Source organism: Vitis vinifera, chromosome 4 (genome assembly GCF_030704535.1).
Source record: "Vitis vinifera cultivar Pinot Noir 40024 chromosome 4, ASM3070453v1".
In the NCBI taxonomy this organism is placed as follows: Eukaryota; Viridiplantae; Streptophyta; class Magnoliopsida; order Vitales; family Vitaceae; genus Vitis; species Vitis vinifera.
This window is the reverse complement of record NC_081808.1, coordinates 10124718-10196580: the sequence shown is the minus strand read 5'-3', so window position 1 is coordinate 10196580 and position 71863 is coordinate 10124718. Positions and strand designations below refer to the sequence as shown.

General features: G+C 37.4%; 5 protein-coding genes across 14 annotated transcripts; 2 read left to right on the top strand and 3 right to left on the bottom strand.

The window, feature by feature from the left end:
- The first annotated feature begins 6249 nt into the window (after positions 1-6249).
- On the top strand, positions 6250-10209 carry LOC100259828 (cold-responsive protein kinase 1). 3 transcript variants are annotated; one of them, XM_002265583.4, is made up of 8 exons: positions 6250-6642; positions 7392-7792; positions 7915-8037; positions 8421-8548; positions 8627-8840; positions 8929-9160; positions 9346-9496; positions 9705-10209. In XM_002265583.4, the coding sequence occupies exons 1-8, from the start codon at positions 6269-6271 to the stop codon at positions 10017-10019; spliced, it is 1938 nt and encodes a 645-aa protein (XP_002265619.1). In that variant the 5' UTR covers positions 6250-6268; the 3' UTR covers positions 10020-10209. The 3 variants fall into 3 exon arrangements, with proteins under 3 accessions (XP_002265619.1, XP_059592295.1, XP_059592294.1); XM_059736312.1 differs by having other exon boundaries at positions 8421-8840; positions 9346-9472; XM_059736311.1 differs by having other exon boundaries at positions 8421-8840.
- A 6756-nt stretch (positions 10210-16965) lies between these two features.
- Positions 16966-17708, bottom strand: LOC100242727 (kunitz type trypsin inhibitor 104). Its single transcript, XM_002265499.5, has one exon. It carries the CDS (start codon positions 17644-17646, stop codon positions 17059-17061), a length of 588 nt encoding a protein of 195 aa, XP_002265535.2. The 5' UTR covers positions 17647-17708; the 3' UTR covers positions 16966-17058.
- A 15935-nt stretch (positions 17709-33643) lies between these two features.
- Positions 33644-41579, bottom strand: LOC100252989 (2-(3-amino-3-carboxypropyl)histidine synthase subunit 1). 4 transcript variants are annotated; one of them, XM_010648399.3, is made up of 3 exons: positions 40017-41578; positions 35234-35406; positions 33644-34069 (listed from the first exon to the last, which is right to left on the bottom strand). In XM_010648399.3, exon 1 carries the CDS (start codon positions 41492-41494, stop codon positions 40109-40111), a length of 1386 nt encoding a protein of 461 aa, XP_010646701.1. In that variant the 5' UTR covers positions 41495-41578; the 3' UTR covers positions 33644-34069; positions 35234-35406; positions 40017-40108. The 4 variants fall into 4 exon arrangements, with proteins under 4 accessions (XP_010646701.1, XP_059592293.1, XP_002265458.1 ...); XM_059736310.1 differs by having other exon boundaries at positions 33644-34062; XM_002265422.4 differs by lacking the exon at positions 35234-35406 and having other exon boundaries at positions 40017-41579.
- A 4586-nt stretch (positions 41580-46165) lies between these two features.
- Positions 46166-64562, top strand: LOC100258121 (pentatricopeptide repeat-containing protein At5g66520). Of its 5 annotated transcripts, none has more exons than XM_019218306.1 (3): positions 46166-47977; positions 62932-63165; positions 64005-64562. In XM_019218306.1, the coding sequence occupies exon 1, from the start codon at positions 46245-46247 to the stop codon at positions 47856-47858; it is 1614 nt and encodes a 537-aa protein (XP_019073851.1). In that variant the 5' UTR covers positions 46166-46244; the 3' UTR covers positions 47859-47977; positions 62932-63165; positions 64005-64562. The 5 variants fall into 5 exon arrangements, with proteins under 5 accessions (XP_019073851.1, XP_010646698.1, XP_010646699.1 ...); XM_010648396.3 differs by lacking the exon at positions 64005-64562 and adding an exon at positions 63263-63721; XM_010648397.2 differs by lacking the exon at positions 62932-63165.
- Positions 64563-70201: 5639 nt separating this feature from the next.
- LOC100241008 (uncharacterized) lies at positions 70202-71134 on the bottom strand. The gene has a single exon (NM_001402602.1). The coding sequence runs from the start codon at positions 71011-71013 to the stop codon at positions 70453-70455; it is 561 nt and encodes a 186-aa protein (NP_001389531.1). The 5' UTR covers positions 71014-71134; the 3' UTR covers positions 70202-70452.
- Positions 71135-71863: the final 729 nt, after the last annotated feature.

Below are 71863 nucleotides of genomic sequence, written 5' to 3'. Positions count from 1 at the left end.
ACTTTTCTAAGTACTAGCGTACCATTTTTGAAGTTTCTGGGCCTGACTTTTCGATTGTAATGCGCTGATGCTCTTTGTTGATAATCTGCCATCCGGATGGATGCGCTTTCTCTGACTTCGTTTGCCCAGTCCAAATTTCTTCCTAGTTCCGTGTCGGCATCTTTTTGCTTTGCTGCATCAGTCCGGATAGTAGGAAGACCTATTTCAGTGGGAATGACTGCATCCATTCCATATGTGAGGGCAAAAGGAGTATTTCCTGTTGGTCGTCCGGGTGTGGTCCGATAGGCCCACAGGACGCCGGGTAGTTCCTCCACCCACCTCCCTTTGGCTCGCTCCAGCCTTTTCTTCAAGGCATTGACTAGAGTTTTGTTTGTGGCTTCCGCCTGACCATTGCTTTGAGGATAACGTGGCGTGGAGTATGAATTCCGGATATTCAATTCCGAACAGAAATTCCTGAATGCAATGCTGTCAAATTGTGGACCGTTGTCAGCTATGATGATTTGGGGAATCCCATAACGGCAAACAATGTTCTTCCATACGAACTTGGTAACATCTTTATCTTTGATGCTTGCATATGCTTCAGCTTCTACCCATTTACTGAAGTAATCAGTGGCGACAAGAAGGAATTTCTTTTGGGCGGGTGCTGCTGGGAGGGGTCCCACTATGTCCATGCCCCACTGCGCGAAAGGCCATGGGCTTGAGACCGATTTTAATGCGATTGATGGTATATGTGGAATGGGAGCGTATTTTTGACATTTATCACATTTTTGGACATATGTTGCCGCGTCTTTCTTCATTGTTGGCCAGTAGTATCCTTGTGAATGAGCTCTATGTGCTAGGGATCGTCCTCCCGTATGATTTCCGCATACTCCTTCATGTAACTCAGCTAACACATACTGGGCCTCTGAATGCCCAAGACAGCGAAGATAAGGCCCTGTGAAGGATCGCTTGTACAGGTGCCCCCCAATCAGGGTGAAACGGGCAGCTTGCACCCGGAGTTTGTGCGCTCGTTTAGGATCTTCGGGTAAAGTTCCTGTCCGGAGATATTCTGCAATATTATGCGTCCATTCTTGATCATCCGCTTGGTCTGCTTCAATGGAGTTGCAAGTGGAATTTTCTGCGACAGAGGGATTGGCTTGTACATGGATAGGCAATAGAATGGCTTCTCTGATGGGGAGGGAAGCAGCTATACCGGCCAAGGCGTCAGCGCGCCCGTTGTCAGCTCGCTTAATCTTTTCAATTGTCCACTCGGTGAATTGCTGTAAGGTGCTTCTTACTTTGGCCAAGTATCGCGCCATGCGTGAGTCCTTAGCCTCATATTCTTTCTGGACATGCCTTACCACTAGTTGCGAGTCGCTGTAGATTCGGAGTTTGGAGACGGATAGCGCAAGAGCGAGGTCCAATCCGGACAGGATGGCCTCGTATTCTGCTTCATTGTTAGACGCGGAGAATCCCAGCCGGATGGCCTGCTCCAGATGTTCCCCAGTTGGGGACTGCAATAAGAGCCCAACTCCAGAGCCTGATGAGCGCGAGGCTCCGTCAACTCGTAGAGTCCACCACTCCTGTTCACCTGATTCGTGGTGCTGGTCGGGTCTTCGTGAATATTCGAGCACGAAGTCGGCCATTACTTGGCCTTTTTTGGATAATCTGGGTTGGAATTCGATTCCAAATTCGCTCAATTCGATGGCCCACTGTAGCATTCGCCCAGTTAAATCTGGCTTGTGTAGAATGCTACGAAGGGGCTGGTCGGTCAGTACAATCACTGGGTGAGCTTGAAAATAGGGGCGGAGCTTTTGAGCAGCACTTCGAAGAGCTAAGGCTGTTAGCTCCATTTTTGAATACCTGGTTTCTACATCTGCCAAAGCTCTGCTGACATAGTAGACAGGTTTCTGCTCCTTTGGCGAAGGGCAGCGGAATAGAACGGCGCTGATTGCCCATTCTGAGACAGCTAAATACATATATAGTTTCTCCTTTGGCATGGGGCTGCTCAAGATGGGCGGGTGCATAAGACAGTGTTTAATTCTTTCCAACGCGTTTTGGCAATTGTCCGTCCATCCCTGCGTTCCAGCTTTTCGTATCGCTAAGAAGAAGGGTCGCAACTCGTCAGTGAAGCGGGCTATAAAGCGTCCTAACGCAACGAGCTTGCCTGTAAGGCGTTGTAACTCCTTTTTGTTCCTGGGAGGAGGTGTCTCCATGACTGCTTTGACTTGATCCGGGCTGACTTCTATGCCTCTTTGGCTGACCATAAATCCCAGAAATTTGCCAGCACTCACGCCAAAGGCACATTTGGAAGGATTTAGCTTCATGTCATACTTTCGCAAGAGGTAAAATACTTCTTGTAAATGGAGGATATGCTGCTCTCGAGTTTTGCTTTTAACCACGATATCGTCAATGTATACCTCGACCGAGCGGCCTATCAGAGGTTTGAAGATTTTAGTCATCAATCTTTGATACGTGGCGCCAGCGTTTTTGAGTCCGAATGGCATGACTTTGTAGCAATAGAGGCCGTGTGGCGTTATGAATGCTGTTTTTTCTTCGTCATCCGGAGACATGGGAATTTGGTGATAGCCGGAGAAGGCATCCAAGAAAGAGAGCATCCCTTGCCCGGAAGTGGAATCCACAATTTGATCTATCCGCGGTAAGGGAAAGCTGTCTTTTGGACATGCATTATTGAGATTGGTGTAATCAACACAGACTCGCCATTTGCCCTCTTTCTTTGGTACCACTACTACATTTGCCAACCAATCCGGATAAGATACCTCTCTGATGAATCCGGCTTCCAACAATTTGCTAATTTCATCTTGGATAACTCTTTGTCTATCCGGGTGAAATCGTCTAATCTTCTGTCGAATGGGTCTGGCTGCTGGAAAGACGTTAAGCTTGTGAGAGGCGATAGAGGGATGAATTCCCTTCATATCCGAATGTGTCCATGCGAAGATGTCATGGTTACTTCGAAGGATATTCTGTATGCTCTGGGTTTCTTCTTGTGTCATGAGGGAACTGATGTTTGTGAGGTGATCATTCTCTTCTGAGATTTGGATTGTTTGTAAGGGATCTGCTACCGGGGGATCCTTGTCCACCGGACCCAATAATTGCTATTGGTCGCGCGCAATGCTAGGTTCAGGGGGAGATGCATCTTCCTGGTTAGCGACTGCTTCACGTGCTATTTGGTAGCACTGGCGAGCGGCTAACTGGCTGCCATACAAGTCAGTTTGCCCTTCATTGGTGAGGAAACTCACCATTTGATGATATGTGGAGGGGATGGCTTTCATGTAGTGAAGCCATGTGCGTCCCAAGATGATATTGAAGGGTGACAATTCTTGCACCACCGAGAATTGCACGTTGAGAGTGACTGGTCCAGCTCGAACCGGCAGTATAATGTCTCCTAAGGATGTTGTTGATGATCCGTTGAATCCAGATAAGATTCGTCCGGGGTTTTCGAGACCCGCGAGACTGTGTCCCATATGGCCAATGACTGATGCTTGTACTAGATCGGCTGAACTGCCTGGATCAACCAAGATACGTCTTACATCAAAATCTCCTATCTCTAGAGAGAGGATGAGGGCGTCGCGATGTGGCTGTAGCGTCCGGGTGGGATCTACTGGTGGGAAAATGATTGTCCCATCTATGGGGCGAGGGCCCTCTCCAGTAAGACCCGGCCGGATGGAATTAATGCGCTCGCGTATTGACGCGGCCCGCAGCAATTTCTGCCTTTTACGCCTGGAATCGTATTCCTCGTCAGACGGGCCCCCATTGATATAGTTTATCACAGCCTTGGGGGCGACTGGGGCCCTCGGGGCCTCAGAGTTATGATGCTGAGATACGTCCCTTCCTCCAGTATCTGAGCGGAGGTACTGTTTTAAATGTCCTGCTTTGATGAGCCTTTCAACTAGATACTGGAGGGATCGACACGTCTCTGTTGTATGACCATGGTCTTTGTGGAAGGCGCATTTCTTGCTGCGGTCTCTTATGGATGGGTCCGTTTCGAGGGGTCTAGGCCACCTGAAGTCGGACAACCCTTGGATCATTGGGAGAAGTTTTTCGTATGATACGGATAGGGGTGTGACGGGCGGCCTATTCGGACGACTCGGCCCGTCCTGTCTCCGGTCAACTGGTTTTGGACGGTCCGGAGGCTTGGCATGCCTGTCCGCGTTATCTCTAGAAGCCCGTCCGGCAACCAAAACTTGTTGAGTGGCTGCACGCACGTCATCTTCGAGCATTGAATATTTGTTAGCACGTCTGAACAAATCGTCCATCGTTGTGGGAGGCTTTTTTGCCAGTGATTCAAAAAATGGAGTGCCTGGACAAATGCTTCTCTTGAAGATTTGTAGGACAGCATCCATGCTGCAAACCTCTATTTGGAGTACGGCTTGGCCAAATCGTTTCACAAATTCCCTCAAGGATTCGTTGTCTCTCATTTTTATGTTCTGGAGGGTGCTGATATTCTGCTTGTGTCGAGCAGAGCACAAGTACTGTCCCACGAATGCTTCAGAGAGGTCCCTGAAATTGTCAATAGAGTTAGGGGGTAGGCGATGAAACCATGAGAGGGCCTGCCCTTGAAGGCTGGCAGGGAATACTTTGCATAATAATGCATCGTTGCCAATATCGAGCGTCATAAGCTGTCGATAGTGCATGATGTGATCGAAGGGATCGTTGGTCCCATCGTATGTGGAAAACTTTGGTACGAGGAATCCTCTTGGGGGCTCGTAATGGGTGATATGAGAGCAAAAGGGCGTGGAGAGCATGTCATCCAGCCTTTTGCTGATGGAGCCAATGGGTGGCTCGTTTGGGAGGTTTCTCCCAGCTGGTCGTTCCGCTAGGTGTGAATGAACGTTCCGCATCGCTAGGGTGACCATGGGGTCACGATGCGGAGGTACGTTCTGCACCATGGGAGCGATCATAGGATCGGGGCGTGGCGCCCGGGTTGTGGCTGCTGGTGGCCTTGATCTCCCAGGCTCTTGTGGGCCTAGTCTTGCGCGCATAGAACTTGACAACTGTGATTTTCTATCACGCTGTCTTTTTGCTGAGAAATGAGTGGAATCTGAGCTTTCCTCACGGGGAGCTCGAGGCATGGGTGTGCGTGGCTCATGGGGCCTTGCGTTGTACGTTCCTGGGATAGCTCCTGTTGACCCAGGATATATTGATTCTGGCTCTGGCTTTGAGTTTGCCACCTGGCCTTTTGAGCGCTGACGACGAGGAGGTCCTGATGTTGAGGCTTGAATGCGTAACACAGCGTTTTCTTCCCTTAACCTCTCCGTCTCCTGGAGGAGAGCTTTTAGCTGTTTTTCGCTTGCCAACTGTCTTTTTTCGATGGCTTGACGCCATTCGTGATTATCTTCTTCCTCTCTACCAGATGATCGACTTTGGGAAGGTGTGGCCATCTTTGCCAGTGACTGAATCAAAATAAAAAGTAAAAGTTTCCCACAGACGGCGCCAATGTTGTCGCCTCGCGTATCCGATGGTCCACGTTGCTGCTATCTGGATGGACACGTGATTCTCAACACACAAGGGGTTCTTGATTCAGTGGTTGCACCTGCAAAAGGCATCCGGACAGGGTGTCCGGATGCACCCTCCGATGGTTTTATTAGCCATGGTGAGAAAGAGATATATAAATCAGTTGGCCTTTTTCTAGGTATCAAGAGGTTACCAGGAGATCCCCTTTCTTCTTCGTGCGAAGGTATATATATCCAACTTCAGGGGTACTGTTCCTCTCATTAATGGTGAGGAGATCTTTTCTGTTGTGATGATGACAATAGGTGTTAGTAGGAGCACTATCATCCTATGAATGGCTGTCAGAGACTATGGTAGGTGATGCGGCCGTCAGAGATCGTGGGAAGCGATTATGCAGAATGATCGTGGGAAGTGACTTGCTGTCACTTCCTCTTGTCTTCTCATTCTGCAGGTGATGGGATGTGGGCCATGGCTGCTTGTTGTGATTGCGTGTAAGACTCGCTTTACTTTTAATTGACCATCCAGAAGATTTATATCCGGATGGCTCATGCTGACTATCCGGATATGTTGTGGAGCCTATCCGGATGTGTACGCTCTGCCAGCGTCGTTTGCTCTTCCTTGGATAGGAGAAGATGAAACGTCGTTTGCCTTTCCTTGAGGCGGTCCGGATAGGATGTCTACACCATGCATATCCTTAGGGGAATCCGGATAATGATGGTCCGGCTGATAACATGTGCCACGCGTCACTATGAGCTGCGTGCCACGTGTTTCCCAAGGGGAGGGGTCCCTACAAACTGAAGAGAAGAAGACAATAGAGATGGAATCCAAGGGCTTGGTGTTGTTGATTACAGGGGGAATATGGTGGTGGTGGTTGATGAGAGTAGCAGTTTCAGACCCACAAACAAACCTACTAAACGAGGGATGCAGCACATACAACGCCTCCAGCGTTTCAAACTTCTACAGCAATCTCAACGCCACCTTGTCGGACCTCAAAACACAGTTGAACGACAACAACCACTTTGCGACTGCGGAGAGAACCAGGACTGGAGACTCTGTGTACGCCATGGTGCAGTGCAGAAACTACATGTCCACTAAGGACTGTGTGGCTTGCTTCACTGCTGCTCAGTCACTCATCCGCAACTGCTCTGCTGCCAATGGCGCTCGCGTCATCTATGATGGCTGCTTCCTCAGGTAATTATTTTATTGGTTGTTTTTATTAAGGAGAATAATATGGATATTGAGCCCAAATTCTTCAACATCAAGCTTTAGCAAAATTGGTAGTTAATATAATATCAGAGCTTGGTTTAATTTGAATGTTTGTTTCCCTATTTGTTTCTCCCCTTTCCCCTTGCATTCTTTGGTATCTCTCCCCCTAATTTGCAATTTTATGTCTCCTTAATTTGCATTTTTGTCTGTCTGTTGGATATATATGAATCTAAATTCTGCATATCTCTCTCTCTCCAAGTGCGGGTGGTGAAGAAGGGTGTTAGGAAGCATAATTTACATATTGAGCCCAAATAATGCAAGCGTAAGTTTTTAGGAAAATTGGTGGTTTAACAATTTTATTCTTTTGGATATGAAAATTATCTATTGCTTCACTTGGGTTTCTAGGTCTTTCTTCTACACCAGATGAGTACTTGGTTATGATGACATTCAGATAGAATTCTACAAGATATTCCTCTTTCTGCAAAGAAATATGAACTTTTGGACTGTTCATTCGGTTCTTTGTAGGGTGAAAGTGATGTTAATGCACTAATCCCAGACTAGATATGTTAGTAAGAGCAGAACACCCCACTGACTTACCTGGATGCTCACATTTCTCCTTAATTTGAAAAAAAAAACATGCCTGATTTTCCCTTTTCCATTGCTTTTAGGAGGCAGAGATGTCCTTCTTTAACCTATAGTTTGACACAACTTTCTTATTTGCTTCTTTTATTAAGATATGAGAGCAGCAGCTTCTATGACCAAGCCACTCTCCCCGGAAATGCTGCAATTTGTGGGAACCAGACTGCATCACAGGTGACTGCTTTTCAAGCAGCGGTAGAGGGACTATTAGCAGATCTTGAAGTTGCAACACCCAGAACTGATGATTTCTATGTGGCATATAAAAAGGAAGTAGTTGGAGGTGGTGGTGCAACAGTGTATGGGATGGCCCAATGTGCTGAAACAGTGAGTCCGAGCGCTTGCCAAGAGTGCTTGAAAGTGGCAAATGGCAACATAAACAGTTGTCTTCCCAGTACATATGGTAGGGCTGTTGATGCAGGATGTTTTCTGAGATATTCAAACACGCCTTTCTTTGCCGATAACCAGACCACTAATATCACACCCTTCCTAGAAAAGGGTGAGGCCTTGTATATCTTTGTTCTTTCCAATTTGAGCTACTGCTAGAAGCCTAAAACTCACTACTGGTGATCCATTCCACCATGTTATGCTATGCAAATTGACGATGTTGCATTATTGCAGGAGGGTCAAGCAAGAAGAAAGCCATTATTGGAGGAGTGGCTGGAGGTGTAGGCCTTCTTCTTCTTATCAGTGTTCTGTTTTTATGGTATCAGCAATCAAGAAAGGCAAAGGCAGCTCCTAGAGGTAAATTAAACCAAGGTGCACCATCATGGTTTCTGAAAAAAAAACTGTTTTGTCTTTACTTTTGGACAAATTTGAAACTTTACAAGTTCCCAATTTCTTGCAGAATTTCTTTTCCAAGGATCATTTTACTGAACATCAATTATTGGCCCAAATTTTCTAATTCTTAGTCTGAATTTTCAGCCAAGTAGAACATGAATAAGAAAGAACAAATTTCCAAATTAATAGTTTTCATGCTTATTCTTAAAGAATGTGAACCACTTCTTCACTCTTTAATCAGTTCCTTCAAGCTTTAACCCTTCTGAGAATTCATAAATGTTTTCCTTTTATCCTTGTTGTAACTTAATTTCAATAACCTTTTTCCTTTTGGCTTGCATTCATAACAGGTGATATATTAGGGGCAACCGAGTTGCGAGGCCCAGTTAATTACAGTTATAGAGACTTGAAAGCTGCAACAAAAAATTTTAGTGAAGAAAATAAGCTTGGAGAGGGTGGTTTTGGTGATGTCTACAAGGTAAAATTCAATACATATTTATGTGACTGGATTGATGTTTATTGTTTTGGGCAAGTATTCATAGGTTACTTGGAACAGGGCACTTTGAAAAATGGGAAAATGGTTGCAGTTAAGAGACTATTTATAGGTCAACCCAACAGGGCAAAAGCAGATTTCGAGAGCGAAGTCAAGCTTATAAGCAATATTCATCATCGCAATCTCATTCGCCTTCTTGGATGCTGCGGCAAAAGATCAGAACTACTTCTTGTCTATGAGTACATGGCCAATAGCAGTCTTGACAAATTCCTATTTGGTAAGTTAACCTCATCCAGAAAATCATAAGGAGCTGCTGTGTTGCTATAAATTTTGTATGCATTAATCTTCTGTGAGTCCTCAAATAGGTGAAAGGCGAGGAGCTCTCAACTGGAAACAACGACTTGATATAATTGCTGGTACAGCTAGGGGTCTTGCCTATCTACATGAGGAATTCCATGTGTGTATCATACATCGTGACATAAAATCCAGCAATATTCTTCTGGACAATGATTTCCAACCCAAAATTGCAGATTTTGGGCTGGCAAGGCTTCTCCCCGAGGACAAGAGTCATCTCAGCACCAAATTCGCTGGAACATTGTAAGTCCTATGAACCTACTTCACTTTGATATTAATGCACTGTCCCTGTATATTAGTATGACCATCATGCTTATCCTGCATTTTAGTCTACAGTTGCCTAAAGCAAGGGGTTTATGCACCATTTGCTTATATATTCTATCTCCGCCTGCAATGGTGATTATTGCTATTTAATTCTCTTGCTTCAGGGGTTACACTTCACCTGAATATGCAATCCATGGGCAGTTATCTGAGAAGGTTGATACCTACAGCTATGGTATTGTCGTCCTTGAAATCATAAGTGGCCGCAAGTGCAATGAAATGAAGGCTGAACCTGTCGGTGAATACTTGCTTGAACGGGTGATGTATCATTATCATTCTACTCTTACATGCATGATTTTCCTTTGGATGCTTTTAAGCCCGTTTGGCAATGATTTTAAGAAACACTTCTAAGATTATTAACACTAAAAAAATTTATCATTCAAATGTTAGAAAGACTATAAACGATTTTTAGAATCACTATCAAACGCACTTTTAGTCTTGTATTTTGAGATCATTATGTCAATAGGCATGGAAACTTTACGAGGATGACAAGCATTTGGAGTTGGTGGATGAGAGCTTAGACCCTGAGGAATATAAAGCAGAAGAAGTGAAGAAAATCATAGAGATCGCTTTGATGTGCGCTCAGTCATCAGTTTCTATGAGACCCACAATGTCTGAAGTAGTTGTTTTGCTACGCAGCAAAGGCTCACTTGAGCATGGACCCCCAACTCGGCCTACTTTCGTAGAATCCAGCAAGAGAAATCCTGGAGACACTTCCATATCTACGGGGTCCTCTGCTTCCAATGCCACAGCCTCTATTTCTCATTTCTCGGGTCGATAAATCACCAAGTGTGAGGTTGGTCATCATTCTTGCAAGTGATCCGCATACAAATGGAGCCATTAGAATTGGTCAAAACAATGCACCACATCGCATTAAGATCCTAATGCAGTATTCTTGTAATGGTGTTTACCAAACTGTTTTCTTGTATTTATTCTAGTATGGGAAGTGACCTTGTGTGAGATTTGCCATAGACCATTCTAGATCACTGCTACCAGTTTTCTTGTGGAACTAGTCAGCTTTCATATTTTTTACAGCATTGAAGGGACAAAAGCTCATGAAGAGACATGGAACCTGAAAACCCAAAAACAAGGACCCAGGATAAAGGCCTGGAGGCTAAAGAATACCCATCCGTAATGATATCAGAAAAGAGCAAGTCCAAACAACATAAATAGAACTTTTCCAGCACTCCAAGCCACATTCATTCCTGAGCAACAAATCATGAAAGCTCAGACAAAATGAGCTCCGGAATTTTAGATATTGACAACCAATTCCTTGGAATCACCTCCCACAATTCCTGAGGAACAGTTAAAAATGCCTAACCTCATCATCCAGTGAGGTTAGATAACCAGACACTTATCTTTGAGGAAGAGGTAGAAGCCACAGCCTTGGTTTTTTTGTGTAGGGATTAAGTTCACTTGTCTATTAAGGTGTTCACACTCTTCCCTTGCCAGACTAATATTGCAGGGTTCAGAAAGCTCCGGGCTGTTGGCCCCCAGTCTAGCGTTAAATCATGACCCACGCCCAACGCAGTAGTCGTCCCAGGTGTAGGGAATCATATATTCCCAACCCAGTAGTCTCAGGTGTAGGGAATCAAATACAAAAGCCATAACAACAACGATGGTATGGACTAATTTTTAATGACCGAGTCTTGCACCATTAGTTGTAGTGTTGATGGGAATGGAGGTACTTAGTCCCTAGTGTGGAATGGTTAAGGCATAGAGACGCATTATAACCTTATTGACACTTTCCTTCTAGATAAGAAGACTTTAGTTACGCCTAGAAGATGGCTAGCAATGAGGAACTAAATTTGAAACCAAAAAATCTTTAACCAGAAAGTCTCTCATCTTGCTTTGGAGGATCAACTTATTATCTTTAGAAAAGGGAACCTTAGTTGAATATTTGATGCAGCAGGGATTCATGAATATTTAGTAAAAAGGACTTGTGGAACTGGAGGAAAAAATATTTAAGTCCATGAACAACTGCCAGACATCTGATAAATCTGACCAAGAATGGTAACTGTTTTGCTATTTGCTACTCCCCGTGGGGCCTTGATTAGCTTGCAGTATTGGAGGTTAATATTATCAAAAGCTGGGGGCTGAACTGTCATGGCAGAATCAAAACCATTGTCAAGGTTAAGACTCAGAACAATTTAAAACTAGACGCTCAGAGAAACACCATCCCGGAGGATCTAGTAATACGGAATCCAACTCAAAGAAGAGTTTTTTTGGCTCCAGTTGCTTTGGGATGCAGCAATTTCTAGTCCTTTCAAACAATGGTGTGTTTTTCTAAGAGCATCCGCTGAGTCTAATTTTCATTCTCTGCCTACCCATTAAAAAAAAGTTGCTATGCTAGATTTTTTGTTAAAATGAAGTCTGCAATATCACTTTTAATTTTCTATGCCCATAGTCATAGTTTCTCCATCCCCATTTGGAAATCATGGTTAGGTTGGAAGCTGTCAGCTTCCCTGGCATCAAAGAAATACTCCCAGCTGCAGATCATTTCACTGACTCACAGTTCTCTCCAAATCATCTTTCTTTCCTTAGCGGCTTCTCCCCATTTCTCTTAGAGACTCAAATCCAATTTCACTGAGAGCTGGGGAATGAAACAAAAGATGTAGAAGGTTAATGGTAACTAAGAACTCACTTCATGACATTCGTATTATTCAACTTGAATGAACATTTTACCATAGATTGATGCATTTCAGGTGTTCCTTTGTTCTCCGGTTTGGATAATGTCTTGGTTAGTATATTAAACAAGTTTTATGCTCAAATTTTATTGAGGGAATTGCCTATAAGGGGTGACATTTGGGGTTATAGAACACAAACAAATAAATTAATAGTAAGTGTGAAAGAAAGAGAGTTGACAGAATAACTTAGTATTAAGGAAATTATATGTTAGTTATGGTATGATTATCTTGACATAATTAGCTGATTGTATAGGAGCATAATTAGTCTCATATTTCTGATTCTGTAGCTATAATTTAGGAGAAGATTAGATCAAACATGTGTATATATATACTACATTCTGTTAATGAGAAAAGTATCCAATTTCAAGCCAATCTCTTTATTCTTGTTATGGTATCAGAGCCAGAACAACAAACCACCATGGCTGGCAGTCAGAAGGCTTCTGGATCAGAAAACAAGACCATCGATCCTTCACATCCCCTCTATATTCATCATTCAGATCAACCAGGCCATGTTTTGGTGCCCATCAAATTAAATGGGGTCAACTATCAATCATGGAGCAAAGCAGTTATTCATGCCCTTACTGCCAAGAAGAAGATCGGCTTCGTCAACGGGACAGTTGAAGAACCATCGCAGGAAGATGAACCCTTTATGTTTGAACAGTGGAATCAATGCAACAGCATGATACTTTCTTGGCTAACTCATGCTGTTGAATCGGACATTGCTGAAGGAATTATCCATGCTAAAACAGCACGCGAAGTGTGGGTTGATTTACGCGACCAGTTTTCTCAAAAGAATGCTCCAGCGGTTTTTCAAATACAGAAATCAATCGCCACCATGTCGCAAGGAACGATGACAGTAGCTGCATATTTTACAAAGATCAAAGCCTTATGGGACGAGCTTGAGACATACCGTTCCCCGCTGACCTGCAACCAACGGCAAGCACATCTCGAGCAAAGGGAGGAAGACCGTCTTATGCAATTTCTAATGGGTTTGAATGAGTCATATAAGGCAGTGAGATCCAATATTTTGATGATGTCGCCATTGCCCAATGTCCGTCAAGCATACTCTTTAATTATCCAGGAAGAGATGCAACGACAAGTTTCTTCTGAGCCAACCGAGAATTTCTCAATAGCTGCCGAGTCCCGGGAAAAGGAGGTAATCCAAGACAGAAAATGTGTGACCATTGTAACAGATCCGGACATACCATAGATGAATGTCGGACTCTTAAATTTCACTGTAAGTTCTGTGATAAAAGAGGTCACACGGAGGATAGATGCCGACTGAAAAATGGGAGCAATAACAAAATGGGACAATTCCGAGGACAACGTCCTTTTGGTCGTGGGAATCAGCCCTCAGCAAATGCGACAGAATCCCAGGAAATGTCTGATTCGACTTCTTCTAGTACAGTCCAGGGGTTCACTACAGAACAAATACAACAGTTGGCTCAAGCAATTCGTGCATTAAATCACAGTAATTCCGGTAATATTGACGCATATGCAAATGTTGCAGGTTTGATTCCATCAACTCTTGTGTCTGTTAATTCTAGTAGTACAAGTTCTTGGATTTTGGATACAGGTGCCACGGATCACATCGTTTCCCACATGTCTCTTTTCACTGATCTCAAACCTTCTAATGTCACAACTGTTAATTTACCAAATGGTGCAGCATCACCAATAACACACACTGGCACCGTTATTTTTTATTCCCAATTGACCCTTAAAGATGTTTTATGTGTCCCATCCTTTAACTTGAATTTAATTTCGGCTAGCAAACTCGCAAAAGATCAGAATTGCTGCATCATATTCTTTCCTGACTATTGTATTTTGCAGGACTTGGTTTCGGGGAAGATGATTGGCTCGGGTAAACAGCGTGGTGGTCTATACTACATGCATCCATCAACAAATAAATCGGTTGTCTTTCATGTTTCTCAACCGTCTGACTTATGGCATTTACGCCTGGGTCATCCCTCTTTTTCTCGTTTTAAATTATTATCACATTTGCTTCCAGATATTCATAAAGAATTAGGAAATCATTGTCCAATTTGCCCACAGGCTAAGCAGACACGCTTGCCCTTTCCCAAAAGTTCAATAACTACAAAATTTCCTTTTTCTCTTTTACATTGTGATGTCTGGGGTCCTCACAAAATTCCTGCACATACTGGTTCGCGTTATTTCCTTACAATTGTTGACGATTTTTCTCGTTGCACATGGATTTTCCTTATGCATCATAAGTCAGAAACACAATCTTTGTTAACTAATTTTGTGCAATTCGTCAAAACTCAATTCCACACAGATGTTCAAACGGTAAGAATGGATAATGGCACAGAATTTATTCCTCTTCGCATCTTTCTTCAAAATAAAGGAATCGAACTTCAAACCTCTTGCATTTACACTCCGCAACAAAACGGAGTTGTAGAACGCAAACATCGACACATTTTAAATGTTGCCCGTTCTCTCATGTTTCAATCAAATGTCCCACTTGAGTTTTGGGGGGAATGTGTTTTAACAGCCGTTTATCTGATAAACCGCATTCCGACTCCATTGCTTTCAAACAAATCACCATTCGAGGTCTTATATAATCGGCCTCCTTCACTCACACATTTGCGAGTTTTTGGTTGTGAATGCTATGTAACCAATGTTCACCCCAAACAGAAATTTGACCCTCGGGCATCTATTTGTGTTTTTTGGGGTATCCACATGGAAAAAAAGGCTATAAAGTACTCGATTTGCAAACACAAAAAATATCAGTCAGCCGAGATATATTCTTTCGGAAAAATATTTTTCCTTTCCATTCTAGTTCTTCTCAATCTCAACAACATTCACCTTCTCTTCCTTTACCGCTTCCCATTTCTTTCGATTCCACACCTCAGCCGATATCTATTCCTCGTTTTTCTCCAAGTTCCACTCCTCCCTTGTCGCATCACAATCCTGTATCATCTCCACCTTCCTCTAATACTGATGTTCCCGAACCTTTATCCCCAGAATCAGTTGCGTCACCCTTACCTTCTTCTCCATCTCCTTCTTCGCTTTCTTCCCCACCTTCCGTGCCCTCAGTACCCTCCACCACGTCAGCCCCTTCCCCCACCCATGAACCCCCTCTTCGACGTTCCACTCGTCATATTCAGCCTCCTGCCTGGCACCACGACTATGCCATGTCTGCCCAGCTTAATCATTCTTCCACGCAATCAAGTTCTTGTCAAGGTACAAGGTATCCCCTCTCTTCTCACCTTTCTTTTTTTCGTTTTTCACCCCATCACCGTGCTTTTTTAGCTCTTTTGACAGCCCAAACCGAACCTTCATCCTTTGAACAAACTGACTGTGATCCACGTTGGCGCCAAGCCATGTTCACCGAACTTCAGGCTCTAGAACGAAACAACACTTGGGAGATGGTCCCTCTTCCTCCGGGACACAAACCCATTGGCTGTCGTTGGGTGTACAAGATCAAATACCATTCTGATGGGACCATTGAACGCTATAAAGCCCGTTTGGTTGCCAAGGGCTACACACAGGTCGCCGGTATCGACTATCAGGAAACCTTTTCTCCAACTGCCAAACTCACCACTCTTCGCTGTTTGCTGACTGTCGCATCTTCCAGAAATTGGTACATCCATCAGCTTGATGTGCACAACGCATTCCTTCATGGCAATTTACAAGAAGAGGTTTATATGACTCCACCTCCTGGTCTTCGCCGACAGGGGGAGAATCTGGTATGTCGGCTTCGCAAATCTATTTACGGTTTGAAACAGGCATCACGCAATTGGTTCTCAACTTTTACTGCTACTGTTAAGTCTGCGGGTTACATACAGTCCAAAGCAGATTATTCACTTTTTACTAAATCCCAAGGTAACAAGTTCACTGCTATTCTCATTTATGTTGATGATATCCTGTTGACTGGTAATGATTTGCATGAAATCAAGATGCTCAAGACTCATCTGCTCAAGCGTTTTTTTATTAAAGACCTCGGTGAATTGAAATATTTTTTGGGTATAGAATTCTCTCGCTCTAAAAAGGGAATCTTTATGTCTCAAAGAAAATATGCATTAGATATTTTGCAAGACACAGGATTGACAGGAGCGAAGCCCGAAAAATTTCCGATGGAGCAAAACTTGAAATTGACTGATGAAGATGGCGAGTTACTTCATGATCCAAGTAGGTATCGGAGACTGGTTGGCAGATTAATATACTTGACTGTAACCAGGCCTGACATAGTGTATTCAGTACGTACACTAAGTCAATTCATGAACACACCTCGGAAGCCGCACTGGGAAGCAGCATTACGGGTCCTCCGATATATTAAAGGATCACCAGGTCAAGGTCTTTTTCTTCCATCTGAAAATAATTTAACACTCAGCGCATTTTGCGATTCAGATTGGGGAGGATGTCGTATGTCAAGACGTTCCGTTTCTGGTTATTGTGTTTTCCTCGGATCATCACTCATCTCTTGGAAATCAAAAAAACAAACGAATGTTTCACGTTCGTCAGCAGAAGCAGAGTACAGAGCAATGGCGAATACTTGCCTGGAATTGACTTGGTTGAGGTACATACTTAAAGATTTGAAGGTTGAATTGGACAAACCAGCACCATTGTTTTGTGATAATCAAGCAGCTTTATATATTGCGGCTAACCCAGTTTTTCACGAACGTACTAAACACATTGAGATTGATTGTCATATAGTTCGAGAAAAACTTCAAGCTGGGGTAATTCGTCCGTGTTATGTTTCTACAAAGATGCAGTTGGCGGACGTTTTTACAAAGGCACTTGGCAGGGAGCAGTTCGAATTTTTGTGCACCAAGTTGGGAGTTCTTGATTTGCACTCTCCAACTTGAGGGGGAGTATTAAGGAAATTATATGTTAGTTATGGTATGATTATCTTGACATAATTAGCTGATTGTATAGGAGCATAATTAGTCTCATATTTCTGATTCTGTAGCTATAATTTAGGAGAAGATTAGATCAAACATGTGTATATATATACTACATTCTGTTAATGAGAAAAGTATCCAATTTCAAGCCAATCTCTTTATTCTTGTTACTTAGCCATTTATTAATAATACATATAGTATTTCATCACGCTCGGAGCTCCATTTATTCACTTGTACGTAGATGGAAGAGCCCCCCATATAAAATGAAAAACTAAGCCCTCTTAAACACAACAGAAAGTACAGGACCATCCAAAGCCAACAGCCTCTTTCCATTCTCAACAAGAATACCAGCGGACCCACAGTCGAACTTACAAATTGGACACACATCCGTAGGACACCATGCCAGATAGTAGCCTTCTCCGTTCCTCTCAATTCTGAAGTATCCAGTCTCACCTCCGGTGACAATCAATCTCCTTTGTGTCTCAGGGTCTCTCTCCCCTAGTCTCCATGCTGTGGACTGGATACAGATTGTGAAGGCAACAAATTGAACACTGAAGTCCCTGGACTCCCTGATAATCGTCTCTTGCTCGAAGAATGGTGCGAATGTAACAGGATAGCCTTGTGAGGAAGCTTGGTCTTCCTGACCAACATACAACGGGCACGACCCATTGCGATTGATCAAGGTGAGACCGCCACCAGAACTATTAGTACTGGGCAGTATGTAATACTCTACACCACGTTGAAGAGCCTGTCCGGAGGTGTCGAGCACTGGAGAGTTTGTATCGTTGGATGGTTGAGCCACTGAGGATATGGCCATGACTAGCCATATGTAGCCCACAGCTCCAATCAACCTCAACATGATTTTTCTCAGACAAGAAGGTTACAATCTGCTAACAAACTTCTTTTAGGTCGTATAATTCTTGTGTTATATCCATGGCTCTATAGTTGAATATATATAAGCTATTGAATGGAGACGTGGCACGTCTGCAAGATGACACGATGGCAAAAGGTCCGTACACGTGCCGGTCAAATGAAGCATTACTTGTACCATAAGGTGCCAGTATGAGCCTCATATTTCAATGCCTTCCTGCACGATAGTCATGCATGTACAACAATTCACTCCTTGGAGAATTGTTCTTTGCCACAAGGTGAGATATTTTCAAAGCCGTCACACATGGATAGTGTGGATTAGGATTATCATTTACAAATTTGTGTAAAAATTTCAAAAGTTCTTATCGCATTCCTGCGTGAGGTTTCCAATATTCAAACTAAGGTAGCCAGTTGATTAATTTCTACCTCTCTTATCCAAAACGTAGCCTAAATCCTAATTGCTTGAAAGGCATTTTTCTAGTCTAATTAAACAAAAAAATTTAATGCATTTGAAAGTGAAAAAGAAATGCATGCATGATGTACAAAAAGAGGTGTTCATTCATTCCATTTTAGACATATCTCTAATAATTTAATTAAAGTAAAAAAGAAAATAACAATTTAAGTAGAATAATTAGAGGATGTTTGGTAAAACTTAATACTTATAATATTATTTAATAACTTAAGTTGGTTTTAAGATAAATTATACTTAAATTATCAACTTAAAACTTATTATTTAATTTTTACTTTAAGTATTAAAATTATTTGATAAAATTAACTTAAAACATATTTTAAATCATCAAATTAACATATTTATCTTTATAAATTATAAAGACGGCAAATAAGGTTGAGTAATAGTGAAGGTCTGGAATAGCAAAGGAAATCGTAGAGATAATTAGGACAAATAAGGGTAAAATGATAAAAGAAAGATGTGAATTTAAGAAGGAATTGACTGTTTTTACTTATTATTTAAAGTTTGTTTTGACTTTAAATAATACTATTAAGTTACTTTATCAAACTTATTTAATTCACTTAATGACTTAAATAAATTTATCAAACACTCATATATGAGTGCTCACAATATGAACATGAAAAGAGTAATGCTTACGCTTCCGGAATTTGGAAAACAAAGTTTGTATAAAGCCAATATTTTCTTCAATCTATTTTTGTTTCTTCTTTCAGTGGCTCTGAGAGAAGATTCCGAGCCAGAAGCCTCCCCCGCATTTTTAACCATTGAGTAGGTTCTTAGAGTGGCAACTCCAAAGGCATAGGAGGGCTTGGAACTATGGACTTTCTCTATGTTTTATTTTATTCATTTTTCAATTGAAATTCAGAATAATCCTTCAAAAGACAATATGGCTTGAAACATGCTCTGATAACAAACGTAGTGACGTTTTACATAATCGATCCAAGAAATAATGACTGGTTTTTTTACCAAAAAATGTGGACATGTAAGCCCACTTCTAAAGCATGGTGGCTGCTAATACCCATTTCAACGACCAAAGAAGGTGAATAAAATAATGTCTGATCATAAAAGCTACAAAATAAATATAGAGCAAGTACGTCTCAGGATGCCCAGTGTCATCACTACCATCATTCAAACCTTCTGCTAACCACAGTGGATCAGTGTCGCATTAATTATCATCATTCAAACCTTCTGCTATCACAGTGGATCAGTGTCACGATCATCATCATTAATTCAAACCTTATACTGATCTCAATGGATCAACAGTATTTTTGTTCTTTATGTACATGCAAAGTTTGGTGTATTTTGATAATGGAAGTTGTGAATTTTTATTTACTTAATTCCTTTGGAACTTTATATAAAAATATAGATGAGTTATATTAGGAAAGAAATAAAAAATTATTGCTATCAAAAATATATATAGAAAAATATCCTAAAATTTAAAAAATTAAATGTTGTTAATATTTGAGTTTTTTAGATTTATGGAAATATGGATGAGAGTGTATTCCTACTATTTCTACACTTGATTCTATGTATTTCTTTAAATATTTCCATTAAAATATGTATCTTTTTTATTATTTTCATTAATATGCCCTCTCAAGGTAGAGTGGAATGAATATGGACTCTTGTCATGAAACACGGTGAAGACATCCTTTAATAATGATTTATATATATATATATCAACAAATTGAGAATATGTAGAAACATAGTATGTGAGAATATGTGGAAACATAGTGTGAGACAAGAGGGCTCAATATGCTTAGAATGAACATGAAACATAGGATTAATGGATGTAAAGAGCATTAACATTGTCACAAAATAATTATGGTAGTCTAGAGATGGACACAACAATATCTCGTAGGAGATAATTAATCTAAGTCAACTCAGTTACAAAGAAGGCCAAAGAGTGGTAGCCTACCTTGATACTCAAGGGAGCAATTGTTGGTTGTTTCTTTGAACACCAAGACATGTAATTTGCTCCAATAAAGACACAACAACCCATGGTGCTTCTTCTTATAGTAGGACAACCTACCCAATCGACATCACTAATCCAATGAAAAGATGTTGGACTGGTGGAGAGATAATGTAGATTAAAGTGTTGGGTTTCCTTAAGGTATTATAAGATGCGTTTTATAGACTTCAAGTGAGCCATAGTAGGATTACTAAAATATTGACATACTTGATTAACTACATGAATAATATCTGATTGCATGAAAGTTAAGTATCGAAGGGCTCAAAAAATACTACAGAAAGCATTAGCATCAGTCAAGATATTGTTCAAAGGAGATGGCTTGTCAGCAAGAAATTGAGATGTGACAACGGGATTACTGTCAAGCATCTTAGTTCTTAAAAGTAGGTCATGTATATATTTATGTTGAGAAAGAAAGGCTTCCCTATCAAAATATTTAATGTCCACGCCAAGAAAATAATGTAAAGGGTTGTGATATTTAATTGCAAATCCATAACTAAGTTGCTCAAGGCGACTTGCAATATTAAATTGGTTATTGTTGCCTAAAACAAGAACATCATCTACATATATGAGGAGAAATAGCAATGTTGTGGGTGTAATAAATTGTTGTAATAGAAACCGTGTTAGAGCAAAAATTATGAGAGGTGATCAAACTAAGCATGCGACACTTATTTCAAACCAAATAATTATTTCTTTAATAAATACAAATAATTAGGAAAAAGAGAATTAATAAATCCCAAAAGCTATCCATGTAAATCGTCTCCTTTAGATGCCCATGCAAGAACCCTTTCTTTATGTCCAACTAGTACTTCCTCCAATCGAAAGAAAGAGATAGAATTATGATAAGACAAATGATGCTTGGTTTAACCATAGGGCAATAAGTTTCATCGTTGTCCACTCATTATACCTGTGTGAAACCTTTTGCAACCAAACGAACTTAACATAATAATTAGAATCATCTTCTTTATACTTAATACAATATACCCATTTGGGGCCAACAACATTGATTTCAAATGGTTGAGTAACAAGCTCCCACGTGTTATCATCATGAAAGGCTTGAAGTTTATCTTTCATGAAATTAATCCGACAAAAATCCTATAGAGCAATCTTTAAGGTCTTTAGCTTAGATGGAATGGGATCATGCACACAATAAGAGATTGGTGATGAAATGACAAAGGCACTGTAGTCATTGAGATAAGAGGGTGGTTCTCTAGCTCCAATGGGTTAAGTTTGTGGCACTAACTCAATTGGAAAAACTTATGACATGACATTGTGTTCAAGTTGAATTTCAACAGAAAGAGAAGCACATGCAAGACTTTCATTTACAATTGGAATTGAATTCTCTAAAGTTGGAGTAGTTTGAACCATCAAAACAAAGGCAAAATTTGCAAGAGAATTTGAGGTGTAGTTATATCATTCAAGCTAGGTTGATTTTCTTCATTATTTCCTACAATATTTGGAATAAAACTTGCAATAAAATTAGGATTACAATAATAAGGGAAAATATTAAAACTTTCCTCTTTGGAGTTTATCAAACTTCTTAGAATTTGTGAATCAACCGAGGAGGTAGTTCTCTTATTAGTTGAACCTAACCATTCATTCAAAGAAGGGAAGTCAAATATTTCTAAATTTGTTGAATTAGAGACCATATGTGAGGACTTATAAGGAAAGGTGTCTTCATCAAAAACAACATGTTTAGAATATAAACACACCTTGTTTGAGGCTTCAAGCATCTATAACCCTTATGAATTGAGCTACATCCAAGAAAGACACATGAATAAGTCTTATTAGTAAACTTTGAACTACTTTGATGTTGTAGTAATGGAAAGCATTGACATCCTAGCACTCACAAACCAATGTAGTCAAGATGTCTTTTGTAGACCTTAAAGTAAAGGCTAGCATTTTTAAGAGTTGAGGATGAGAACCTATTTATAAGATAGACAACCATAAGAAGGACTTCAACCCAAAAAGATAATGGCTAGTTGGCATGAAAGAGCATGGTTAGTTTGGTTTCAACAATATGTCGATGTTTTCACTCAACCACTTTGTTTTGTTCAGGAGTTCTAATACATGAAACATGTAATTCTATTCCATTATTTTAAAGATGTTCAAAAAATATATTAGAGTTGAATTCTTCTCCATATCACATTGAAATATTTTGATTCTTCAATCAAACTAATTTTCCATCAATTTGTTAAACTTATGGAAATAGATAAAAAATTCAAATTTTTGTTTGAAATGAAAAAACCATGTGAATCATGAATAATCTTCAACAAATATCGTGTAGTAATGAAGACGTTGATTTGTAGTCACAAGAGTCAGGCCTCTAGTTCAACTTTCATTCCTAGTTTAAATATAAAAATAAAAATAATAATAATAACACTATGAAATGTGAGTTCACCTCAAGAAATTAAACTTGATTGTTTGTTGTAACTTTTAGTTCTTAGACAAAAAAATAAAAAGGAACTAACAATTATATATATATAGTCGTTAGGTTGTCTCCAGAAGGAACTTTAGATTAATAATTCTAGAGGTAAGGGTTTTCGAAGTGTGAGTGTTGGTTAGGAGCACAAAAAATGATTTTGTAAATGAGAAAGAGAACTGGAAAACTGAAAAATAAAAGAAAAGTGAACTCCAAATGTAGAAATTCACTGAGATTTATTGTCTCAAGCTCAACTCACTAATAGTGTTATGACCATGTGCATGCGACTTAACCATGATTCTTTAAAATATTAAGTCTTTTTACATAGGAATTCTGGTAAAAAAAAACCAGGAAAAAAAAATCATTATGACTTTTATAGTACTCTGGGTATCGTCCTCAAGGACTAACCTATGGACAAACTAGATCCAAATGATTTTTTTTGCCTAATTTCTTGAATTGAAAATGTGTGAAATGATTTGAATGAAATTAAATTCACTAAAACAAACATAATTAAATTACAAAAGAATTATTGATTTCTAATTCAAATAATTTAAGATTGGGGGTTCCACAATCCAATTTTGGGTGTAAAGCCTCAAGAAAAAAACAAGAGTATCAATTTTAGTTAGTCTTAGGGTATTCAAGGTTAAATGAGATCAACTTGAGTTCCATAACTCAAAGTTGTATTTGTATCCTATCTTTTAATATTTTATTTCATTATTGAAATACAAAATAGATGAATGGATATAAAAATTGGGTTTAGGTTAAGGATTTAGGCCTTTACCGCTTTGTATAGATTTGTCTTAGGATAGATAACAACAACAAAAACCTCAAATAAGTAGGAATCAAGAATTACAAAGAATTCATAGTATCAAGGAATGGGTTATTGCATCATCCCCTAATTTAAACTAACATTAGAGGATATCTTTATTTTATTTATTATGTCTCAACCTTTCGTTCATTTCATTCTTAGTTCAATATTACCTATTGTTTTCTCTTGGCCTTAACCCTAGGTTTTCATGTTTCATACCCTAAGATGGCTTTTTAGCCTCTTATGATGGTGATTTCATCCACACAATCTATTAAAGAAGAATAAAGAACCATTTTTTAATAAAAGAAATTAGAAACAATTTATTAAAATAGAAAAAACAAATCAAGAATCTTCAATATCGTCTTCTACCTCCAAGAAAATCCAAGAACATCTAGGAATATTCAAGAACTCCTAAAAATGAAAACTAATGCCCTACGTATAGGCCAAAAGTTAAGTTGATATATGGCAAGATCTTAGAGAGAATGTAAAATCTTCTTTCCAAATCAAAGGCTCTCAATCAAAATTTTAAAATTCTGGATCACGAAAGTCTTTAATGAAAATATGTTTTCACATGAGGATGCTCCATTTCACATGGTCATGCGAAATAGAAATGGATTAGCAACATTCCAACATCATTCTGGTGTATTTGGCACAATCGTGTGATAATTTGCATGTTCATGCGAAAATGATTCTCATATGTTTCTAAGTTGTTATATAATTTTAGCTCTCTAATTCATTTCACATGATCATGGGAAAATTTGTATGTTCATGCAAAACTGACACTCATTGGTTTCTCTTTGTGCAATTCTCTTCAATCACTCATATCTTCTTCTTTTTTTAACTTCAATTTGCACATTGTTTGAAGCATTGGACTTCTGACTTCCTAAGCTTTAAAACAATATATGCCTAAAATTAACCTCAAGAAGTACTCCAGATTTTACCTTAAAGTCATAGCACATATTACTGCTAGATTTTGAGTTCGAATTAGAATATTTGAACTTCAAGCTATATCTTTTAACCTTCTTTCTTCTTCAAGCTATATCTTTTAGCCTTCTTTTTTGTGTTTGCTTGCTCTCCAACTCTTTCCATAACCTTCATTTCTCATCTTTCATTCTATGAATTTCTCCATTTTCATTTGTCAAAACTTTCCTCATGTTTCACACTCTTAAAGCTCGTTTATCTAGTCTCTTCTCTACTATGACTAAAAATGACTTCTACAATTTGCATCTTTTTCATCATTTAAACTTGAGATTTAGCTCAAGATATATATTAGATTCATAACTAGGGTCTTAGCAACAATTCAAGTTAGTTGGGTGAGTTGAGTCTTTATATTTGCATAATTCATTCCTATATGAGCCATCATAGCACAATTTGTGACTCTAATCATAGCTTTAGGATTAAGCCAAAGGCTTATATCAAAGAGGTTTTAGTTGACATGAACATAACCACCTCAACAAAGATCAACTCAGTCCAATTACACTCTTTTAGATCTTCATAATCAAATGATTTATATGGATTCCTCCTTATGTCAATAGGTTTGTATTTAGTTTATAGAATCTTTGCAATTGAGCATAGGTATGTTGCCAAGGTTGCTTGACTTACAACCCTTACAATCTTCGCAACATATCCTTTTCTCTCTATGGTTACTCTTTTGATCATTGTAACCACTGTCAATAGTTAGATTCTTTTAAATTAGACACAAATAAACCAATGGTGAGCTAAACTGAGATATGGAAACCTCAACTCCCCTCACCCCTTAAAGTGGTAAACATTGCCTAAACAATATTAAAGAAATGAAAATAGAAAATGCTAGTTTGTAACTGAAATTAAAAGACCAAAAATTAATTATATTAAAAACTAGGAAAGATTACAAAAAGAAAAGAAAATTCAAGAATATAGTTAAAAACTAAGTTACTGTTGCTCCTACTCTTATGAACAACTATCTATCTTAATGATTTTCCCTATCATCCCCCTATACTTGTATATTCATAGTTCCCATTTTTACAGTCAAAAATCTCCTTGTCTCCAACTACTTGAGTCATATCTAGTCTAACACTGCCTCTTGCCCATGCTAATAATTTGAGTGTGCCAATGCAACCATCATTCTTGATGTGTTAGTGTGGAGTTGGAGGTAGCACCTCTCTTTTTTTGTGTGAACATGGTGATGTTGATGGATCAGTTAAAGTCCTAGAGGCACTATTACTTGTGTTGCCTTGATAAGTGCGTTGAAGATTGGAAGGATTAGGAGGAGCTAAATGTGAGGAGATCAAGGCAATGCATTGGTGTAAATGTGTTTTAGGGTGTGCTTTGTTGTTGGAGGGAATTGCACACTTATGATATTGAGGAGGCATGCCTCTTCATTGGTGAGAGAATTATGCACTTATGGTTGTGATAAGGTGCGCTTTGTGAGAATCATGTAGGAATAGGGCAATAGCGTGCACTTCCTTCTTAATGCACTTAAAAAAGTGTAATATTGAAGCTCTTAAAGGGGTATATGTATATATGTAAAGTTTGAAAATATATTTAATAATAAAACAATATCTACTGTACCAAGATAATCACTTTTTCATGTAAAAAATATTTATAATTTTATTTGTAGATTTATTTTTATTTTTTTTATTTAACTCATCGTTTTAGTATTTTTAATATAAAATTTTAAAAATAAAATGATTAAAGTCAATTAATTTATTATAAATGTGTTCTTTATAACTTCATGTAAAATTTAGAAGAAAATGTATTACATATAATATGTAATACATAATTCATAACAAAACTGGTAGCCCAAGTGGCAAATAGCCTGTCCTTCACACCTGGACCTGCAAAAATGTTTTGGAAATTTTGTCCCACTCCAACCTTTGACAATTTGCCCGTCCCGCTTTGACGGCTGAAAAAATAGAAAAAAATCTCAATATATCAAAAAAAAAAATCCTGATTTATCCTGAAAAATCATAAAAAAAAAATCTAATAAATTCTTAAATTTATGTTATTAGATATATCTTATGAATGTTTCATGTCAGGCTTCACCAACACTTGATATATCGTCCATTTTTTGTGACATTTCCGTCCTTGGTGGAACCTTTAAGTAGTAATTATATTTGTATTTATTATAATGCCATCTATTATAAACTAATACTAGAAGATTATTTTATTTGTAAAACAATATCCCCTAATAATAATAATAATAATAATAATAATAAATTTTAAAAAATAAAAAATGAAATAAAAATAAAATAAAAAAACAAAATAAAGAAACTGAAGTTGAAAGTGAAAAGCATGGATTATACTTCATTTAAAAAAAAAAAATTATTGTAAAGGTATTGGAAGGTTGATAAAGATTTTAAAAGGTAACTTATTTCATAAATTTCTATGAAAGACCAAACTTATCATAAAACAATTTGACCCTTTGGAAGACTTTTTTCATAAACTCATTAATGATCTTGTCAAAACCAGAGAATCCATTAATCAACCAATAATAGTAAATATCTCATTTTTAAAATTAAAAAAAATTATAATAAAAAAATAACTTTGTCAACAGCTACGTATGTTTGGTCAAAAAAATCCTCAAAATATTCTCGTCTTAGATTAGTGTAATCATATTTTTATTTTTGGGGGGAATATGAACAGAGAAAAGAGGATAGGCTCATTACATTTAAAACAAAAATATATGGGAATTTCTCATAAGTGATTGAAGTGAGCACAAGAGCCAAATGAATCGAAAATTTCGTGTTTGGTTTGGGAAGGGATCATGGAAGTTTTTAAATGAATGAAAACATAATCTACTTTCATTAAGTGATTTATTATATCCCATTTATTTTCATCAATAACCAAATGTGTGAAATTAGTAATATATATATATATATATATATATATATATATTAGTACTTCATCTAACTTTTAAGATTGGTCTATGACATCAAGTCTATAAAGGATAAGGTAGGGTAACCCATAACTATCAATTTTATAAAAAAGTTTTAAAAAGTCTAAATTGGGTTGTAGACCCCCCGAGGAGCTTTGGTTTTTTTTTTTTAGGGTTATTATTACTTTTGGGTGCGGCTTCTGACAGGTTTCTCGAGTGGGCTGCTCTGGGGCAACTAGAGAGGAGGACAACTAGCCACCAGAGGGGACAGGTAGCAACGGGCGGGAAGGCTTGCTGAGGAGGAAAAACAGAGGAGCTGGGAGGGAGAAAGGGGGAAGGAAGGTGATTCCTGGGAGCGAGAGAGAGGGAGAGAGGAAAAACGCACTCTAGAGGTGGCGGACGAGGAAAGAGGAACCCAAACCAAGGAGAGACCCGAGGTACGTTCTCTGTTAACCCTGTATTTCCATATTCTTGGATGATTTTTGGCTTGGTTACTCTGTTTCCTTGATGGGTTTTTGAAAGAAAAACCGGTGAGGTTCACTTCATCATGTCCATTACGAGGCGTCTAAGATCATTGTTCGCACTTTTGCTTGTGATAGACTCGAGTTTTTTCTTTCCATCCATATTCAGCTTAGTGGTTTTCGTGAAAGGGGGTTTGCTTCAGCAATATGTTTTTTTTTTTCTTCTCTTTTCATGCATGACTGTCATTCTCGCGTACCCTCCTCCACATTTCTCTCTACGCCGCGCCTATCTCATTCCCATAGGAACCCCAAAGCCACTCGCCTACCTGCAGGGGAGCCACGCATGCAAGCCGCCTTTGCCATCTCTGCCGTCCGCCTCTTCTTTGTCACCGACGGCATGTTTCGCCCTTCCCGTGGTCTCCATTGGGACGAGGCTCGGCGTATGGGCAGCGCGGTCAATGACTGACCGACAGTGGGACGCGCCTTCGACGCTGGCTACGGTTGCGGCATTCCCCTCAACACTGTCGCCATGCAGTTGGAAGAGAAGGAACGACGCACATCACGAGCCCGGACCACCAGATGACCGCGGTTCCCGCGCTCTGCGCAGCCGGGATTAAGAAGGCGCCGGAGTACGCGGACGCGACGAGAAGAGGACGGGTGTCGGCTGCCATTCTCTGGCGTTTTTTCCGACGTGGTGGCGTCGCCGCTGCCGCCGCGAGGAGGTGGCGATCGTGCTGAAGCCAGGCGCGGAGGGAGAAGCAAGCTGGAGGAAGATGAAGTTTTGGGCTTGGGTTTGAATTTGGGGCCCAGGCCAAACATATGCTGAAGATGGAGCCCAAGCTCTATTTAATATATGGATATGGGCTCAGGCTTAGGGATTTAGGCTTATGGACTTGGGCTTGATGGATGGATATTATCACTTATTATTATTATTATTTATTATTATCATTATTACTATTATTATTATTATTATTATTAATTATTATTATTATTACTATTATTGTTATTATTATTATTATTATTATTATTATTATTATTATTATTATTATTGTTGTTGTTGTTGTTGTTAATTATTATTATCATTGTTATTATTATTACTATTATTATTGTTAATTATTATTATCATTGTTATTATTATTATTATTATTATTACTATTATTGTTATTATTATTGTTATCATTGTTACTATTATTACTATTGTTATTATCATTATTCTTGTCATTATTATTATTATTATTATTATTAATTCAACTTTTAAAATCTTATTATTATTATTATCATTACTATTATTATTATTAATTCAACTCTCATGATCTCATTTATTATTATTATTATTAACTCAACTTTCAAAATCCTGTCATTATTATTATTAATCCAAACTTTCAAAATCTCATCATTGTCATTATTATTAATTCTCATTTTTAACATCAATTTATTATTATTATTGTCATCATTAATCCAAACTCTCAAAATCTCATTATTATTATTATTATTATTATTAACTCAACTTTCAGAATCTATTCATTATTATTATTATTATTATCATTAATTCAAACTTTCAAAATCTCATCATTGTCATTATTATTAATTCTCATTTCCAACATCTATTTATTATTACTATTATCATCATTAATCCAAACTCTCAAAATCTTATTATTATTATTATTATTATTAACTCAACTTTCAAAATCTATTTATTATTATTATTATCATCATTAATCCAAACTTTCAAAATCCTATTATTATTATTACTAACCCATCTTTCAAAAGTCTCATTGCTATTATTATTATTAACCCAATTTTCAAAATCTCATTGTTATTATTATTATTAATTCACACTTTCAACATCCATTTGTTAATATTATTATCATCATTAATTCACCTCTCAAAATCTTATTGTTATTATTATTATCAATTCACACTTTCATAATCTTATTATTATTATTATCATTAATTCAACTTTTAAAATCTTATTATTATTATTATTATTATTAATTCAACTCTCAAAATCTTAGTATTATTATTATTGTCAATTCAAACTCTCAAAATCCTATTATTATTATTATCAATTCACACTTTTATAATAATATTATTATTATTATTATTAATTCAAACTTTCAAAACCTTATTACTATCACTATTATGAATTCAACTTTCAAAAGTCTATGGTCTCGCAGTTCAATTCACTAGAGTCCGTTTCTCATTATCTTCAACAAATTTCAATTTAATTACCAGAGCTCTAATTTTTTAAATTTAATTCCAAATACTTCGATTTTCAGACAAGCTCCAATAATCCAGATTTCACTCGAATAGTTTTAATCTCATTTCAGTTCCTAAATAATCTTCTGATCTTCGTGATTTTACATAAGCCATAGAGATTCCTTCATAATTCTAAAACACGAGATTTGTGAGATTAGCTCATGAACAATAAATCAAGCTTTGTTGGGGGCCTTATGTTTGATCCCTTTTGACTGTCAATTATCGTGCTTATTGTATTTTGCTTGAGCTTCATTTTGCGCTCCGATATGTATGAGCTATGTTTTGTATTCATCAATTGTGCACTAATCCTGTTTCTTGATAGCGCATTGTGGCTTGTGGTCGAGGTACGCATCCACTCCCATTCTAGTCAATCTCTATTGCGTGTTTTGATTATCATATTATGCATAATTTAGGTGAGTATCCATTGGCTTTCTCGTTGATTGCCACATCAGCTTCATTCTATTAGTAGAGACCCGACTTTAGGGACTTAGAGGGGGTGTTATGGTCCATACCATACCTTCCCGATAAGTAACCTGACCCCCGAACTCGATCCGGTTTTCACAGGCCACCTTTTCCAAAAATCAGGAGTCACACTTAGGGTTTTCTTTCTTATTTTGTTTACCCTTTTAAAAATAAAACAAAAATAAGTGGCGACTCCAAGTTATTTTCTTAATCAATAAAATCATTTCTTTTCGAATTAAAATCGAGCTCGCCGTCAAGTGGGAAACGCATGAGCCGAAATGCGGGGTCCACATAGTTTTAATCCCATTTCAGTTCCTAAATAATCTTCTGATCTTCGTGATTTTACATAAGCCATAGAGATTCCTTCATAATTCTAAAACACGGGATTTGTGAGATTAGCTCATGAACAATAAATCAGGCTTTGTTGGGAGTCCTATGTTTGATCCCTTTTGACTGTCAATTATCGTGCTTATTGTATTTTGCTTGAGCTTCATTTTGCGCTCCGATATGTATGAGCTATGTTTTGTATTCATCAATTGTGCACTAATCCTGTTTCTTGATAGCGCATTGTGGCTCGTGGTCGAGGTACGCATCCACTCCCATTCTAGTCAATCTCTATTGCGTGTTTTGATTATCATATTATGCATAATTTAGGTGAGTATCCATTGGCTTTCTCGTTGATTGCCACATCAGCTTCATTCTATTAGTAGAGACCCGACTTTAGGGACTTAGAGGGGTGTTATGGTCCATACCATACCTTTCCGATAAGTAACCTGACCCCCGAACCCGATTCGGTTTTCATAGGCCACCTTTTCCAAAAATCAGGAGTCACACTTAGGGTTTTCTTTCTTATTTTGTTTACCCTTTTAAAAATAAAACAAAAATAAGTGGCGACTCCAAGTCATTTTCTTAATCAATAAAATCATTTCTTTTCGAATTAAAATCGAGCTCGCCGTCGAGTGGGAAACGCATGAGCCGAAATGCGGGGTCCACATGGGTCTTATCGTAATGTATCATAATGTTAATATATTTATGTTGTAAGTGTAAACCATTTGTATCATACTTACAATTATAAAAAATAAAAATAAAAAGTCTCAAATATGTCTATCTATACCTCATTAATCTTTGTATTTACAAATCAATTCAATGTATTAGTAAAGAACAATTTAATAAACTTGTCCTATTCTAAAATAGTAAAAAAATTATGAAAATTGTTTTGAGCAAACTGAGTGGAAGTTAACTAAATCAAATTAATTGAATGAAATAAAAAGTCTTTGAGATGTCTTGTTATGCTCCAATGGCATCCAAGATATCATACTAGTGTATAAGTATCAATGACATGATGCATTGAAATTACTAATTGAATTTTATAAAAAGTCTAAAAATGTTGTTAATTCACATTCCTATTTCATTTGACTTCTAATTAAGGTCGGTTTATCACATTAAGCATGTCAGCGATATAACAAAATAACCACAACTATCAATTACATACAAAAATGCAAAATTTTTTAAATTAGGTTTTATCGTAATGTATCATGATGTTAGTGTATTTATATTATAAGTGTAATACATATGCATTATACTTGTATCTTATAATAAAAATAATAGTTTTAGAGAAGCTTTTTTATATCCAATTGACATCCAAAACATTATACTAGTACATTAGCATTATCCACTTGATGCATTGTTGAAAAGAAATAGAGAAAATTTAAAAATTAAAAAACATTTAAAGAAATCTCACAAAAGGGAAAAAAAATATAAATAAATAAAGGGAAATTATATATTTTGTGAGTATTTCATTAAGTTGTTTTTTTCTTCTTTTTAACCATTAGATCAATTATTATCATCTCGTTTAGTTATTATCATCTCTCACCCAAAGGTGTCATCTCTAACCCAAAGGTTATCATCTCTAACTCAAAGATCAAGTGAAAGCGACGATGACACCCCAGACTTCAAATTTGATGTCTCTGGGTAAGGTTTTTATTTATTGTATAAATGAAAGACATTTGTTATTACACAAGATTTTTCTTTAAAAAAATAATATTGTTATTACCCAAACAATCTAATTTTCTTAAAAAATAATATTGGTTTGAAATTTCATCAATTACTTTCTCATTATTATCATTTCTAATTTTCACTTATCCCTCGTTACTCAAAATAAAAGGAGTATTTAATGAAATTTCAAACCTATAAACACTAGACATATTTTGTCAAAATCTTAAGAAAAGTGAATGAAACGAACCATTTTTAGTTATTAGAGGTTGTTTTCGATATTTTTGCCCAATATTAACCTACATGGCTTTTAAAGAAATTTTTTTCACTTTTCCCTTACCTCCCTAGCACTAATCAAAACAATTCGCCCTTTGAAGTCGTTATATCAATGTCAGCCATCCTCTTGGATAATTTTTCCTCTAATTTTTTTCTTTTACATCCTTTCTATGACTCATTAAAAAAAAAAAAAAAATTCATTTAAGGGATTTTATCAGGGGGATAATTCTCAATTAAAAAAAAATTCCCCAACATAGCTTAAAGGCGTGAAAAAAATAACAATTCCTTTCGTTGATGAAAGCACTCCTATCCAATTCCTCGTCACAGTGGTTCAGTGACAACATGTCTCAAGATATTCAACGCTAGGAAGAACCCCCATCTCGTTTTTAAGACTCAAAAACTCCCTTCATACAGTAAATTCAACCTATACACGGAAGCATATTTTGTTCCTCCACTGCATAAAATGTTTGCTCCACAAAATAACTCTTGCAGAAAATTAAGGTTAAAAAAATTCATTGCTATGATAAAATAAGCATCCTTTTTCTCCTTCCTTCATGGAACCATACCACAGTGTGTAACCATGAGGCACAGTGAAGGAGAATTTAGAATTAAAACTTCTGTCATGCTCTTGCACAACTTCTCTACGAGAAAGTATGGAAGTATCCAATATATCCCTTATTCCACATTATCATACCAATATGGTAAAATCACCCATTCATTTTTTGTCATCTCAAAAATTGTTTGCATTTGAAAATTATTATGGAAATTTTTATCAGTTTATTTATTTTTACAGTCAACCAATTCTCGATAATATGATAGAATATGAATACAATTATATACCGCATATACCGGGTACTTTTTACCTCTCTCAAGGTGAAGCTCAATGTTTTCAATTACATTACCATAATTTATGCACACGAGCATAAGGAGATGGAAAAACAGTGCTCAATACTGAAAAATGGTAACACCTGCAACTTGAAGTTAGTAAACTGTATAGCTCAACCTGAATAGTAATAAATTCATGCTCAACTCAAACCATCCTTTTATATTCTAAATGGTATTTGAAGTGTGTTTGTTTTCACTATCTTAGGATTTCAAGGGAGGATTCATTACCCCCTGATTGTTTCTAATGCTGACTATATTGTCCATTCAAGGATACCCTCAGATGCTATGCGAAACGAATTTAGATGATTCCATTTCCATGCGGCATCTAGATTTGTCATGAACACATTCAAACTTTTTTATACCAACCTCACTTAAAAGTTGAATCTCCAAAGATGAATTTCTCCCAGCATTTTTGCACTACCCCAACTGGGTAACCCATGTATAGAATGCTTGCAATTTCTGGTCTTCTTCAGCAATATACATCAAGAGGTCCACTTCCAATAAGAACAGAAGATTCTGAATTCTTATGGTGACAGAGGAAGTAAAAGCCATCTGTTTTCTGGGCAAGAGAAAACTACATAAGAATACTAAAATAAATCAAGTCAAAACATAACCAAAAAAAAAAAAAAAAGGCCTTGGAATTCAAATGATTGGATACTGTGAATAATTTGAAATTTGGAAAATAACTAGAAGCATGGTTTGAGGTACCACTCATTTAAGCATTTCATCATATATCAACTTCATGTCACAGCCTCTAAATTCAAGTACACAAACCAAGTATCATGAACTCATCATCTTCCAGATCAAATCAAATCAAACCACGAAAAACACACACCTGATGAACTGTCTTCAACAGAAAATAGGATACCCTTGTGGTCAACAATGAGAACACTGGAAGTTGCACTATGACCGTGCAGTGTTCAATGATCCCTATGCATTTGATTGCCTTATATGAAAAAACTATTCATTCCACCATGCAGTGTAGGAAAAATAAAAGAAATTAGAATTTTGAGTATTGAGAGAACACAAGTTTGTATCACATTAGACTAGTACAAACACCATATATATTCGGACCTGCATTTTAACCCACAACTGAGATTAGAACTAAAATATATTCCTGCTGCCTAAAGCAAGTAGATTACACACCATTTGCTTATATTCTATCTCCACCTGTAAGGGTGACTATTTCTAGATCTCATATGTTTCAGAGGCTTCACTGCACCTGAATATAGAATCCATGGACATTTATAAGAGAACCTTGATACCTGCAGCTATGGTGTTGTAGTCCTTGAATGCAGGAAGTGCAATTAAATGAAGGTTGATCACCAAATACTCGCTTGAATGGATAAGTTTCCAAAATTATAATACTCTTACCATCCCATAAGCAAGAAAAGTCATTAAGGGTTTTCTCCTATCCCCATATCTTCAAAAATGAGTTTAAAAAATCTGCTTCGAGAAAGATAGGTTATATGTATAAGTACCTACCTTGCATTAATCAACCTTAATCATTGCAATTGAGCTCTTACATGATTAGTGTTCCTTAAATTCCCTAGTCTTGTATTTTGATATAATTGTGTCTTTAGGCATGGAAACTTTACAAGGATGACAAGCATTGCAAGTTGGTAAATAAGAGATCAGTCCCAGAGGAATGTGAAGCACAATTGGAGAAAATTATAAAGATTGTCATGATATGCATTCAGTCATCAGTTTTTGTGAGACTCACAATGTCTGAAGTTGTTTTACCATGCACCAAGCACTCACTTGAGCATGGACTCCTAAGCAGGCCTACTTTCATTGATTCCAAAGAGAGATCTCATGGAGACACTTCCTTGTCGGCAACTGGTCCTCTATGTCTGATGCCACTACCTTTATTCCTCAGTTTCTCAGGTTGATAATCTGCATTGGTGGAATCGTTAAGTGTAATGTTGGGTCAATAATCTTAAAAGTCATCTCAGCATCCACAGAGCCATTAGAATCAACCAAAAAAGTACACGCTTCACATTGAGATCCTATAGTAGTATTTTTCCATTGGTGCTTGCAAAACTGAAAAGGACAATAACTTTGAATGAAAGGTACAAGCAACAGCCTAAGTTACTCCTTGTGCAGGAGTAAGTCAACTTGCCTGTTAGGGTCCCTACACTCTTCCCTTGCCAGAGTATTCTTGCAGGCTCTAGACTCTAGACAGCTTGGGTCAGGTGGTCCAAGTATAGCATTCAAAATTTGCTCAACCAAGCAATCTCAAGTCCAAAATTTGCTCCATGTGTGCAGAATCAAATACAAAAGGCCACAACAAAAATAAGGTATGAACTAAGATGGCCAAGCAGCTGCTTGATAAGGATAGGATGGATCCTCTGGATGGCCATGAAAGCCTAGATGGAGTTTTTCCAAGCATTGCTCTGAACGACAATAATCGCATGGGCTAAGATCATTTACCAGCCTGATAAGGAAGGCAAGAATCAATTGACAGCCTTGGAAGACCAAAAGGAGTTGTTCTAAGCACAAGCATGCATTTTCAACAAGTAATCACCTTGGAACTTGGACAAGATGCATCACTAGGCAAAGACTTCTCCTTTAACTTATTCCTGCCCTTTCTGGTTCATCAACTACCCACCAGCTTTAAAAGTTCTATCATAAATTTCTATATCTGACTCATTGTTCAATCTTTTTCAGAAACTAGAAACAGAGTTATTCAAGACTATGTAAAAAATTTAGCGATTAGACTTTGACGATTGAAAAATGGAATGATACAACAACAGTGATAATCTTCAAAAGGAGACTAACAATCTCCCTGGTCTTATTCCATTCACTGGCCATGAAGAAACTATTGAGTCCAGAAGGCCCATTCGCATGAGCCAACAAATATATGGACCCAGAAGAGTATCTTATGAACTTGTCTATGACTCTACATATAGTGATCATAACTAGTACCAACCAAACCAAGATCAAAGGAAAGGCAAAAAACAGCCAATTATGTGCCAGGGACAGAAAAATGAAGATCAAAAAGTGAGAGACACAAAACTAAAACTTATCTTGACTCCACTCAATACATCATAGAGTAGAGAATTTTCCAACACGGAAAGGACATAAGGTTTGAAGTGGCCACTTCTATTGCAAGGGAATCCCTTGACAAGGAACCAGTCTAAGCATTATTTTTTTTTGATAAGTAAACACAGAAAAAATATATTAGAAAAAAGGGCACCTTAAGGCTGACCCAAAAGCATACAAGGGGTATACAAGAGGCGCCAAAAAGCAAGAACAAAAAGAAGAGGGGATAGAAAAAATCATCAGTCCTCAACTAGAACCCAACCAATCACAAAAACTGACTAAAGGAAGAGGTCCTTCATCTAAAATCGACTTAGTCCAAAACCAAATATTACAAACAAAAGAATTTTTCAACCTATGAATCAAAAGCTCCTCATCTTCAAATGCAATCCTATTTCTTTCCTTCCAAACCACCCAAAAAAGACACAAAGGGGTTGTCATCCACAACTTACTATGCTTCTTGCCCATGTTAATACCACACCAACCAAGAAGGGTATCTCTAACCGAATAAGGAAGGACCCAAATTACGCCAAAAAGAGCAACCAATAACTCCCATAAAACTCTTGCCTTGGTGCAATGAATTAGAATATAATCAATAGACTCTTCTTCTGCACAACAAAGGAAACATCTATTAGCTAAAATCCACCCCCTCTTTTTAAGTTGATCCAAAGTTAACACCTTACCCCAAGAGGCTTCCCAAGCAAAAGAACCCACTTTAGTAGGAACACAGGGGCTCCAAATGATGCTACTAGGAAACTGAACAACACTTCTTGAAACTAGAGCACTATAAAGAGATTTGACAGAGAAAATCCCGTCCTTAGTCTCTTTCCACAGCACTCTATCTTCCAAATTAAGATTAAGCCTCCTTCCTTGAATTGTCAAAAGTAATCTCTCCACTTCCTCCACCTCCCAGTCATTGAAGGGCCTAGAGAACCTAGGTCTCCAAACCCCTTCCTCTCCCGAAGAGTCCCACAACTCCACTAACCAAGCCTCTTTAAAAGCCGCAAAGGCATACAAAGAGGGGAACCAGTCTAAGCATTATGACTGCCACAAGATATTAATCACACTAAAAAGATTGTTTAAGCCTCGATCATGCAGGGGAAGGACTCACAAAGAAAAGTCATAGCAGGGAGTTCATTGCAAAGAGACACAACTGTGGAAAAACAAGGAAGAATACAAGTAACAACAATGAAAGAATGAAAAAATGTGTACAAGCAGGAAGTGCTCCCAAGGTATGATTTGTAATCACCATAATCCGCCAAAGGTTTGATTGTAATCACCATAATCCACAGGATCACATATAAGATTAACGGAAACTAAAAATCAAGCTCAGGGAGATGTGCAGAAAAGCCTTGTTAAAATAAGAGGTGTATTAGATCATTTTGGTGCGTATTTGAAGCTAAATCCAAGAATCTCCTAAGTGCTGATAGAGGAGATATTCAGTGATCAAGATTGAGGCTTGCGCCTTGAGGCGAGGCTCAAGACAAGGCTCAACAAATTAGCCTTGAGGCTAAAGCCTCAGTTAAGGTAATCGAGGCTATAGCCTCAGTTAAAGTAATTGAGGTGTAAGAATCTCCTAAGTGCTATTAGAGGAGATATAATCTTCAGTGATCGAGATTGAGGCTTACGCCTTGAGGCGAGGCTCAAGACAAGGCTCAACAAATTAGCCTTGAGGCTATAGACTCAGTTAAGGTAATTGAGGCTATAGTCTCAGTTAAAGTAATTGAGGCGCAAGCCTCACCCTGTCGAGGCTTACAGCTTTGAGGTCAAACATCTAAAGGGTTTTCAACCTTTGTAGGCTTTTAACATATATTTTACAAGAAGTTTAATCCTCAATATTCAATTGATAGGTTCTATCATCCATGCTTTTGTGGACTTTTGATATAGATTTCATGAGTTTTGCATTGGGTCCCAACCTTTTTTTTTTTCTTGGATGAATTGCATGGAGTCCCAACTTGATTAAATCTTTTACAAAGTAAGGGCTTAGTAGACTTCCAATTAACCTTTTAAATAAAGGGGAAAATAGAGATTGACAAGAAAAAATAGGGGAATTATTAAATGTCCTAATGGTTGATTTCATATATAAATCATTATCTTATTATTGATAGATAAGAAAAGATATCACTGCAATTGGTAGACAAACAAGAAGAATTGGTGGATATTAACTCTAATTGGAAGGCTAATATAGCAATTGAATATGATAATACTCCTAAGAGAATCCTACTAGTGATAGTAATGTTGAAAATTATTTGATGAAACTATGCGAAAGAGCTAAATTTTATACGAGAGAAAAGTAACTAAATAAAAAACTATTAACAACAAAAAAAATAATTAATTTTATCATAATATGAAGTTTACATTTTTTTTTTTTGGTTATTCCATTTTCTAGTGACTTTATTAGTATTTTTCTCATTTTTCATTTTAATTTATTTATTTTTAGTCGAGACTTATGCCTCATTCTGCCTCAAGGTTTAAATCTCGCATCATTTGGGTAAAACGCCTATGCCTCAAGACTGCCTTTAGCCTTTTAAAAAATTGTCCAACAATAACAGCAGTTTTTGATGTTCCAGTTGCTTTGGGAGGCAGCAATCCTTCAAGCCCTTTGGAACAATGATGTATCTTTCTAAATGCGTACTGAGGCAAATCTTCATTCTCTGGTTAGCCATTAATACTAAATTTGTAGTTTAAATAAATATATAAAGATAAGATGGATGTGTCAAAATGAGAGATTATTTACAAAATATTCTTCAGATCAATTCATTTATATCAAGAGCTCTCCACTTATTCACTGTACATAGAAAAGCCTCCTTTATAAAATGGCCTCAACCAGAATACAAGCAGATCCACAGCTGAACATACAAATGGGGCACTCATCCATGGGACACCATGTCAGGTTGTAACTCTCTACTCCTTTCAGTTCTGAAGAATCCAGTCACCTACAGTGACAATTAATCTCTTTTCTGTCTTAGGGTCTGTCTCGACTAGTCTCCATGCTGTGGAGCGGATAGAGGTTAGGAGGCAGAAAAATGAAAACTGAAGTCCCTGGACTCCCCAAATAACTAAGCATGGAGAGAATGCAAAAGGAAGGCCAACTGATGAAGTAATGTCTTCCAGACCAATGTAATTGATCAAGGTGAGACCACCGTCAGAATTGTGAGTACTGAACATTGTTTAAAAATAAGCAGGATACTATCTGGAATTTTGCCATGTCTAAAAATTGGACAAAATTTTCAGGAAAATTTGGACAGCCTATTACAGGAAACTGACTTTGCATAACTCCTCTATCCACCAACAAGATTCCCAGTAAGTAAAATCCAAAATCACTTCCCAATCAGTTATTGCAAAAAACATACCATTTCTGTAATTTTGAATAGATCACAATCTAAATATGAAAGCGGAACAGAAAAATATTCAGCAACAATATCATTACTAATAAGGTTAAAAAAAATTGTATCTATAAGAACCTGAATTGGGAGATTTGGTTGTCCTCCATCAAAAGCACAACATTGTATGCAATGGCATCTCTACATGTAACTGTGGCCTCTTGGATTGATAATTAGGAGATGGCACCATTACCGGTACAAGATGAAACATTTCTCCGAGAAGGCCGGGTCGACTTTTTGGCATAAGAGGAATTCCATTCCCCTCCATCCTGGGCATAATAATCCATCGGATAGTCTTGGGAAACATCTACCTTGTCTTTTGCACAAACACCATTGTCACAGTTATCATTACAACACAATCCATTCTTGATGCAATCTGAATTAGCTATTGAAGCTTTCTCCCACCAACCAGGTATAAAACCAAGAGCAATCTCAGCCTCAAATGGATTCAATAACGGCTTCCCAAAAGCATCACCCCAATCAATGGAGAGCCGAGGACAAGCAATCTGAATCCAAGCATCCACAGAGTCCCCAAACAGTAACACCCTTGCTGGAGATATCTCAGACATCAAAACCACCGTCCAAGAGAAACCCTTTTCCCTCATTCTATCCTGCAACATATTAAGAATCCTCGGATTCCCCTGCCTCCCCAATGTCCCCAGCACAATGCCCCAATTCTTCCCCTCCCTCGCTTTCAAAATCGCATTTTTCCTCGAATCCTTCATGCCCTTGTGATCATACTCCTCCAACAACAAACGCCCAATGTAAGGATCATATCGGTAAGCTTTAATCGCCGGATTCGCTATCATAAAAGCCTCCAGATGAAACCTCCCATCCGCAACAAACACAGCAACAACGTCATCAGAGATAAAGGATGTTTTGGAGATCTTCGGCGCAGTGCAACCTAGAACCTCCCCCGCAGACAAGGGTTTCGATTGTGGAATCAAAACCCTAAACCCCGCCTTCTCCAGCTCGGGCTTGGCAGCACGGATGGCCGAGGAGAATTGAATTGTTCCGGCAAGGACGATTTGCCCGGCGGGAGGGAGATTGAGCTTCACCGTACCAATGAGGAGGTCCACATCGATAGCGATTTCGACAAAGACATAGAGGCATGGGATGGAGGTAGCATCGATGGGGACGAGGCAGCTGTGGCCGTAGTGAATGAGGAGGTCAGCCTCCAGGGCGGCGGCGGAGAGGTCGTCGACGCAACAGGCACCGTAGGTGACGTCACCGAGGACGAGGCAGTGGTCGGCGCCGGCGTAGGAGGTGAAGATGTCAGAGAGGTGGAGGGAGTACATGAGGAGACCTTCGGGAAACTGGAGGGCGACACGCTTGGCGCGTGAGGAGAGGATTCGCCACACGCACTTGTGGACCTCGAAGTTGTAGTTGGAAGGGAGAAGAGCAATGGCGGCGTTGAGAGCAGCATTGTTGATGATGGAGTCAGGAATCTGGTTCTTCACGAAGCGTTTCGGCCCTGAAGAAGATGACGATTTCTTAGTGAAAGAGACGGGGTTAGGGTTTTGAGAGGCTACAAGAACCGTGTCTCTCTGCTGCTCCATCGCTTCACTCACGATGAATCTCCACTTCTAGGCATAAGAGAGTATATACCCTTTACTTCGCTTTTGAAATCAATATACAAATTCCATCTCAGAATTAAATAAAAAGATATATATATATATATATATACATATATATACACACACATATTATTATTATGGGGATTAGAAGCTAAGAAAAAAAATAATGTCTTTATATGTGTATTCTTTTATTTTTCATATTTTGCATTACAAATAGTCTCTAATATGTTTTTTTATTTATACAATGTATGCCAGATCAAAATAAATTTTACTATATTGATACATCCACTTGTGACCGCTTTCACCAAATCCTTCCCTCTTTAGAAAGGGATTCTCGTAGTTGTAACCCTGTGATTGTTCATCTTAGAATTGTGATGTAAGGATCGACTACTTTGACTTATTATTGTCATTTCATCTTGAGCATGAATGCTTATTCCAACCTAAATATTCTAACTGATCAAGTCATTGATCAAATGTTAGAAGGGAAGAACGACCTCATCTTTGATGATGAGGAAGGTCATCTAGTAATCACATCAGTTAATCTTAGAAGAAGGATTGTTGTTCCTACTCACCCTCTTGATGACTATGTGACCCATTGTTGTTCCCAAGGCTTGATCCTCACATATCCCTAAAGGAGGGCCCCTTCTATCAGTGAATGTTAGAATATTTGGAAAAACTACATTTCAAACCTTGGATTGAAGGTTGTGCATGCATCTATCATCTTAGATATAATAGCAACAAAAGCATATATATATATATATATATATGCATTAAAACATTAGATCTAGGGGTTTTAAAAACTTCACCATTGATCTGGATGTTTCCAAATTAAATTCAATTGGTAAAGTGGATATTGAAATCTAGGGATCTTCCACATGAGGCTTTCTACTGAAGTGTAGTAATAGAAAATGGTGGACTTCTCTCTTTGCAATGATGGAGGCTAGGGTTTTCTCTTTGGGAGACAATGGATAAAAGACTCTAACATTGAACCCTAAAGGGACTTTATATAAACTTCTTTGTGGACTTAAGTGACTTAAACCAATATTAGGTTTAGATCACTTAATCTAATCCATTGGGTATTAATTAATTAATTAATTAGTCATACTGGATTTCAATTAATTAAATAATCAAATCTAAAAATATAATTCATAAGTTCTTTATGCAACCTTACCTTTTTACCAAAATATACTTATGCACACTTATAAATAAGAAACTCATAAATCCCTAAAATAACGTCTCACCAAGGAATGCAAGCTAAAAAAGGAGACCATTAAAACTCATAGAAAAATACTACTTTCATCAATATTCAATTCTGAAGTTGACTCAACATCTCAATATAAAGAATTAATTACATTTTAGTATCCTATGAAATTTATATTGATAAATAAATTGATTAAATCCAATTTAATTAATTTCTCAAGTCTATGGCTAACCATCCATTATATGTAGACTTCCTATAAACTAGCATCTATAATCTAATAATGTAGAAATTATCAACCTCTCAATATTACCTTTATCATCCTTGATACTTAGTTTCCATCATTCTATCTTTTACATTGTAAGTCACTCTACTTTTGAATCAAGGAGACAATTGGGTCATGAGGAGGTAGAAGAGGTCGAGGAGATCAAAGAGGTGAAAGAGCTTGAGAAGGCTGACTAAGAACGTAATTGGGAGAAGAGTGATAGTTAGAAAAAGGAATGAATGTTTTTTGCTTTTAATTATATTTGTTTTTGTTAGCCCAAGAGTTCTCTTAATCAGGTTTTGATGATAACAAATCATGATTAAGTTACTAATTGGTTTGAATTGTAAAGAACCTCGGGTATTAATTTGGAAATTCGTCAAATGATCTAATTGATACAAGATCGAGACATTTGGAAGACTTTTAATCATAGGAAACAAATGTAAGATGAATGCATGGGTGCTCTTAGGTTTTACATATCATTTCATGCATCTTTGAAAACTCAATTTATTCTTTAAAGTTACAATTTCATTAAAACCCAAGTTTTATCAAATGTACCTTAGGCAAAATGTTTCAAAATTGATATATTAATTTACCTAAAGACCTTGCCTAAGTATTTAAAAAAAAAAAAAACTGAAAATGATAGGTTTTCGGGGCCAAAAGGTTAAATCGGTCGAGGCATTGGCCAACCGACTCAATCGGCCAGAGAACCGGTCGACCGATTGCCCTTGCCCGGTCAAGGTTCGGTCGAGGAGTGTTAAAAACACAGTCTCTCATCCAAGGAGGTTCGGTTGAAGCACCCTCAACGCCTAGTGAACCGGTCAACCCCCAACTCGACCGGTTGAGGCTACTTTTTATTTTTCTTGGCTCCCAAGGTTAGAAACCTATAAATTGAGAACTCCACTTCATTTATGACATAGAGAACACTTACATTCAATTGTCTACCCACTTGTTCTTGCCTTAAAAACTTTCATTTTTTTCTTGGTGCATTAAATCTACACTTGCATATCCTTTAGTGCACCTTTGTGTTTCATCCTAACTTTGATTTGTATTTGAGCTATCATTAAGCTAGGTTGAGAGATTCATTCTTGTAAAATTTGAGTGTTAAAGCCTTCAAGAGAGTTGAATCTTGAAGAGATTGTGTAAGAGCTCATTGGAGTTGGAATCCAAGTGTAAAGGAGATTGGAAGCTCGATTGAAGCTTCAAGTTAGTAGAACTTTCACTCGGTTAGGAGATTGAGGAGAGTGAACGTAGGCAAGGAAATGCCGAATCACTATAAAATCTGAGTTTGCTTTTTCTAACTCTACCTCTTTATTTTTGCTTCTATTGTGCTTCAATTTGTTGTGTTGAAAAAGATTTTGAAAACCCCAATTCACCCCCCTCTTGGGTGTTTTTCTCATTTAAGTTTAGCCTTTATTTTCTTAGTTTTGATAGAGGATAATGTCAGTGCACTTTTTTTTCCTTCCCCCTTTATTAATGATATCACCTTTTGGTTGTTTTTGAATCGTCTTATTATGATAAATTAGTGTTTGACAGTTTTTATTCCGTAATGCTTTAGGTTATTAAGGGCAATTTGAAGGGATTCATCCTAAGAAGGTGCTTAGCCTAGGTGACTATGATCCCTTGGGTGAGCCTTTAAGGGATTTTAGGCCCCTAAAGGCCATTCAAAGGAATCATCTTAGGGAGGTGCTCACAAATACCTTAAAGGTATTTAGGCCATTAGGGACCACTCGAAGAGAGTTGTCCATGGAAGTTACTCCACTTGGGGACTATGATCATTTGGGCAAATTTAGGCCACTATAAGGGGCCATTTGAAAGGAGACGTTCGAAGGTGTTGAGCTTAGTGTCACGGACTTAGTCGTTCACTAAGCTCGTGTGGCACTTAGACAAGCCAAGACGCTTGATCTTGCTAAGTCAGCCTTGCTCCCCAATGCTTAGCTTGCTCGGCTAAGATACTCGCGACTCAAAAGCTTAAGAAGCTTGGTAGGCAACTCTTGAAAGAATGAAAGCTTTCACTAACTCAAGGAAACCTTTACAAGTACTTGGATGCTCACTTGCTTGGTGCCTTGGCCAAATGAGGCCCTCACCTATTTATAGGCACCAATGGAACTTTCTAGAACCTTGGAGGGTTCCTTACAATTCATGAATATTCTAGAATGTCCTACACTATTCTATGTACAAGCCTATATACAAGAAACTTCTAGATTTCTCTAGAAAGCTTTAGACCCTTCTCATGCCTTCTACCATAGTGTAGAGTTGTGTGAACTTCTCTAGGCATTTCTAGAACCTTCCACACTCTTCCCATTAGTGGCTAAGTGTGGATGTCTCCAAGGGTCTCTAGAAGCTTCTTACCTCCTATATAAGCCATGGGGAGGGTCATTTGAAGCATCTTGTGACACTAGGCTACCATAATCTTGTTAATTTTAAACTTCAATGGAAATTGTCAATCATTTCATTCATAGTATTTTCACAAATTACATGTGTGCTAAGGACATAGGATGTTTTTCCCATTGAGTATATTCATCAACTATATGGTCCTTCCCAATTAGATGATAGTTTTTTTGTGAATAGTAACACTGCATACCTTTCTAGATATTATTGAATATTTCAAGCATGCAAGGAGAACTCTTGTGGATAAATTCATTTCTCTTTATAACAAGAACATCATGTTGTAAAAAGTAGAAAAAGGAAAGAGAAGAATATAAGAAAAACAAAATTAGAAAAATGAGAATTATGAAGTTATCTTATTTTTGGTAACTATGACCCCATTTATAATGTTAGAATTAGAATGATTATGATAAATACGTTTATCATTATTGTAAAATCTATACGAATATTTGAAGAAAAAAAATTTCCACACATTTATAATAGATTTTAATTTTTAATTTTTGTACTTTTATACAAATCTCTTAGTGTAGTTGTAGAACTTTTTCCACCCTTGTATCGAGATATTGAAAGAAATATTTGATTAATAGGATGAGAAAATACCCATATTTGAAAAAGTATCATGTTTGAAAATTACATATGTAACATCATTTGACATTTTTATTTTTTAACTTTTTATCCAAAAAATGCTTGATATGGGAAAGAGTTAAAAAAATTATCAAAGGATATTTTTGTCCAAAACAAATTATATTTTGTATTTTCAACGGCACTATTAATCAAATAACCGTATAGAAATGGTGAGGAATTATTTGTGAAGCTGTGTACGAAAAAATACGCATAGCGGAGGAAATAAGTAGTTGAAAAGTTGGGATGATAATCGGAGGTAGATGTTGGCTTCTGTTGGCTCCAAATATTTGAAATCAAGTCGCAGAGTTCTCTCCCTCTTAGACCAATGCGTAACCATGGCTCACATCAAACAGATTCAGTCCCATCTCACCGTTTCCGGCACCCTCTTCGACCCCTTCGCAGCAGGCAGAATCATCTCATTCTGCGCCGTCTCCGCCCAAGGCGACATCTCTCACGCCTACCTCCTCTTTCTCTCTCTCCCTCGACGTACCTCCTTCATTTGGAACACCATGCTACGAGCTTTCACCGACAAAAAGGAACCCGCCACTGTGCTCTCTCTTTACAAATACATGCTTAGTACTGGCTTCTTACCCAATAACTACACTTTCTCTTTTCTTCTTCAAGCCTGTGCTCAGCTCTCTGACCTCTCTTTTGGGATCCTACTCCACGCTCAGGCGGTCAGATTGGGTTGGGAAGCCTATGATTTCGTGCAAAACGGATTGCTCCATTTGTACGCGTCTTGTAATTGCATGGACTCGGCTCGAAGGTTGTTTGATGGGAGTGTGAACCGAGACGTTGTTACGTGGACTGCTGTGATAAATGGGTATGCCAAGTCTGGGCAGGTCGTGGTGGCGAGGCAACTGTTTGATGAAATGCCTGAGAAGAATGCGGTTTCTTGGAGTGCGATGATCACTGGGTATGCGCAAATTGGGTTGTTTAGGGAGGCTTTAGAGCTTTTCAATGATATGCAGATTGCTGGATTTCGGCCTAATCATGGGGCAATAGTGGGTGCACTCACTGCTTGTGCTTTTCTTGGGGCATTGGATCAGGGAAGGTGGATTCATGCATATGTGGATAGAAACCGTATGGTATTGGATAGAATATTGGGGACAGCGCTTATAGACATGTATGCAAAGTGCGGCTGTGTAGAAACAGCTTGTCGTGTGTTTGATGAAATGCTAGATCGGGACGTCTTTGCTTTTACTTCTTTAATTTCAGGCTTAGCCAATCATGGTCACAGTGCCACAGCTATTGAGATGTTTACAAGAATGCAGAATGAAGGGGTTTGTCCAAATGAAGTTACTTTTATATGTCTCTTAAGTGCTTGTAGTCGAGTTGGATTGGTGGAAGAAGGATTGAGAATCTTCAAAAGTATGACAAATATTTATGGAATTGAACCAGTCGTCCAGCACTATGGCTGTTTGGTAGATCTTTTGGGCAGAGCTGGGATGCTAGAGGATGCTAAGAGGGTGGTCAGGGAGATGCCCCTGGAGCCAGATTCTTATGTATTGGGTGCATTACTCAATGCTTGTAGGGTTCATGGCGACGTTGAGTTAGGTAAAGAAACAGTTGAGTGCTTGGCAGAGCGGAGTCTTGACCATGGAGGTGTTCATGTCCTTCTTTCAAATATGTATGCCTCAGCTAACCAATGGGAGGATGTAGCTAAGGTAAGGAAGGGAATGGAAGAAAAAAAGGTGAAAAAGGTTCCAGGGTGTAGCTTGATTGAAGTGGATGGTGCGGTTTTCGAATTTGTTGCTGGAGATATGTCTCATGTTTTTATGGATGAGATTGTGTTGTTGCTTCTTGGTATTGACAAGCACTTGAAATCACTTTGGTCTGAAGATGATGACAATGATGACATGAAATTTGAGTAAAACTACTTGTAGCTGGGATTGGATGCATACTGAGCTGGTGGTGTAGGAAATTCATAAGGGGAAAAGATAGCGCTATTCATGAGTTTTAATTGCCAAATTCAACTAAGCACACTTTTGAGGTAATGCTCTTTTACTTCTCTTGAATCCACAATTTTGCTTCTAGTGTGTATTTTTTGTGTGAAATAATCATTTTGAAATTTCACCTTGATTTAATGAAGATAACATTGAAACATTCTGGCATTGGATCATTTTGTAAATAATTGGGCTTTAATTTCCGTTTGCCATGATGGAATCAGGAAACTACTATAAGCTAGATTTACTAACCAAGGATTACATTATCTAGTGTTCCTAAAGCTGTCATCCCAAGTTTTTCCCCTTGCATCTTTTGTCCCTCCCACACCCACTATCAAGGGAATGTTGGAGCATAAAAACTGTTGTTGGAACCTAATCTAGTAGTACCTTAGTAGGCCCTGGTTCAGAGTCCCACTATCAATATTTGTTGCAAATCAATATCATTGTGAAGATGATCTCACATATGGATAACACTTGGTTGGGTGGTGTGTGTGTGTGGTGGGGGGGGGGGGGGGGGGGGGGGGGGGGGGTTGATTGGTGTTACGGGGGTTGTAAAGTTTTTTAAAAACAATTTGATATAGTACCCCCCACAAATGCTAAACACTCCCTTGAATTTTCAATTGCTTTGTCTATCTTTTTTAATCCTATCAACAATCAAGCAAAACACACAAGCAATATGGATGCACCAATACTCTCTCAACAAAATAGTCCATGCAATTCACATGCAAATGAGTCGACATTCCCCAACCAAGATATGTAAAACATTTCATCAACTCAAATTCACATTTTCACATGTCTATTAACATCAAAACCAAAACAAAAATATTTCATTCTCTTTCAAAGCTTAAATGATCAAATTTTAACTCATAACCTCGATTTCTCAATAAAATAAATCAATGGAAAATTAATAAGCCAATGAAAAATAATCAAAAGATGAGATAGGAATGAAGAAACAATGACACCAAAATTTTGACGTGGAAAACCTCTGAAAAGATAAAAAATCACAGGCCTCAAGCAATCAAAACATCCACTATGAAGAAAATTAATTGAGTACAAGGATTTACATAGCCTAAACCTTCAATCTTCTCCCATAACACTTGCCTAGAACCTTCAAACTTCAGCTACCCACTTTCTTCTTCTAGAACATGCTTGGAGTTCACACCAAGTTTGATCTCGGCCACTTCTTGAATCCACACAAAAAGAAATTTAGGTTTTACCCCAAAATGATGAGTATGGAAGTAGGGATGAAACCTACACTAAATCAACCCATTTTGAAAGAAATTTTCTCACTCAAATATGATTTTCAACTTAAACCCCATAAAATTCTCTTTCAAACCAAACACCCTTAAAATAGGTAAGGAGCTTGAAGCTCAAAGAGGGTTCCATTAACTCTCACAACCCCCTTCCTCATCTGGAAAGAAGGCTAAAGTATTAGGGTTAAAACCCATCGAATGACTGCAATTCATTTGGAAAATAATGAAAAAATCATAGATGTGATTGAAGTCCAATCGATCGGACAAGACTAAAAAAATCTTGGTTCAGCTTAAATTATTATCCTTTAGTTTGATAAAAATTGATCTAAATGTTTTAAACACAATGTTTTACATTCTTAAGCTTCAATTCCATTTTCCAATAAAAGGACAAAAGTTTAGAACACGGTTGACCAATGTGTACTATCATCCAACACCTTAAAAACCAATGGATTTTCTCAATGTCAATCAAATTTTTGCCAAAGACAACCATTTTTTTTTTTTACTTTGTTGTAATATAATAAAAGAGAAAAGAAAAGAGTTTTCAGATTGTGAATATGATTATGATCCTAGTCAATCAAATGATTTTGCATTAGTTGTATTTATTTCTTTTCTTTTTTCTTTGGTAGAATCTTACTTATGGGAGAGATTGTAGGATGATAAGTGGTAGGTGAATCTAATCCGTGATTTACAAGAGAGATTATAGGTGAATCTGATCCCTAATTGTGTATAAATAGGATGTATAGATTGTATTCTAATACAATTCAATTAGAATAGAATTTGTTTCATGGTATCAGAGCTAGGGCTCTCTTTTGCACCCTAAGTTTTTCCTATTCTCAGCCTTAATCATTGAGAATTTCACCACACTTGTATGGCCTTCATTGCTAGTAGTAGTAGAACTTGTTGGTCTCCATCTCCTTCCTTTGAATTTTAGTCCACATAGCCTCATAAATTTTCTTCTATCTCAAATTTACAAAAATTGTTTCTGATTAGCTCTAATATGTTTGATGGATTAGAAATCATCTAGTCTTCAAACTTTGCTCCTAACCTGACTAGCAAAAACCTTTATGTAGAATATCAAAATCTGCATAATCGAATCAACCCAATGACTGCGATTACCTGGTGTGGTCTCAACTTGTACAAATGTTTTTTAAGGGAAAAGGAAAATTGAGTCATCTAATTGGACTTGTCTTGAGTGAGACGATCCAAAGTTTACTGTTTCAGATGAAGAGGACTTGATGATTATGTCATGGCTATGGAATTCAATGCAACTAGAGGTCAGTGGGATGTGCATATTCTTGATGATGGTTAGTGATATTTGGGAGACTATTAGGCAAAATACTCTAAAGTGAGGGATGCTGCCCACATCTATGAAATAAATTCCAATATTGGTGCTACCAAGTAAGGTACTTTTTTTGTTATTGAATACTACAATATCATGAAAACCTTATGGCTCGAATTAGATTATTGTCATAAGATTAAGATGAAGCGCGGTGAAGATGCTGCAATCATGCTCACATATGTTGAAAGAGAAAGGATATTTAATTTCTTAGTGAGATTTCAATGTGGAATACGATCAAGTTAAGGTTTAAGTCAAATTTACAAAAATTGTTTCTGATTAGCTCTAATATGTTTGATGGATTAGAAATCATCTAGTCTTCAAACTTTGCTCCTAACCTGACTAGCAAAAACCTTTATGTAGAATATCAAAATCTGCATAATCGAATCAACCCAATGACTGCGATTACCTGGTGTGGTCTCAACTTGTACAAATGTTTTTTAAGGGAAAAGGAAAATTGAGTCATCTAATTGGACTTGTCTTGAGTGAGACGATCCAAAGTTTACTGTTTCAGATGAAGAGGACTTGATGATTATGTCATGGCTATGGAATTCAATGCAACTAGAGGTCAGTGGGATGTGCATATTCTTGATGATGGTTAGTGATATTTGGGAGACTATTAGGCAAAATACTCTAAAGTGAGGGATGCTGCCCACATCTATGAAATAAATTCCAATATTGGTGCTACCAAGTAAGGTACTTTTTTTGTTATTGAATACTACAATATCATGAAAACCTTATGGCTCGAATTAGATTATTGTCATAAGATTAAGATGAAGCGCGGTGAAGATGCTGCAATCATGCTCACATATGTTGAAAGAGAAAGGATATTTAATTTCTTAGTGAGATTTCAATGTGGAATACGATCAAGTTAAGGTTTAAGTCCTTGGAAAGGAAGATCTACCTCCACTAAATAAAGTCTTCTCCATTATAAGAGCAGGAGAAGGAAGGAGTGTTATGCTTGACACTAACAACAGAAGGCTCAACTCTTACCACTATGAAGCCAAACTCTACATTGCCAAACAACAATTATGAAGGAAGTGAAATATCCAGATCACCAGTGAATAAAGATGGCTTATGATGTATCTATTGCAAAAAACCAAGGAGGCCTGCTGGAAACTCTATGGAAAGCTGCAATCATATGGTAGAGGGAGCGAAAATTGATATGCACAATTTGGACATCGGAGTGGCCAACCCAATATTACTCGATCTTAAGAGAATTCCTAGTAAGAAGTCTCAGCTTCTAATGATTTAGATGCTGATAGATTAAGCAAAGAGGAGATTGAGAGGCTTCGTAGCCTTCTAACTTTAATGGATAAGCCTATTACTTCATGCTCTCTAACTTAATCAGGTAAGTATCCTATTTCTCATGTTCTTAGTATTTCAAAGGACTATTTTCCAAGTACATGGGTCCTTGACTTAAGTGCTACTGATCATATGACTTATTCTTCACACTGTTTCACTTCTAATAATCCATATTTTGGGGATAAAAAAATTAAAGTTGCCGATAAGACACTAGCAGCATTTTGTGCCAAGGAAAAGTTGCCTTAACATTGTCTCTCACATTAAAATTCATGTCACCTGTTCCAAAAATTTCAACTAACCTCTTGGCAATTCATTAAACTACTAAAGATTTGAATTATACCATAACCTTTTTCCCATCTCATTATGTGATCCAAGACCGAGCCATGGGGAGGATGATTGGACATGCTAAGGAACAAGATGGGTTTGTACCTGCTTGAATCTAGTTTTGGCAATGGTGATCATATGTCACGCTTTTATTTTTTATTTTTTAAAAATTCTCATTGAATAAAGCCCAAATATGGTTGCATCATCTTCATCTAGGGTGTCCATCATTTTCTTTGCTAAAAAAATGTTTCCTTGTCATTCAATAAATTGAATGTTAACAGTTTTCATTGTGAGGTTTGTCAATTAGCTAAACATCATCATGTTCCGTTTCCTTTAAGTAATACAAAATCAATATTCTCTTTTTTGTTAATTCATATTGATGTTTGGGGATCGTCTCAAATCCCAAGTTTTTTCAGGAGCAAAGTGGTTTGTGTTCTTTATTGATGATTGTACTAGGGTGAATTGGTTATTCCTCATTAAAAACAAATCAAATGTTAGTTTTGTGTTTCCTCTTTTCCGCAAAATGGTTATCACATAGTTTAGAGTTAAGATAAAAAACATTAGATCTAAAAATAGGAAAGAGTACTTTACTTAGATGTTATTTCCCTTTCTCGAAAAAGAAGGGATTGTATAAGTCTTAATGTATTAATTCCAACAAAATGAAATGGATAAACAAAAAATCAAGGATCTATTAGAAGTCAAATCACTTGACCCTACTTTTTTATAAAATTATGCCTAAATCATATTGACGAGAAGTTGTCCTAATTGCACTATTTTGATTAACCAACTACCCACAAAAGTGCTTGAAAATAAAGCTTCATTAGACACTCCCAAAATTTTTTCCCACCTTTCAAAAACTCCCGTGAACTTCCTCTCTAAGTCTTTGGTTGCGTGTTATTTGTCCATATCTATCCTCTAAATTGCAGCAAATTTGATCCTCGAGCTCTAAAATGTGTATTTGTGGGATACTATATTTGTGGGGGATACTCTCCAACTAAAAGGAGTTATAAATGTTATAATCTTGCATTCTGCTGAAAAATTTTTCACCACCATGGATGTCATTTTTGTTGAAAATAATGATTTTTTCCTAATACTTATCTCCAAGGGGAGGGCTTAGGTGAAGATAAGTTTCTCTCTTATGATCTGCTTGAACTTTCTGAATCTATGCCACCTGCACAAAAGGTCTCACCTATAGGTTCTACATCCTTGTCACCTGGTCAAGAATCGTCATAAGAGACAGATCAAGGGGTAGTTAATGCGGCTGTCATGCCAGTGCATGCTTATTCTAGGCAGAAACAATTATGACTTGATTGAATACAAGCTCGAGAGTCTGAATCCAAGCCTAGTAATGAACACACAAACTCCACCAATCTATTTCTAGTGTTATGTCTCCTATTGCTTCAAATTTGTTGCTCTCACCAGAAACTCATGATCTATTTGTTCAAAACAAAGATTGAGAAGTGTTCTTGATCTCCATTTACCAATTGCCCTTAGGAAAGCCATCGGAAAATGCACTTAACCCCTGGTTTCCAATTTCATTTCATTTCATTTGAAAAGCTATCCCTATGACAGTGCCTTCCTTACCTAACAAACTCCTATTGAAATTTCTCAAATAGTTCAAGAAGCACTTCGAAAAGAGAATTGGGGGAAATCCATGGAAGAGATGTTAGCTCTTGAAAAAAAACCAAACTTGGGAAATAGTTGAATTACCGAAGGGAAAAAACTGGTTGGATGTAAATGAGTGTTCACAGTTAAGTAGAGAGCTGATGGGACATTGGAGAGATATAAGGCTAGGCTCATGGCCCAGGGGATATGCAAACTTATGGGGTGAACTACTAAAAAACCTTTATTCTAGCAGCAAAGATGAATACCTTTCATATATTACTATCCTTGACACCTAAATTTGGTTGGTCTTTACAGCAACTTAATGTTAGGAATGCATTTTTGCATGGTGATTTTGAAGAAAAAGTGTATATGGAAACACCATCGGGTTTCAATGGAGACTTAAAGAGAAACAATTTTTGTGTAGACTAAGAAAGGTGCTTTATGGCCTAAAACAATCTCCTTGAGCATGGTTTGAAAGATTTGTGAAAGCCATGAATAATAAAGAGTTTTGACAAAGCTAAGAAGATCATACACCATTCATCAAATGCTCACATATGGGTAAACTTACTGTTGTCATAATTTATGTTGATGAAAAAATTGTGACAAGAGATGACTTAGAGGAAATAGAAAGACTCGAGAAGAAACTAGCTAAAGAGTTTGAGATAAACAACTTGGGAAGACTCAATTACTTTTTGGGGGTTGAAGTGGCCTAGTCAAGGAAGAATATTTTTATCTCTCAACAGAAGTATATATTGGATCTTCTTAAGTAGACAAGTATGCTTGATTGTAAGCTTATTGACACCCATATTGAATAAGATCATAAACTAGAAAAGTTCATTTAGAGGTGCTATACAATATTCTACTTTACTTAAAATCTGCTCTAGAAATGGAATTTTCTTTAAGAAAAATGAAGAGTTAAGACCAGATGCATAATTTCATCCGGATTGGGTAGGATCAATGGTAGATCGGTGATCTACCTCCAATTATTGTACAGGCTCTAAGGTGGCAACGTAGTGTCATGGAGAAGTAAGAAGCAATCCATGGTGGCTTGATCAAGTGTAGTTAGAGTTCAAAGCTATAGCATATGAGATTTGTAAGTTATTATGGATAAATATTATCCTTGATGATCTAGAAATGAAGTGGGAAGGGACAATGAAGTTATATTGTAACAACAAATCAAAAATCAATATTGCTCACAATCCAGTACAAGATGATCGAACAAAACATGTAGAAGTAGATCAAGAAAAACTTGATGGTGTTTTGATCAATGCACCTTATATTTAAACAAAGGGGCAACTTGTAGATGTGTTGATTAAGAATTCGTCAGTCACTAGTTTCAAATAATTACATGCAAGTTGGGAATGGATAACATCTATTCTCTAGCTTGAGGGGGAGTCTTGGTAGGTTCTTAAGAATTTGATTGTGATCCTAGTCAATCAAATGATTTTGTATTAATTATATTTGTTTCTTTAATTTTTTCTTTAGTAGATTCTAATTCATGAGAGATTGTTGGATGACAGGTGGTAGGTGAATTTGATCCTTAATTGTGTATAAATAGGATGTATAGATTGTCTTCTAATACAATTTATTCAAGTAGAGCAGTATTTGTTTTAGATTGTTTTCGAACTTAAGACAGATTTTGTTGTCAGTTTTCTTATATTTCCTTTGGTGACATTTAATAGGACTTTTTGCCCCATTTTACTTTGTTGGAAGATTTGATAAATTTTACCAGATCTTATTAGCAATGATTGTCTGTAAATATTGTGATTGATTTTGTATAGTTCTCTATTTTATTTCTTTCCTTTATTTCATTCCTAGATAATTGCCTTATAATTAGGTTTCATGATTGTGTCCTAAATTAGATATATCGTTGTTAGCCCTTGTATGCATTTATTTGCACTCTACTCATTTGGAGATTCAAAATAGAGAGAAATTATTTATTCCTTTGTACTCCATTAAGAATTATTGCCACAACATACAATGGTTTGAAATATAGGATTATGCCTCTAATCTTCAAAATTCCAATTTCATTGGAGCAATCATCACATTTATCATCATGTTGTTGATCCACTGAATTTCCCTCAAAACTTTAACCACTTGTAATTGATATAGTTCTGTTTGTAGGATCTAATGCCTAGTTTGGTGCAAGATTGTTAAATTTCCAGCACCAAGGAAGTTTCTCTGAGTTGCAGAATGAGATGAGAGGCATTGGGAAAAACTAAAAGAAGGAGAAAAAAATCATTCACACCTAAGGTTCCTAAGCAATTTCACTTGGAGAAGACTACACCTTTCAAAGAAGCTAATAGCTACTTATAAATCTGAAAGACTACATAGGTTTGTATAAACTCTTAAATTTTTTTTCCTAAGACTATGTCATAGTAGGAATACAATTCTTTTGCCTAAACAAATTAGAAGCTAAAACTAATAGAAGTTTGACAAAATAAATAAATAAACTACTAAAATCAATCCTAATAAAATAAAATAATCAAATAAACTATGGGATGCCGGTATAACCCATGCTAACCATACCAAAATTACTAAACTACCATTCTAAAAATATTTTTTCCTTTTCTTCCATAATTCTTTGACTTTTTTCCTCATCACGTAGCTTAAGGACCTGATGGCTGGAAGCCAATTGATGTAGGATGGCCTTCAAAACCTTAAGGCTAAGATTGTCTTACAAAAAGACCGTAAAATATGTGTGTATAAGTAAGAAAATTTTTTATGGAGGAAGAAGAATGGAGATTACTTGAGAATGAACAAGTGGAGCGAAGAATTATTGAAAGGGAGAGATTGGGGCTTGTTTAGGAACGTTTTAAAAAAACAATTATCAAAGAACAACTTTTTAAAATAGTTTTCAAAACCAGTTCTATGATATTTTCTAAAATAAAAAGTATGTTTGGAAATTTAGAATATTCTCAACTTGTTTTCTATTTTTTTGAAATATTTCTCAAAAATAATTTTTATCTATAATGTTTTATTTTCAACCATTCTCGATATTTGTACAATTATATTTTAAAACATCCCTTTGTTGAAATTTGGCGTTCAAAGTTAGGATTTTAATTTAGGAAAGTATTTTAGGAATAAAAAAGGAGAGATCATTTAGGATGATTCAGTTTCCTAATTTTAGGAGAGAATCAAGCTAGATTGATATTTTCTTATTCAGTCATTTGTGTATATATATGTGTATGGTGTGTATCTAAAAAATCAATAAAAGGAATTCAGAAATTCTTCATGGTATCAGAGCCAGTTTTCTGAAACCCTAATCCCTTCTGGCCACCTCTCATTCAGGCCATCATTCATTTCGGCCAAATCTCTCTGGCCATCTCTCAATCCGACCATCTCTCTCTCTGGCCATCTCTCATTCCGGTCATCAGTCCTTGTTCTCAGAGCCAAGGGAGAAAACGCTTTCCGGTCGGTCGAATCGTTGTCAGAAAACATTCACCGCCGGCAACTTTTCCGGTGAACTTTTCCGGCGAACTTTTCCGGCGAACTTTCCCGGCGACGGTTTTTTCTACACCACAAGGACCGCCTGGAGGAGATCTCCAATTTTTCCCAAAGCACCGGAGCCAGAAAACCATCTACGCGCCGGCCACGCGCGTTTTTCCGGCCGGCGACTGCATCTCACGCGCCGGCGCGTGAGCCACTTTCCGGCGACGCGCTTCCTCCTCCAGGCTCGCCTGACGCCGACCAGCCACCCTTCTTACCTGTTTCTGCCATCCGAGCCCTGCACGTGCCTCTTTTGGGGTTCTTTTGCCTCCGCGGGCCCTCTGATCAGTTTTTCCGACGTCCTCCGACTATTTTTTCTCAACTCCAATCCTTGCACGTGCCTTGGGAAGTGTTCTTCTACCTTTCCGGTCCATGACAAAATACGGAATGGCATCATTACAAGTATCCAGCGTCACGTCACCAGAATCAGGGGGCAGATCTGAAATTCCAAACCTTGGTGGCAATGATTCCTCTCCTATTCTCATTACAGGACACAAATTAAGTGGCCATAACTATTTACAGTGGTCACAATCTGTGTTGCTGTTCATTTGCGGTAAAGGAAAGGATGAGTACCTCACTGGAGAAGCAGCCATGCCAGAAACTACAGAACCGGGTTTCAGGAAGTGGAAGATTGAAAACAGCATGATCATGTCATGACTTATCAATTCCATGAACAATGACATAGGTGAAATTTTTTTGCTGTTTAGGACTGCAAAGGACATCTGGGATGCAGCCAAAGAAACTTACTCAAGTTCTGAAAATACTTCAGAACTTTTTCAGGTTGAATCAGCCTTACATGACTTCCGCCAAGGAGAGCAGTCAGTTACTCAGTATTACAACACACTCACAAGGTATTGGCAGCAACTTGACTTATTCGAGACTCACTCATGGAAATGTTCGGATGATACAACAACATACAGGAAAATTGTGGAACAAAAGAGACTGTTCAAGTTTTTCCTAAGACTAAACAGGGAATTGGATGATGTTAGAGGCCGAATCATGGGCATTAAACCCCTTCCAAGTCTCAGGAGGCTTTTTTAGAGGTTAGGCGTGAAGAAAGTAGAAAGAAAGTGATGATGGGATCCAAAGAGCAACCTGCCCCAACATTGGATGCCTCTGCCCTTGCTGCTCGGTCATTTAATAGTAGTGGTGGAGATCGTTAGAAACGGGATAGGCCTTGGTGTGATTATTATAAGAAACCAGGCCATTATAAGGAGGCTTGCTGGAAGCTTCATGGCAAACCGGCTGATTGGAAACCAAAGCCACGGTCTGACAGAGATGGCAGAGCACACGTGGCTGCCAACTCTGAGAGCACATCTGTTCCCGAGTCGAGTCCATTCAACAAAGAGCAGATGGAGATGCTACAAAAACTATTAAGTCAAGTTGGCAGTGGCAGTACTACTGGGATAGCCTTCACTGCTAATCGAGGAGGAATGAAGCCGTGGATAGTGGACACAGGTGCTTCTGATCACATGACAGGAGATGCTGCCATTCTTCAAAATTACAAGCCAAGTAATGTTCATTCATCCGTCCATATTGCTGATGGTTCAAAGTCAAAAATTGTCGGGACAGGTTCTATAAAACTTACTAAAGACTTATATCTTGACTCTGTCCTCCATGTTCCAAACTTGGATTGTAATCTTTTGTCCATTAGCAAATTGGCCCGTGATCTCCAATGTGTTACTAAATTCTATCCAAACTCGTGTGTTTTTCAGGACTTGAAATCGGGGAAGATGATTGGCAGTGCTGAACTGTGTTCCGGGCTCTACCTCTTCTCATGTGGCCAATTCTCAAACCAAGTCTCTCAAGCAAATTGCGTACAGTCTCAGAGTATGTTAGAGTCTTTCAATTCTGTGTCAAATTCTAAGGTCAATAAAGATAGTGAGATTATAATGTTACACTATCGCCTTGGTCATCCTAGCTTTGTTTACCTTGCAAAATTGTTTCCCAAATTATTTATCAATAAAAATCCAGCATCTTATCACTGTGAAATTTGTCAGTTTGCAAAGCATACTCGAACAGTATATCCTCAAATCCCATACAAACCTTCGACTGTTTTCTCTCTAGTACATAGTGATGTGTGGGGTCCCTCCCGGATAAAAAATATTTCTGGCAATCGATGGTTTGTGACATTCGTTGATGATCATACACGGGTAACATGGGTTTTCCTTATGAAAGAAAAGTCAGAGGTCGGGCACATTTTTCAAACCTTCAATCTTATGGTTCAAAATCAATTCAATTCCAAAATTCAAGTCCTCAAGTCAGATAATGCAAAGGAATACTTTACTAGTAGTCTCAGTACTTATCTTCAAAATCACGACATTATCCACATAAGTTCTTGCGTTGACACCCCACAACAAAATGGGGTGGCTGAACGCAAGAATAGACATCTCTTGGAGGTTGCCCGGTGCCTTATGTTTTCCTCTAATGTTCCAAACTATTTCTGGGGGGAAGCTATTCTCACAGCTACCTATTTGATTAACCGTATGCCATCCAGAGTGCTTACCTTTCAATCCCCACGTTAACTTTTCTTAAAACAATTTCCTCACACCCGTGCAGCCTCTTCTGATATACCACTCAAAGTATTTGGATGCACGGCATTCGTTCATGTGTATCCTCAAAATCGCAGCAAATTTGCTCCTCGAGCCAATAAGTGCATTTTCCTAGGGTATTCTCCAACCCAAAAAGGGTACAAATGCTATTCTCCAACCAACAAAAGATTTTACACCACCATGGACGTCTCTTTTTTTGAACATGTCTTCTTCTATCCCAAATCTCATGTTCAGGGGGAGAGCATGAATGAACATCAAGTTTGGGAGTCTCTTCTTGAGGGTGTACCTTCTTGTCACTCAGAGTCACCAAATCCTTCCCAGTTCGCGCCCACTGAGTTGTCCACACCCATGCCGTCATTAGTCCAGCCAGCCCAGCACACAAATGTTCCTTCTCCCGTGACCATCCAGTCTCCCATGCCTATTCAACCTATAGCCCCACAACTTGCTAATGAGAACTTACAAGTTTACATCAGGAGGAGGAAAAGACAGGAATTAGAGCACGGATCACAGTCAACATGTGGCCAATATATTGACTCCAATTCAAGTCTTCCTGAAGAGAACATAGGTGAGGATAGGGCTGGAGAGGTGTTAATTCCCAGCATTGATGATTCTACTCTGCCGATTGCATTGAGGAAGGGTGTTAGGAGATGTACAGATCATCCAATTGGGAATTATGTTACGTATGAAGGGCTATCACCATCTTACAGAGCATTTGCTACTTCTCTTGATGATACTCAGGTTCCCAACACAATACAAGAGGCATTAAAAATTTCAGAATGGAAGAAGGCAGTACAAGATGAGATTGATGCACTTGAGAAGAATGGGACGTGGACTATCACAGATTTGTCGGTTGGGAAGAGGCCTGTGGGGTGCAAGTGGATTTTCACCATAAAATACAAAGCAGATGGATTAGTCGAGAGATTCAAGGCTCGTTTGGTAGCTAGAGGGTTTACACAATCCTATGGGATAGACTATCAGGAGACTTTTGCTCCTGTTGCAAAACTGAACATTATTAGGATTCTTCTCTCATTGGCTGTCAATCAAGATTGGTGCTTGCAACAACTGGACATAAAAAATGCGTTTCTAAATGGTGACCTAGAAGAGGAAGTCTACATGGAAATACCACCTGGTTTCGAAGAAGGTATGGCAAAGAATCAGGTTTGCAAACTCCAAAAATCCTTGTACGGCCTAAAATAATCTCCCCGAGCCTGGTTTGATAGATTCACAAAGGCAGTCCTGAAGCTAGGCTACAAACAAGGTCAGGCTGATCATACTCTATTTGTCAAGAAGTCTCATGCCGGGAAAATGGCCATATTGATAGTCTATGTCGATGATATTATTCTATCTGGGAATGATATGGAGGAATTACAGAAGTTGAAGAAGTATTTGTCAGAAGAGTTTGAAGTTAAAGACCTTGGAAATTTGAAATATTTCCTTGGTATGGAAGTGGCTAGATCAAGGAAGGGAATTGTAGTCTCTCAAAGAAAATACATACTCGATCTTCTTAAGGAGACCGGTATGCTTGGATGCAAACCAATTGATACTCCTATGGATAGCCAGAAGAAACTTGGTATCGAGAAAGAAAGTACACCGGTAGACAGGGGGAGATATCAGCGGCTTGTCGGGCACTTGATTTATTTCTCACACACTCGGCCAGATATTGGCTTTGCAGTGAGTGCTGTAAGTCAATTCATGCACAGCCCCACTGAGGAACACATGGAAGCAGTCTACAGGATTCTTAGATATTTAAAAATGACACCAGGGAAAGGTCTATTCTTCAGAAAGACAGAGAACCGTGACACTGAAGTATACTCAGATGCGGATTGGGCAGGAAACATCATTGACAGGCGGTCCACTTTTGGATATTGTTCTTTTGTTTGGGGAAATCTTGTTACCTGGAGGAGTAAGAAGCAATCAGTTGTAGCCAGAAGTAGTGCAGAAGCTGAGTACAGAGCTCTTGCACAGGGAATCTGTGAAGGGATTTGGATAAAAAGGGTTCTTAGTGAACTGGGACAAACGAGTTCATCTCCAATTCTGATGATGTGTGATAATCAGGCAGCTATAAGCATAGCAAAGAACCCCGTGCATCATGACAGGACCAAGCATGTTGAGATTGACAGACACTTCATCACAGAGAAGGTGACTAGTGAGACCGTTAAATTGAACTATGTTCCTACCAAGCACCAAACCGCAGACATCCTCACCAAAGCTTTACCTAGGCCTAACTTCGAAGACTTAACTTGCAAGTTGAGATTATATGATATATATATTCTCCAGCTTGAGGGGGAGTGTTGAAATTTGGCATTCAAAGTTAGGATTTTAATTTAGGAAAGTATTTTAGGAATAAAAAAGGAGAGATCATTTAGGATGATTCAGTTTCCTAATTTTAGGAGAGAATCAAGCTAGATTGATATTTTCTTATTCAGTCATTTGTGTATATATATGTGTATGGTGTGTACCTAAAAAATCAATAAAAGGAATTCAGAAATTCTTCAGAAAACAAGTGAAAACAATTGAAAATAACTAAATTATGTTTTAAAAAAATACTTGTTTTTAGAACAAGTTTTCAAAAAACTTTATTTTGTAAAAAGAAAATAAAAAATAATGTCAAAATGTGTTTTCAAGTTTAGAAAATTTTCTAGTCTGTAAAATAGTTTTTTGTTATTAAGAACAGAAAATTGTTTTTAAAAACACTTCCAAAACAAGCTCTTGGATTTTAAGACTAGCTCAAGTCAAACTCAATTTTATTTGTTTGAAATTTTTTTGTTATTTTGGTGGCATGGACCTTATTTATACAACTTACCAAACTTCCAAGGCAAGTTAAAGACCTTTAAGAACAATTCTACCCGATAGAGTAACCAAAGACTCAATTCTCAAAATCAGAAAAATGCTAGAAATTGCAACATAGGAAATACTCATATAAACCTAAATAGAAACAAGTGCCATGCCACAATGGCATGGATAGTAATTTTCTAGAATAGCTAAGCAGCATTTGTCATAATTACAATTTGCTAAAAATTATTATTATTGATTACCTAAAAATTACTATTTAAAATAACTGCTTAGAATGGCTGAGACAGAGCCTGCAATCTGAATTTGCAAGCTGCTTGAAGATCATCTCCCTGGATGTGTTGCAGATTTGATTCAAAGTTGTTGGGAAGAGAATATTATCAGTTTGAAGGATATAAATGTATGCTCTCTAAAACAAAAATCAAGTTTATGGCTTTTCCAGCATCTTCAACAGCTGTGGCAGCACCAGCAGAAGTGATTCAAAAGGCACCAGAACCTGCATCAACGGTTCCAATGTATTCTAGGGAATCTTTTCTAGCACCTTACACATTAAACAACTTGCTTATCAACTGCAGCAACAGGTACAAAACCAACATCATACTTGATTAAGAGGCATTTCAGTTCAAAGTAATCTACTTGAGGAATTCACCATTTCTGGAATGTCTTTTTTCCTGTCAGAACATGGGTAGATCTCTGACATCAAGGAAGTGATTGCCTTCTTTAAATTCAAGCCCAACCCACTGCTTGTTTTAGAAAGCATTTGAATCCACTGTGTTTCTCTTAGGCATCTCCATGAAAGCCAAGAACTTTTGAGAACAGGATTGATGACTTGCCTCTGAAAATCAGGAGGTCTATTGGAGTTTCTCTGATAAGATGAATTCCCTCTCCACTCAACTGTATGGAACTGGAAGCCTCATTCTAAAGTTGATATGCTTATCTGGAGTCGGCTTCTTATTCTTAAAGTATTCATGCTAGATGCTTCCTTAGTTCTAGAGGTTGACATATTCCCACAAATTGTGTTGCTTGTTATTTTAATCTCCAAGATACTGATCATATATATATATATATATATATATTCTTTCTTGCTGCTTAATGTTGATATTTGGGATAAAATCAAATATATATTTTTTTCTTCAATATCATGGTTGCTGTTGATTGGTTTAATTGGAAAAGAATGCAATCATGTTTCAGAATATGTGGAACATCCTAATGAGATTTGTGTGCAAGGGTGATACTCTAAAACCTTGTTGGTCATTAAGAAATTTACTACCAGAAAACTTGTTAAGATCAATAATTTTGTGTCTAATTGTTGGTTGTCCTATTACCCTTAAACAATGTTAATAGGTTGAAATGCATTGGAATTTAATGGGAATGCTCTGTTATTTATGATTTGGAACTCAATTTGATGGTTACAAGCCAGATGTCAGAGGATTCAGAGCTGTAGATTGGATTAGTAGAGATTCCAAGGGTTGTGTGGAGAATGCTTCTGCGGTGGCAAGAATGTATCGCTCGAAGGGAAGCCCTGCTTTTGGCAATAAGCCATGGTGATTAAGAAACAAAGCTGAAAATGATTCAAGGTTTGGCCCTCATGGATGTATTGCTCTACATATTTCCAAACAAATCAACAATGCAGATGTTTGATGATGTTGAGGCAGGATTAGGCCTTCCTCCTCTTCTGATTTTTGGATGATTCTGAGAGTTAGGCCTTATGTCATCTTCAGATTCGCATATGCTTGGCTTGTGTTTTATGCCTCTATCTTCTCATGCTTGGACTTGTATGTCTATATTTATTTATTTACTTCTATGTTTGCCTGTGTAGTATGCTTTGATTCTTCTTTCATACAAAATTTGTGATCCAGGGAACATATGAACAAGTATAACTTCTAACGAAAGAGAAAAGACAAAAAGGAATAAAGGGAAACTAGTAGCAATAGAAAATGGAATGCGTTCTAGCTTTGCTGGAATGTGATTAAGGTCAGCAATGAGAGTGTATGGAAGCTAATGATCAGGCAATTTATGCTTTCTCATTACACATAGTGTGGAATGCTTGTTTTTGGTATGGTTTTGTGACATTTAGTGAATTGTTTGGTAAATCAACTTAATGGTTTAATGACTTAATTTAAGTCATTAAATATATTAACTGCGATTGGTAAAAAAACTTAATATTATAATTTAAAATAAAAATAATTTTAAATATTAAGTTAAAATAGTTAATTTATTTTTAATCTAAAACTCCTCTCATATGTTCAAAATCCCAGTAGCTTTAAAATACTTCTATAAGCTTAAAAAATAAAGCACAGTAGAAATGCTGAAAACATCTTTTCCTAATCGATCTGCGATCCCCCCAACTAACAAATTTCTAAAAAAAAATACGTTCATACAATTAATTAGTGTATTTCCAGTGCTTAACAGAGGAGTTCTCGAAATCTTAAGGCTCATCTAGTGTTGTAAGTTCGTGAAGATATAATTCATCTTGTTAGAAACTGTATTTCTTCAACGGATAAAGACACAATTGAGCAAATCAACTACATGGCTTCTCTAATATCCAGCAAATCATACAGACCTATTTTGACCTTTTGTTGCATTTGAAACTAGAAATTAGCAGAAAGAATAGCAAGTGTAGCTCGCAAGGGTTTATGTTAATGGTCATGAAGGGGCAGCATCAGCAGCTTTGTTATGCCATTCAAATGCCAAGGCAAATCAAAATGTAGGTATGTAAACACTTGAAAAGACTAGTGGGGGCTATTGAAAAGAAGATGCTATTTGCTTTGTTTTAGTTCTAGTTATGCTACCCAAAACAAGCACAGCTTTTCAGCATTTAACCATATACAGCTCTCTTCCCCCTAGTTTGCATAACTCAGTGCCTTATGATTTCAGGATGTAGAAAACTGAAATTCTCATCTTGGGGGTTGGAGGAGTTTGGCAGATAATGAGCAAATTTCTGAGTGAGAGGCCCAAAGAGGGTGGGAACAATATGAATATGCATAGCATAAAGAGACTAACAGCTGAGGCACATCTAGAAACTAAAGGGGAACATGACATCTTATTGTGGTGCTTCAGTTCCTTAATGTCCTCATTCTTCTAATACAAGAATGCAGATTGCACTTGATAATACAAGAAAGCAGAATGGTCCATAGGAACAAAGCCATTTTCAAGGAAACAAAAGCAGGGGAATGAGAAGCAGCCTCGACCCTGGACTAACAGAAAATGCCTTGCATAAAATAAGGAATAAACAGTGGGATTACCAGGGATGTGCTCTTTACCAATTACCTACTCAGCTGGTCAACAGTACAATATCTTGTGTTACAAACCAAATGCATGCTCAGATGGTCAAATATCAGCCTGCAAAAATTGTTGACTGAAACTTGACCAAATGCAAATTCAAGGTGCCAAGAGGCTCCCATTGTCCTTCCCCTGCTATACTAATTGTGCTGGAGTCCATCACAATGCTGACAAGTGGGGACTTGGGTCTGAGTTTGGGCATCCTACCTATACTGCAATTAAAATCCAGAATAGCAATAAAAGATTCTTCGGATGAAGTTACCCTACAAAGACATTGAAAATTTCAGGAAAAGAAAAAAAAAAAAATCCAACAAAGATTTCCCACTAATAATAAGAAAAACAAAATTAATATTCTTTCCCATTCAAAACAGATTTGTAAAAGTTTCCAAAACTCTCCTTCAACTCTAAGGCTTCATTTCAATTTTTTATCAGCCACCAACATCCTTACATAATCAATTATAGCTCACAATAATCAATATAAACATGGCAGTACAATCAATTTGAGCTTCAGAATGGTTAGTTTCCATTCAAACACTATTGTGCAGTTTGATTGCACAAGGGGTTGTGTTTTTTCCTGTTTCAAGATGGATACTTTGCTATATTCTATAGATTTAATTATTTAGATGGATCTTTTGAAACTGTATAACAATTGAATCATTGCTATATTTTATATATTTGCTTCATTTGCTTTATGATCTTCAGAGTATAAATTTACTTATTGAAGTTTCAGCATGCAACGCATATAATCACTAATCCTTTTCAAGACAATTGCTTCAAGATTTTGACATATCATACATCAACAGATTCAGATCTAAATCTCGAACTCTGTGTACTGGAGTAGAATGAGAAGCACAGTACTAGTACTAAGATCAGGGGTTATGCAGCTGAATCCTACAGGAAAGAATGACAACAGAGTCTTGTGTCTCTTCAATTCACCCTGACAAACACATAACAAAAACCTGTTTTCCTTGAACAACCTCCTACATTCGAAGTCAGCACAATCAGAGCCATATTGCTCCACACACATACTCCCAAAATATAATCCTATTGCATATTCACATCTCAATTCTATTCCTAACACTGCATCATATTTCCCTTACATTGGCATAAGCACCACCAACAGCACATAAGATCACTCAAATCTCAGCATTCTAAATTGAATCCAATGTTTTAAGAACACAGCAACTCTCTAGATTGTCCATTCATCAAATCCCCAAAGCTAGCCAAAGGAGTGCTTTCTCAGTGGAAATGAGGCAAATACTAGATCCAAATTATTTTTCCCCTGTATATTTTTCTATTCACCAAGTGGAAAATTAATTGTCTAGTTTATAGTCAAACAGGAAATGAAGTCCAGTGAGACTCAAGACAGTTTTCCATAATGCCTCACATAAAAGTTGACTGAAAAGAACGCAAGAGTCCTTATTAGCAGCTGCTATGAGTTCACCACCTACCTAAATCTAGTATTTATTTTGCCAGATTACATCTCAGATTGCGAATTTCAAGACAAATACAACCCACTCAACCACAGTTACTCTAAACTTCAACTTAGAATCAGGGGGAAACAAACATGGAAATTGTGGAACAAGGGGCCCCCACCACCACCTCAGAAATTATCTTGCAAATTGCCTCAACCATGAAGGAAATTTAGAAAGGCCGAATCAGTCAACAAAACAGAAAGTGCAGGTGTAGATCTCTCCACTCAATTTATCTGCATTTGGCTCTAAGAAAGTTATTCTTAGCACAGAGCAGACAGATTGTAAAGATTCCAATCTCTAATAGAGTAGATAAACAACAGCAACACAGGAAAAGGTTTCTATTAGGCTAATAACTAGTGAAGCCTTTAGTTAACTCCTTGTCAGCATTACCCTAAAAGTACCCATGTATGGTATGGCATACATTTAGGCCCTAAATGAAGCAAAATACTGAAACAAAGCTGGTTTAACCCTGAACAACTGGTGTAAGCAACAGTTCGAGCAAAATTACAGGTAAACAACTCCTTATCAAGTTCAGGATAATCAAAAACCACTAATTGCATTGACATCAGAAGCACTCCCAAAATACAATTAATTAAAAGGTCAAAATCACCTCAAACTAATGAATGTGCCAAAACAGTGATATCTCTTATAAGGAAAAATCTCAACATCTAATTTGAATGGACAAACCCCATAAGGAATTCTAGCACCAACAACCGGAGCATAATGATGTATTTACTGCATAGTCAATAGAATCCTGGCTGAAATAGAATTACAAGCAGCATGACAAACATTTGAGTGATGGAACATACTTTCAATGCATTCTTCTGTGACTGTAAATCCCATAGAAACCTTCTGCAGCTAATTATTTCCATGCCTCAAAGGTTCCCTTAAAAATTTCAAAGAATTTTTAAGACAAAGCTTCATTATGTGCTTGTCGCATTTTCTTCTTTCATAAAATACCATTTCACAGATCCCATCACAAACAGAAAAAGAATGGGGAAACGCCCAGCCTAAAAGATCATGGGCAAGATGCAGAATGACCCCACTTGGAAAGCCGCAAGCCCAAATAAAATTCCTAAGCTAGCTGTGCCTAATTTGGCTTCAAATATGCAACCATATTGCCTTCTGGACAGGTCTGAAATATCCTGATCTCTGAATCAGTTCTTTGAGCATCTTCCAAACATCTTGTACAACAGATCATGATCTCCAATCTTTAGCTCAAATGCCTCTAGGACTCCCTCAACATCACTTTAACTATTAAGAAAACAGGCCTTATTGACTATTGGATGATAGAGAAACCTTTCCCAAGCATAATAACCTCCACTGTAAAAACTATAAGACCTGCTCCCTAATAATTAGGGAGCCACGACAATGAAGTTCCAAGTCAGTTAGTACTTCACTTAACATCATTCTGTTACTTTTGCCATTATCTTGAACTGGAAGTCCCACTCTAGAATTTTAAGACAGTTCATGGACATGCTAAAACCCCCGAAAGATTACCGGATTTACTGTATGGTCATGGAAAGTTACTATGTTACATTGACACCAAGGTGTTTGTTGATTTCCTTTTACTCCTTTCTATTTGTTTCTCTTCATTACAGTATTACCAGGTCTGTCAAAAAGATTGGCCACTTTCCTTCTAATGTTCCTACTAGGAACCACACATGCAAAGCCACATGAAAATCACCAAACATGTAATTGTGAATTTGGGATGCTATTGCAAGATACAAGACTACTAGAGGTGATGCAAAGAAGGAAAACAAGTACAAAACCAGAAGAATACTCGACCAAACCAACCCCCCAAAGAAAAAAAAAACTAAAATAGAAAGAACAGTAATCTTCCTAGAAAGAACACTATCCCATACATAATCCTACCCCTGATTCTAGAAAGGCCTTTAATTCAATTCGAAGCCTATGTTAATATATAATGTAGGCTCCTCATTACTAAAAATATATCAATCTTTTATAATCCTGGTCATTTATACCACATAAAGACAAGGAAATTAATATAATTTCTTTAAAAAGTAAAATAAAGCATAAAAAAAATAATTGAAAAATGATAGCCAAGTTGATTTGAAGATCTGCCTTGAATGCTCATGCAACATAAGGAATCCATCCTTAAGTTTCTATGCAACAAAAATCTCTTATTAGAAAGTTAAGTTCTAAATCGAAGCTGAAAGAGGCATTTGATAGTTGGAGAGTGGTTGCAGCTCCAGAAAAATGAGTACAGCCTCGGGAATTTTTTAGTGAAAAACAGTTCCATCAATAAGTGTTGACAAGACAATGTCGTGTCAATTTTCCATATGAGATATATATGTATATATATATATATATATATATTACTAAATTTCATCAATAGATTGAACATAATATTATTAAGTGCCCGAAAAATATATATCCAATAGCTATATCTCAATACAAGTCAATCTCATTATGGAAAACAAAAGGACGCATGGTCACTACTTCACCTGCTAAAGGGAGTAAAGCAAAAGAATGAAAACTAAAATGAAAATGCAATCCCCTTCCCTGAAACAGCCTATGGCCAAAATCTTGCTATTTTCACAAACACTTGCTGAAAATCAAGCATGTTAAAAATTTGGTCACAACACATAAAGATAATGGAAAAAAGTAGTCGATCATTCGTGCAAAACTACAAAATCACAACATCATCTACTACAACAAACTCCGACAAAAGGGCAAAATTACGCAATCATCAACTTTAGGAAAACTACAAAATCACCGCACCATCAACCTTAAGGTATACAACCTGCAATTAAATAAAAGAAACCAGACCAAGGCCCCATTTGTTTCAACCAAAAAGCTTCTCATACAAAAAAAAAAAGAAGATTAATCGAACATATGTCAGAGAACAATTTTTCCTTCCAAATAATCGAAGCCCAAGCGAAAGAAAAAAATTAAATAAAACAAGCATTCAATGTATTAGATGATAAATATACACAAAGCATAGTTATAGATGTGATTGAGAAACACAAAACCATATAAGTACCCACATTTTTAGCAATATAATTCATAATAACATAGCAAATAGCACCTGGTTCAGAAACGCAAAACACTAGGCATTAAGCATTAAAACCCTAATTTTTCTGTGCCTCATACCGCCTCTTTTGCCACGGGAGTAGAGGCATCAGCAGGAGGAGGGATCCTCACATAGCCCACCTTCTTAGGGCTCATGTCAACGTCATCATCCTCAAAGTCATCGTAATCGAAGTCGGAGTAGCGGTGGCGGTTGGAGAAGAGCGACCAACCCAAGTACATGGTTGCGGCGGTGAGAGCGCCACAGCCGACGCCGAAGAGCAGCGCCACAACAACGCTGAGCACGTCCTTGGTGCGGTCGCGGAGGGAGTCGGAGTCGAACCCTAGACCGAGGCCAAATCGCGGCGGACGCTCGATCGGGTGCTGATCCTCGACGGCGTCGACGAAGGTGAGCGGCGGACGGGGGTTAAATTGCCGGATCTCAGTGAAAATCGTGAGAATTCCGGCGGTGCCTGCGGAGTTAGGGTTATTTTGATCGGGGAAATTGGGGTGGAAGGATACGGAGTAGGAGGAGATGAAAAGGGTTTTGCAGGGACGAGCAGCGGCCGGATCAGAGAGGAAGCCAAGGAGGAAAGCGGCGGAGAGGAGGCTGAGGACAGACTGAGTCAACGGCGCCATCGGAGACCTGCGGCCGAAGAGAGAAGAGAGAAGAGAGGAGAGATAATGATATTAGGGAGAGATTCTTTTCTTATTTTGGGTTTGGAAGCCTGTGACCACGTGAGCTCTGTTTCCTATATACCTACGGACTACTTGTTTTATATAGAGAGAGGCCTTTCCTTTTTCTTTTTTTTTTTTCAAATCAAATTAACAACTAATTTTAGTGAAAAAATATTCCATTTACACCAATTACTTAAAAACTCTACCTCACTCCAACTTACAAATTTTCTAAACCTACATTTCCATTCTACTTTGAACACACTTTTTTCTCCATCCAACAAAGTCAATTCTTCAATAATAATAATAATAATATCGCTTTTATATTTTATTAATCCATAAAATATTATTTAATGTTGAATTTCTATTGGTATAAGGAATTTTTATTATGTCACTTCTAAGTGCGGACATTCAAATCAACTCTTATATTTCGACAATTCATTCATCTTACTATTGATTTTGAAATATTTTATTTATTAATTATTTTAAAATTTTTCATTTTCGTTTTCCCTCACGAGTACGTTCATTTGCTTCGTAAAATACGCCTATGAACTTTGACAAGTCTCAAAAAAAGACAAAATTTACTTATAAAAAAATATTTATATTTGCATTATATTATAATTATTTTTATATTATAGATTTTATAGAATATTTTAAGTAATGTTGTTTCCTTCCTTATGTTTAACATGATAGAAAAGGTATTTCCTAATTTTTTTAATAAAAAATAAAATAAAAAATGAACGTGTGAACACTTTCAAAGCCTAAATATTCTCTGTATATTCAAAGACTTCAGACTAGATTTTTTATTTTTTAA

What these genes read in the sequence shown, in the direction of transcription:
- LOC100259828 (XM_059736311.1), top strand. Translation starts at nt 6,269, where the DNA reads ATGGAATCCAAGGGCTTGGTGTTGTTGATTACAGGGGGAATATGGTGG. An exon ending in GGCAAAGGCAGCTCCTAGAG is followed by an intron (nt 8,038 to 8,420) that starts GTAAATTAAACC and finishes CATTCATAACAG; the next exon opens with GTGATATATTAGGGGCAACC. An exon ending in ACCAAATTCGCTGGAACATT is followed by an intron (nt 9,161 to 9,345) that starts GTAAGTCCTATG and finishes CTCTTGCTTCAG; the next exon opens with GGGTTACACTTCACCTGAAT.
- LOC100242727 (XM_002265499.5), bottom strand. Translation starts at nt 17,646, where the DNA reads ATGTTGAGGTTGATTGGAGCTGTGGGCTACATATGGCTAGTCATGGCC.
- LOC100252989 (XM_002265422.4), bottom strand. Translation starts at nt 41,494, where the DNA reads ATGGAGCAGCAGAGAGACACGGTTCTTGTAGCCTCTCAAAACCCTAAC.
- LOC100258121 (XM_010648397.2), top strand. Translation starts at nt 46,245, where the DNA reads ATGTTGGCTTCTGTTGGCTCCAAATATTTGAAATCAAGTCGCAGAGTT.
- LOC100241008 (NM_001402602.1), bottom strand. Translation starts at nt 71,013, where the DNA reads ATGGCGCCGTTGACTCAGTCTGTCCTCAGCCTCCTCTCCGCCGCTTTC.